The sequence below is a fragment of the Channa argus genome, chromosome 4, assembly GCF_033026475.1.
Source record: "Channa argus isolate prfri chromosome 4, Channa argus male v1.0, whole genome shotgun sequence".
Lineage (NCBI taxonomy): Eukaryota > Metazoa > Chordata > Actinopteri > Anabantiformes > Channidae > Channa > Channa argus.
In genome coordinates, this window is record NC_090200.1 from 13,482,753 (window position 1) to 13,554,841 (window position 72,089).

General features: G+C 38.2%; 4 protein-coding genes across 9 annotated transcripts; 1 reads left to right on the forward strand and 3 right to left on the reverse strand.

The window, feature by feature from the left end:
- Positions 1 to 18,379: 18,379 nt before the first annotated feature.
- c4h15orf61 (chromosome 4 C15orf61 homolog) lies at positions 18,380 to 21,104 on the reverse strand. The gene is made up of 2 exons (XM_067500458.1): positions 19,750 to 21,104; positions 18,380 to 19,636 (listed from the first exon to the last, which is right to left on the reverse strand). Exons 1-2 carry the CDS (start codon positions 20,090 to 20,092, stop codon positions 19,509 to 19,511), a joined length of 471 nt encoding a protein of 156 aa, XP_067356559.1. The 5' UTR covers positions 20,093 to 21,104; the 3' UTR covers positions 18,380 to 19,508.
- On the reverse strand, positions 21,076 to 41,914 carry iqch (IQ motif containing H). Of its 6 annotated transcripts, none has more exons than XM_067500450.1 (19): positions 41,511 to 41,712; positions 41,073 to 41,195; positions 40,877 to 40,971; positions 40,659 to 40,734; positions 37,080 to 37,182; positions 36,449 to 36,642; positions 35,824 to 36,369; positions 34,628 to 34,694; positions 33,633 to 33,716; positions 33,353 to 33,534; positions 32,197 to 32,469; positions 31,575 to 31,763; positions 27,219 to 27,339; positions 26,709 to 26,995; positions 23,401 to 23,559; positions 22,090 to 22,125; positions 21,916 to 21,977; positions 21,414 to 21,522; positions 21,076 to 21,191 (listed from the first exon to the last, which is right to left on the reverse strand). In XM_067500450.1, exons 1-19 carry the CDS (start codon positions 41,559 to 41,561, stop codon positions 21,111 to 21,113), a joined length of 2,838 nt encoding a protein of 945 aa, XP_067356551.1. In that variant the 5' UTR covers positions 41,562 to 41,712; the 3' UTR covers positions 21,076 to 21,110. The 6 variants fall into 6 exon arrangements, with proteins under 6 accessions (XP_067356551.1, XP_067356550.1, XP_067356552.1 ...); XM_067500449.1 differs by having other exon boundaries at positions 22,090 to 22,212; positions 41,511 to 41,704; XM_067500451.1 differs by lacking the exon at positions 41,073 to 41,195 and having other exon boundaries at positions 22,090 to 22,212; positions 41,511 to 41,703.
- Positions 41,915 to 42,051: 137 nt separating this feature from the next.
- On the forward strand, positions 42,052 to 45,037 carry aagab (alpha and gamma adaptin binding protein). The gene is made up of 10 exons (XM_067500457.1): positions 42,052 to 42,317; positions 42,626 to 42,816; positions 42,907 to 43,003; positions 43,095 to 43,184; positions 43,281 to 43,364; positions 43,441 to 43,520; positions 43,709 to 43,805; positions 43,982 to 44,086; positions 44,208 to 44,257; positions 44,607 to 45,037. Exons 1-10 carry the CDS (start codon positions 42,224 to 42,226, stop codon positions 44,682 to 44,684), a joined length of 966 nt encoding a protein of 321 aa, XP_067356558.1. The 5' UTR covers positions 42,052 to 42,223; the 3' UTR covers positions 44,685 to 45,037.
- A 143-nt stretch (positions 45,038 to 45,180) lies between these two features.
- On the reverse strand, positions 45,181 to 56,630 carry smad3b (SMAD family member 3b). The gene is made up of 9 exons (XM_067500455.1): positions 56,115 to 56,630; positions 53,247 to 53,440; positions 53,012 to 53,146; positions 51,422 to 51,496; positions 51,276 to 51,326; positions 48,516 to 48,728; positions 48,260 to 48,397; positions 48,008 to 48,152; positions 45,181 to 46,717 (listed from the first exon to the last, which is right to left on the reverse strand). The coding sequence occupies exons 1-9, from the start codon at positions 56,315 to 56,317 to the stop codon at positions 46,594 to 46,596; spliced, it is 1,278 nt and encodes a 425-aa protein (XP_067356556.1). The 5' UTR covers positions 56,318 to 56,630; the 3' UTR covers positions 45,181 to 46,593.
- Between the last annotated feature and the right edge of the window lie 15,459 nt (positions 56,631 to 72,089).

A 72,089-nucleotide genomic window follows, 5' to 3' on the forward strand; every position in this document is an offset into this window, starting at 1 on the left:
CTGGAAATGTACCTACAGTTTTATTTTGTCTTTTTTCTAACACCAAATGCAGCTTTAAGTGGATTCATTAAATTTGATATTAGTCTATACTTTGTCTTTTGAAAGAGTGAAGATCACAGAAGTAATAAAAGTAAAGAGGATATGATAAAAACCTGTAGTGTACAGCCATCATCAAGATGTAAGTGAACAGGTGGGCGGCTGGTCTAATCTGCTCCTGGGAAGCCAACACACATGATGACAGGGCTTTGAAGACAGCTCTGTATTCACCCAAAAAAAAAAAAAAACTAATTTCCAAGAACACTGTAGCCATTAGTTAATCAGACTAAATTTAGCCCCCTACGGAGACAAAACTATGGGTAACAAGGAGAGTAGGATAAACCCAAGAATAGGTCAAGGGCACTTATTTAAAAAGCCTGCTTACACACATTTGAAACATTCAAAGAAAATAGCAAATGCCACTTCCTTTCATCCTCCAAAGCCCTGACAGATCACAAAGCCCAGTGGGAAACATAGGGACCTATAGATTTACAAGCAAACGGGGGTGACCACTCCTGTGGATTAATCCAAATCAGAATGGCTTTAAGACAACAGCAATTTGATCAACTCTGATCTGGCTTATCTGCAGGCCGCCCAGATTTGTACTCTTTCATGGCGAGGGGAGAGCAACACTAAGACTCTTTACTGCTGAGTCTTAACGCAACTTGAGGACATGACAATATATCATGTCCTTCTAAAGCTTAATGGGTTGGTTGCTTTCACAGGTTTGCCAATAACTGATATAACCAGAGTAAAGAAATTACCACATTAACGATATGAACACTGCACAAATCTTTGGTACTCCCAATCCATATTGTTTATCATGTTTACTGTGCACTTACACAAGTCCAGCTAAATCGCCATTCCTCACTGACCTCAAACACGTGCACTTTACTGGTTAGCACAGTGGTTGCAGCCTCCTGAGTCCAGTACCATAGAAAAAGGGGGCTCCTGCTCAGGGAGCCTGCACTGCTGACCTTCTGACAGCCGGGGCTGAGGAGAAAACTACATTCATGAGCAGATCTGGGGGTTAACATTGCCACACTCAGAGGAGAGCTGACTGAAAATTAATTAAAAACGCTAGTGCCCGGTGAATGACGGGCGGCTTTTGTTGGTCTTCTGCATTGACGGAGGCGGCAGGACGGGCTCGTGTCCCTGGTGCTGGCGAGCCCCTAGTGGCCTCAGCCATTGTCTTGCTGCCAAGTGTGCAGCGGCAGCATATCAATGAGGCTGCTGCCTTGTTTGTGCAAAATGGTAATTACAACATCCACATTTTCGTGCATTAAAACAATCATGTCTTAGTCAGGAGTAACAAGAGCTGGAAGAGGATGGTGGACTTTTGAGACATGCAAAGTAAACAAAGACATCTCCTCTTTGTTTCCACCCACGCATTCAAAAAATAGACACAAGTTGATGATGATTGTTAACCCACGTTTCAAACAAGTATACAGTTCAAATGACAGCCTAACAATCTCATAAATCTTCTGCAGTCTGTGGTCTTCCCATAGTGATATAGCGCAAAAGATTTAAAGTGCAAAAGCATTTAAGCAGGATGAAGCTCAGAGTTTAATGTGGTCCATCAATCCCATTCACACAGGGTTGCAGCCTTTACATCTGTCCTGTGAGACCATCAGAGTAGTTTAGTGGCATGTTGCAGTTTAAAGGTGCAACAGAAGAGTCAGGTAACAAGGGACAAAATAGTCTCGCCAACTCTCAGTTTTAACTACCCAGGTTCCCTTTGGCCCACACTCATTAAATGCAGAATGCATTTGTCCTTGTAGCTTTTCACAAGCACATGTATACACACACACACACACACACACACACAAACACACACACACACACACAAACACTTGTTCACAACTCACCACATCGAAAGGCAATGGCCATTAGGTGTAAATGGATGGTGTTCTGCCCGAGTCTCAGCTGAGCACATGTTTTAGGAGCAAAGCAAATGCAAAGGCCAAGAGATCCATTAAACGCCATCCAGTAACACAGTAGCCTGTCTCCACCACCACAAAGACTACTACTCTGGCAAAGTAACACCCGTATGAGGCTCAGCCAAAATATCTCAACAGATGAAGGAAAGAAATGTTTGGTACATCACAAAATACAGTACACCAGCACTTATAAACGTCCATTTTACACAACAAAAGGAGGCAAAAAAACTTTGTGAAACTTGTGGGTGTGTAGTTGTAGGGTACATGCACTTTTGTACAGTTCCTTTGCATAGAATTACTTTGCCTATGCAGATTCTTAACAAAATATAATTAAACAATAAATGATTATGTGTTATTATGCACTGCCACTTGGCCGTACATAAATTGGTCAAAATGTTTTTCGGGGGCACGTGTGGATCAAAAGCAGAAGAGTTTTTACTCTCTCTTCACCACAGCTGAACATGAAATCAATTGAAGGAACAAAAAGAAGGAATCGGAGCATAAAAAGACACTAACTTTAAAACATATTAATTTGATTAACTAACTGAGACTAATGATGACAGTGCGGATTAAAGTTGTCATAATGTTTCCATAAAACAAAGACAACAGACTTTGATCTCTATCTTTGCCACTGGAATTGTAATTGAAGGAAATTCTTCAAACAGAGAGGGGGGGTATAGTTACACTGACCAATGACATGTGCACTGTGCCATACATATGTATTTTGTCATTTCAAGTTAGTCTCACATCATTTAAAGACTTATCCTAATAAAAACGGTGCCCCCAATCGCACAATATTTGTAAAAACAACCGGTAAAGAAGAGAATAAAATCTTTCGGATGGTACAATAGAAACAGAGACAGTAGAAGAGCCGGCTCTGTTGCAGACTCCAGGGCAGTCTACGGGGTCAAAAGAGCTGTGGTAAGCTCTATACACACAGTCAAGTAACTCAATTACTACATTTGCTCTTTGTGTTGACCCTTCAATTAGTGTGGAACTGTAACAATCTGCCCACCAAATACAGTCATTTATCACCAACTGCCCAAACCAGCAGCCTGCTACTCGATGTCACCTCACTGGAGAAGAGGGCAGGCAGAGGTCAAATTAAAGTCTGGCCTTTGTAACTACCCACCCTAATATCCTCTGTTCAAAGAGGATAAGCTCTGATAGGTCCACAGTCATTACATATACAGTGCAACAAGCCACTAGGCATTAAGACAACACTGAGCAGAAAGGAATGGATGACTGTGAAGCTACAGTACTGTTCTCAGAGGTTGCGAGTAAAGATGTTTCACTATTTGAGGGTAATGTTATGGTGTGTGGAGGTTTTCGAAAGTGTAGGTAATCTAAAACTATACCTTTATATTCTTCCCCTATGAACAATGTTGAAAAGTAGTGTTGTAAGTAAGGGTAATGTAGGAGTAACTAAGAGAGCGATAGCACAGATATCCAGATAAGGCAGGTGTTAGGTGGGTGGCTGTTTCCCCACCAGCTCCTGCCATGCCAGACCATTCAGAGAAGCTCCCAGCTCTTGGTTACACTGTCATCGCCGGCCTGCAGAGCAACGCTCCTCTTACCCCTCTCCTGCTGTGGTTAGGGTTGCAGGCACAGCAAAAGTGAATCAGTGATGATTTAATTATGATACTGGTTCATTCAGTCACCGGGGTTAGGTTTCCAGTCAAGGTTGAACTGATATGAGCTAAGTGTGGTTTACTTTTACAGGAGCACATGTAGGATCCTAAGCAGGCAACATTTAATCTCCCTAGAAGGCCGGCCAGAGCGTGTGGGGTCCCCCAGGGGCAAAATGTCCCATCCTGGTGTCCCACTCAGCTCTCTGTAGCCAGGTTTCTCTGATCTCAGAGGCCTAGTTTATTCATGATAGATAACTATCCACTGTCTTTCAACCTGCACCGGTTCAACTCCTGGCCAGCAAAGTGAATGACGCACCTCGCTTTGGGGGATTCGGTCACTCAGAAAACTGCTTTACAGGTTCCTGACTGACTGCTTTGATTAATGGCCAAAGTCTGCACCTGAATGGTTACTATTATAATTGATATCCAGCTCAACCTTGTTGGCTGTAGTGCTTAGTTAACCTCTAACTTCATCTTATGTAAGATACAGCAATGGAGCCAATCAGTGAGTGACTGCCTGGCTATTGTTTCTCAAAGAGAATCCCTTTCCACACAACTGTTTAGTCTGTTATGACTCCAGGGTCCTATCTTCACTTTTTAGTTTGATGAGTTGCTCTTTTTTTTTTTTTTTAACTACAATCAATACCTTTTTAAGCAAAAATTGCATTTCTTAATTAAAGCAAGAGGGAGATATCAATCTGGAGCCATTATGCACCAGGCCTTATGGTGTCTGACATTTAGTTGTGATTACACCAGTGCCTGTATACTGTCATGAAAGTCATTAGACTGCTGTCATCTCAACATGTTTTCCTGGCCTCATTAACACAGCTTTCATTTTGCAACATGACTCTTACCTATAAGGCTAAACTTGCTGGAGTGGTTACTGTTTCTATTGCCATTTTTACTGTGCAGTTTCTAATCCTTCTAGCGATGTGGCTCTAGCGAGGGGATGCCAACATGCCCATAACGTTCGGTCAAGATGCAACGATAGGAATTTTGTTCAGACGACGAATCCCAACATTGATTGATCGCATTTTCCTGTTGAATAATTTGTGCATCATGTATGACAAAATACAAGTAAAATTAATGACATTCCCATCAGCAACAGCTGTACTTTTTTGTTTTAATTTTTTTTACTGGTAGTTATCAAGGTTAGAGCTAGGCTCCAGCCCTTCCGTGACCCAAATAGGATAAGCACTTACAGATAATGGATGGATGGATGGATGCTAATTATCAAAAGCTATCAAACACAGTGAATTTTGACGGTGAAAATGGGAAACATTATAGTTGTCCTTTTGTGTTAGTATACATTGCGATAATTTATTATTATTTTTTTTTTTAGGCATAATCTTTCCCTGAACAGGTTAGCTGACATATATGCATTCTGAGAAACTAGGGGTGTTTATAATTATCACTTATACCAAAAAGCTTATCTTGCTGTGTTCTTGGGTGCCAGAATCAATGGAACTATGGTTTAAAGTTTTATCATACACTAGCACTAACAAAAACAAAAAACTAAACAAAACGTCCACAAAAAAACTGAAGATTAAATGTATAAAAAGAAAAGAATTGGACTGAGATGATGATCAAAAATGTTTGTGTCTATAGTGCATGCTTTCTTATCAAGTAAGGCTGATTTGGGTTTGTAATCAGAAATTGGGGGACACCCAACAACACAGCAAGATGACATTTTCAGCAGGTGATGCAGCCTGAGGTGATTCATGTTTGCCTCCAATTGCCCTGTTATGCCCACAGCTAACACCGTGACAATCATGATGTAGACAGTAAAAGGGTTCATACCTACTAAAGAGCCCCGTATAAGCACTGACATTTTATTAGCTTATTTGCATGTCGCTGATATCTGAGTGCATCCTCTCAAAGTCACTAACTGGTTTTAACCAGGTGTTCAGACTGAAACCTGCTACTGTGAATGTGAACGCAGCCTTATTCTTGTTTATGTGGAGCCTGCAGGGAACTTGCAAATAGCAAGCCACATGAAATGGACCTGCACTGAGCCTGACCCTTGAAATGGTGTCCCAGTCACCTGCCTCTTATTTACATTCAAGTCTGGGCTGCAGCAAACACGTTGACATCAACTATTCATGGTGCTTTCTACAGCAGCCATCAGATGACAGCCGTGACCCTTAATGAGATCAGGGGGCTGTGTTACAGATTGTGATGCTTAAACTGCCCGAAACCAAGGCCAGAATCTTATTTCAATTCTAACTTTTCTGCTTTGCTCGGCCACTGTTATCATCATTCTCCTTTTGGAGCCCTTTGTGCCGTGCTTTGCAGTGTCGGGCTTTAAATAAATAAAACCTGAATTGTCCTTACTTGGAAGTAACACCATCTGCTGAGCATTTAAAGACCATTTACGTTACACGCTATTCTTTTCAACACCAACTCAAAATTCGCTGCTTTCTCACAATAAGCTGTGAATGAGCAAATAGAAAACATACATCAAGAGCCTGACACCATCCAGCATATTAGTTTTAGAGAGCAGCATCATTCCTGAATGATTGAATTTGCGTTAACACTTATAACATGTACTGTCGAAACTTGCTTGTAAAATAAAGGAACATATTCCTTTCATCATCTAGGGTACAGACTGCAGTACTCTTTTGCAAGCACTAGTACTCCCTCAGCTGTTTTTTGTTGTTGTTTTAATTAAAAAGACTGATGGGTGAGTTAAAAAAAAAGGGGTGTATTTGTGTGTATTCAAATAATTCTTTCTCTGTGCAACGGCATGCGATCCTGCCTGACAGATACACACAGAAAAGCCCAATAGACCACCTCACAGAATTATTTTCTGGGAAAACAATCTAATGTAGTATCCCCCATGACCTGCTCCACACACAAATAACCCAGGCGTAGCGGTCAGCCTGTTTGGGTTTTTACAGGAGTGCTACATGTACATGAAGTGGCGCACAAAACAAATTATAAATCAGGTAAATGGCCACAAGGCTCGGCCTCAAATGTTATCTCGAAAACAATGTCACACACCGACTTCAAACAGAGGAAACATCCCACACATCTTTCAGCAGAGGCTGCTGGAACGCTAAATGATATTGTTGGCGTTAATAATCAATTCTGTGGGATTAGTTAAAATTGGAGGACAAAACACTAACAAATCAGGTGGCTTCTTCTAAAACAGCACCATAAAGACAGAGAGCAGCAGAGCATATAGATTTTCCACAGGGCTCAATTGTGTGAGAAGTTGTTGGGCTTGCATTATTGACTTTCTCAGTCTGGTGGAACCGTAGTAGTTAGGTGCCTTTCCTCAACTCTAATTATGGTGTCATAAACAGGAGAGACCATTAATGAAACTCGCTCATGGCTTTAAAACCGCAGATAGGATTTGGAGAGGAAAGAAGATGGGGGCTAAAAGAGGTCTTGGAGTAGTCATGGTATCAATCACAGCAAACAACTCCTCTGTTGAGTAACGAGCATGAGAGCTGGTCAATAAGTCAGCCAAAGAGCCAACAGACTGTAATAGAGACACAGCAGAGGATGGGAGACCGAGGTATTTGACCTGAGAATACCTGTCATGTTTTTGGGGCTGTGGTCGTGCATCACCGAGGAGAAAAAGTCATTCTGCCATGTGCTTGTCTGCAAAAATCAATATCATAGAATAACACAGAATATCATATGTACTGCAAAATCTTGTCTACAAAAAGATCTCTAATAAATAATGACTCATTTTTTTGTTAACTTTTGCCGTGTGGAGAACTGATCTTGCAATTTTTTTTTGGTGCCATGTTTAAATCAATTCTCCTAAAACTTGGATGTACATTACTACCAAAACAAAAAACAAAAGGTCAAGCTCTATGATTGAAATGCCAAGGACACATCACCCGAGCACCGAAGCAGGTCACCTCAAGTTCAGCTCTTACAGATCAATATAACATTTGCTGTACAATAAAACTAGGATAACACAGAGAAGTAGCTGATGGACACATCTAATGACAAATTTGTTTGGTTAGAACTGTTTCATCTGATTTTGATAAAAAGCTGTCAGAGCAGAGGTGGGAAAATGAGGTCCACATCCTGGCATCTGAAATAGCTCTAAATGTCCTTCACATAACAAAACAGTGTTACCATTTTTGGCAAAGGAAGTTGCATATGTTCATTTTCTGGTAAAAAGCTAGTACAAGAAAGATAAGAGATTACTATTTGATGTTGATAAAGACGAAATAAGTGATGACATATCTGAATGTAATTGTTTATGACCAATAATGCAAAATGAAAAATGACACTACAATTAGCAGTGTTTCAGCTGCCCAACAAACTTAGTGACTGGTTGTTGTTGTTCATGCAAAATTGTTAGGACTGCATATTTCAATGTTACTTCGTTTTTCATGTAAGTTTACATATTTATTATGAAGAAATGAACTACATTGCTAGTGAGAAACTAAACAAATATTCTTTCACAATACAAATAATGGGTTTTAAGTAAGAAGGTAGAATGCTATTACAATAAATGAAGGCATTTCTTCTGTTTTCTGGTGTTTGAGTAACCCCACTCCACTGATGGTGGACATGCAGCACGTCTACATGCATTTACAATATGATGGTAGCAGTAAAGCCATTTTGATTTTCCAGAGTGAGAGGCAATAAAATGTAATTACAACATGTTTTACTATTAAGTTAAAGACACAGTTGCAACAGCCAAAGCAATTTCATGCTGCCTGTAAAAACAGTATCCCACTCGAAGGAAAAGCAGAGTCATGGTTGAGTGGCAGAGGAGAGTGAGTGAGCTGTTGATAGCCCTCAGTGGGCTAAGCATAGACCATACACACACACACTGTAGAAAAACTAGACAAATCTATCTGAGACACATATTAGATAAATATTTATATTCCATAAACTGTATCAATAAATCCCTTAGGGAGCTGAAGCTATTCCATGGTATGTCAATAACTGATTCCACCAGCAGATAATCATTTTTCTCTCAATGGTAGAGCTTGATATGATGTCAATACTTGCTGTCAGAGTTCATTTTGGCTGTAACAGTTGGAAGAGCGTCACTAGGAGGATATGGCACCCTTCTATTCAGCTCCATTGATTGGGAGCCAGGTTGTTGGGGGGGAAGGAACAGCTGGCTGTCATGTCTTATGTCTTATTCTGTGCGCTGTATTAAGCTAGAGGAAGACTATGGGCCATGTGGAAGCTCCATTTGACCGGGGTGTTACCGGGGACACAGGGGAGTCAGGCCTTTTAATTGTCTCATTGAGACCTGCCTGCATACAAGTAGCTATGATACACAGGAGGGGGAGAGCAGAGGAGGGTTCATGGGTCTGGCAATTGCACAACAGTACTCTGATACGATGAACATATACAATCAGTCAGGATAAAGATCTCACCCCTGGCGGCACGAAAGGGGGAAGTGAGCAGCGCTCAGGAAAAATCAATACGGAACCACTCATTTTGGAGGGACATGTGTGTCACAGTCAATAGGAGTTAATAGGCTGGGTTGTTCGGTGAAGACAGGCGGCTTGGGAGAGCAGCCCACTCTGACAGCTTAATACATACTGAATGGCAAGCTGGCTGCATGTAGCAGTCACTATGGACACATCAAGTGTGGAATGGAAGCTGATGGGCACAGGCAAAAGTTAATTATAGAATGGAACTGAAGGTCTTACACACAGAAGTACAGAATTACCCATCCTATAATCAGAACAGACACATGAAGCTGACCCCCAGTACGGACAGACACACCTCATATATTTATTCTGTTATTAATAATGACTGTAATGTAAACAGTGGAGGGGAGTTTGTTTAAAGCTGCCGTTCTAAAGGCTTTTCTTAAGCAGTCATTTGTTTGTATTTTTTAACTCATTGATCCCAGTTATTTTTCTTTGTATTCGTACTTCATACCGTAATACATTTAAGGACAATGGACAAATTTGTGGTTCTTTTTTATAAAATAACTGACAGCTTCTGGTAAACAAAAGAGAAAATTATTGTTATTTTTATTGTTATCATTATATCGTGGAAAGAAATTGAAGCTTCAGTGTGCAACCTAATATTTTCCTCTTCCTGCTCTGGGTGTCAGGTAGTTATTATCATAAAATTCCAATATATAACAATAGTCCAAATCTTGAAATTCTGTGATTGCTTAGAAGAGTGAGCTTTCCTGAGAAACCTCTGGAGTAAATATCCCTGCACTGCCAGCGTCGCTCAATAAGTCTGAGACACAGATGCCTTTGACAGCATCTCTACAAAGGAATGTTAAGGTATGTTGAGCATTTCTCTATCAAAAAACATAACATAAAAACTGCACAAAAAACAAACAAACAAAACAATAAACCAATAAATCACAAGGTGGTATATTTATTTATAGCATATAGCAAAAATAGAAAGCTTATTTCTTAAGTTATAAAGCTATAAATGTGAGTTTATTCATTCAGCTTTAAGGAATGTACCATGAATTATTCATATACTCTTTGTATAATAATGTATATGCATTGTTAATGAAAATTAAATTGAGATTTACATTGAGATCTGCCAGGTTTTCAAACTTTAAAGAATTTCATTTTTCTAACCACAGTAATATCAACATATCCACTGTATCTCTGTTGTAATATTAAAGAGATTGTGCATTTATTCATTCAAAACATTCAGCTCCAGCGTGCATCTCGCTGCCTGAGCGACTGAGATGGGATGTATGGTCCCTTGTGTTTCAGTGCGCACACAAGGAGATAAAAGCAACAGATCCTCTTCTTTCCTTTTGGCTGTTCCCTTTCAGGGGTCGCCACAGCGAATCATGTGCCTCCATCTAACCCTTTCCTCTGCAGATAAAAGCAACAGATAACATCTAAATACTAACGTGTACCCACCTGAGGGCTTGAGTAGAGCATCACATGTAGATCTCTCCCCTGCTCTAATTAATCAGCATTGTACCAACAGCCTTGTCACAGGTTAATTGGCTCAGAGGACAAGTGAGGGGCCTTTTGGCAAAACAAACTAGCATTTTTTTTTGAGTTTTGAAACATTTTGCCTTCAGTTGAATGAGCTCCAGATCATCCAAACACAGGGAAATGGCTAATAATAACTTAATTAATTGGGGTCTTGAGGTCACAATGTTTGGTTCCATAAAGCAAGATTTCCTCTTAATTAGTACCCATTAAGACCTAATTTGGAATATTACCATCTCTTAATCTTATCCAGCTAATTAATACTTAATTATAGTTTGAGTATACATCAGAGTTCAAATTATCTGCTACATTTTTATTTTAAGGAATGACAGATTCTGTAAATTAATTTAAAGAACCATTCAGAGGCTAGAGTTTAAACTAGTGGCTTGAAATCCTAGTAAATACATTACAGTCATCACAAGAATCAAATTAAACATGAAGATGCATCACACTCAGTTTTATCCATTTGTCAATGGTTCAGACTCAAGGAAAGAAAGGTGAAGCAGTCATACTGTACTGGGAAAGAGTGAGAAGAGAAGTAAAAGGGTCTTGGCTCCAATTGACATTTCAATAAGTGGAGCACAGCGTTAGCAATCCATTCCCAACTTTTGCGAAACAATTATTGAGATGGTACCTCCAGGCGATGTATGTTCCTGGTCCCTGGAGTCCTGCTGGCTGAAACAGTAATTGACTAAATTGTAGAACACATCAGGGCCATTTACAAATTTGCCAAAAATGAATCGTTTAAAATGAAATGAGGGTGACTCTCAAATTAGCAAGGAGTATGATTGAGATGTGGCTCTGGGAATTAAGAAACATGATTTAGAGCTCTGCAGAAAGGAGCATCTGTGAATAGTCCAGTGTTACTCACCACCCTGCTCTGACTCGTATTTAAATATCACTGTGGTTCAACAGATGTTCAGTAAAATGCTACTAATCATATTTAAATGTTTGATAAGTCATATTAAGATGGAATACATATAGACAGAATACACAGAGAGACACATTAAACTGAAGAAAGACACACACAAAAAATAACGATACCTTTGAACTGTAACACTGCCACAGGCCAAAAACTGTGAAGAAATGTAACATTCAACCATACAGTACACTGTATTGTAAGAGGAAGTGACTTTGATTTGAGCCCATGAAGCAGTTCCTTAGCTAAAAATAATAATTTCTCTGGAAGCCGTGTGATAAATCATACCACACAAATCTCACTGATTTAAACATATTGTGCTGCAAGGTGTTTGCCAAAGCGATCTTGGCTACATTTTACAAGGTGTACTCATTTCTGAAAAACACCAGCAAATTACTCTGACTGTTAAGGGCCTGACAGTTTTGATTGATTGTTGTGCAGACACTGTGTTGATTGTTGCCTGTTGTGCCATTCCTGTGGCTCCCAGCAGCCACTGCTTTCATCTCACCCGGGCTAAACTCTTCCAACCAGTGATGAGTAATTACTAAGTTCATTAGCCACGCTAGTAGCCTAGAGATTTATTAAAACAAAATTTGTCATAACCTCTATCAACTACTGTTGAATATCTTCACTGACGACATCTGGCATTTAATTGGCAAAGCCTTCTGTATGACTTTACAGGTAAAACAGCCTGATTAACCAATTTAGGAAAATGAAATAATAATAAAAATAACAACAACAACAACAACAACAACAACAACAACAATAATAATAATAATAATAATGTCTTTGAAATCTGTTTTGAGGACAAATAAATTGTATTTTGTAGCAGTCACTGTAAACTATGAGCTGGCTGATGCATGGGAGCCACACCACTAGCTCCACTTCTTTTCAAGCCATGCATTAAAAAAAAATAGAGAGTTATTGAAGAATACTAGACTGACAGCAGAGCAAATAACATCTCAATAAAGACAAAATTACACAAACCGTCTTTCAACAAGAGACCTTTCCTCCATAAGTGGTCTGAAGTGAAGAGCCACAAGCTATTTTAGTGCAATGTCCAAGTAATTTTTCTTTAATAGGAAAATTGTTACTTATTGATCTGCACTTTGTAAAGCCCCCCAGCAATGCTCCAATCACCACAGCTGTCAAAAACCACGGAAACACACTCAGTTCCTTTGTGATTTGATGGCACACTGCGCCCCATTACTGGCACATATCCAATGTTAATTACTTTCAAGATAACATCATCTTCCTAAAAAGAGTACTGTGCAGGCCAGTAGTGTCTCACCAGAGGACAGCGGGGGGTAAGAGTGATGGGACGAGCGTGCAGATATTGTGCTTTGCCTGTCTAGAGCTTGTGTTGAATCTGTGCACCACTGAGTCTGGCCATTAGGTAGCATGATGAGCTTTTCTTTTCCAGACCATTTCCCATGGTCAGAATAGCATAAAAAAATATTTTGGTTCAATAGAAAAGACTTCAACTGAATAATCACAAGGGTGAAACTGTAACTATTACAGAGGCACCTCTGGGATAACCATACATAACAGGGGTGTCAAAAGCACTGTAGGTTTTCTGGAGGGCAAAGTGTTTAAAGTGTATGCTGTTGGCTCTTGCTCCAACATCTGCTTTTAATTACTCAATTAGTGCAATCATTTAGTCTCCTTGACATTGATCCAAATAGCAAATCATAGCCGGAAGTTGTTCGCTTTAAACAGAGCGTTAAGAAGAGTCATGAAAAATGCATATGCAATAATGTATATGGATACTTTACTAATTGAGCCAATTAAAGGGAGGGAACGTATTTGAGTGAGAACAGCTCCGACATTGCCCTCCGGGAAGAGGGTTTGACACCTCTGATCTACAGCCTCCCCTCTCCCTATTCACAGACCTGAGCCTGAGGTCATATTTCAGCAGACAAAAGGTTTTTGACTTGAGTCAAACGGCAACAATGAAGCAAATATTTAAAGCCCATGCAGATCAAAGGCCATACAGAGAAAACCAAGGAGCCGTTGTAGTACAAACTAATGGCATAAAGAGTCCTAAGACATTTTGAATAAAGTAAAATATTTCCTTAAAGACTACAGAAAACACTTGCAGCATAAAGAAATAAAAATAGCTGTAGTATGATCTCAAAGATGTGACATGCACATTTATAAGCCTTTGGTTGTACTAGGAGGATGCTGGTTTGTGCTTCCTCTCTGAGACGTGTATATGTGTATATTTAAGAAAAAGACATACCAATATATCAACCCTTGGGTTAAACAAATATCATTTTGGTTTAAGACGAACTAGCTTACCTCCTTCCAAAGTTAAAACCAATGCACCCACCCAATCCACACCAAAAAAAAAAAAAAAAAAAAAAAAAAAAAAGAATTATTGTACCCCTGCGGTGGTGATTTCCTACATGCTATAGATGCATAAATAAACATAGGCATAAATACACAGAGGACACTGACTGGGACTAGCTGGCCAAGTGGGGCAGCTGTTATTAAAAGGGCTATTTATCACTGTCTCCCCTTTCAGGTTCCATCCCTCTCTGCCCTCCAGCGATGTCACCAGGCCGCACAGGAACAATGTGGCTCATCCAACCAAACCTGTCTCCTCTCTTGGAAACCGTATACACATATACATACAAAAACACACACATGCTCATGGTCACAGCTACTCGTGCACAAAGTAAATTTGTAGGGCTTTACCAGTTTGCATTTTTATAGCAAGTGCATGAACTGCAATTGACTTCTCGTTTGATGACTTGGCTGAAACAAACACAAAAAAAGAACCTTGCTTGTTTCGATTTCCGCCAAAGATCTACAACACAGCTACACTGCACACACCGTTCATTTTCTGCTCTGTTACTTTATTGATTGTAGTCACAATTATCCACTTTTCTGAAGCACTGCATTAAGTGAATTCCCCCTTTGTTGGACAATAAGTACAGAAGGTTGGCTAAGTCATGCTATTCCTCAGCCTAAGGGGACACTACTTCTCCTGCACCCTCATCATCATTAGCAAGCCCAGATAAAAACACACCTCAATTAGTCCTCCTCTGCTGGGGGAGCCACGTCAAGTAAGGCAGACGCTTCCAACTGACCCATGCTGTAGTTTCACTTATAGCGGTTCACAACACATCCAGACTTGAAGGCTAAAGATTACATAATCAAACAATCCCACATTGTTTAACTAAGTCAGCATTCAAAGGGAGCCTTTAATTAAACTAAATTACAGTGAATTGCAGTTAGAGTTGTAAAGTAGTGTATTTATACAAAAGACCTTTAGTGTACGTTGGCTAAAGTGCTTAAATAGATTTAGGAAAAAAAGATGGAAAAAGATTTGCCATTGCATACACATCATGTTAGGAATGCAACTCTTTAAATCTGATGATTCCTAATAAATTTGTTAATAGTTTGTCCTGTAAAATGTAAAAAACATAGTAGCATTTTATCACAATTTGCATTTGATAAACCACTGAAATAATTAATACTTATCAAAATAGTTGTCATATTCTTTGTCTATTGATGACTTGATTGTTCAATCATTTCAGCTCAACATTACGTAATTCATGTCGCATTTGTTGTCTACATTTACTGAGCACCAGCTAGGTTTCTAATTTAGAACTCCCTCCTTTCATCTAAGACCGGTCTACTCCACCTATAAACCTCTAACACACAGCAATCCACTCACAATTAATGAAGTGCTTACTTAACCAATTTAAACCCTTAATTCCTATTAATTCAACATAATGGCCATCCTCTCTGCCAGAATTAACAACACTCTAGCAGAAACCTACAAATCTCTGCAGGGCAAAAAGAGTCAACCCAGCAAATTTCAGATTCTTTGATAAATATGTAACAGTATGTATATCACTGTTAAAATGCATAACCCTCGTGTAAGACCCCTATCAAGTCTGCTTTACACCTGTATTACATTTCCCCCTCAATCAGCAGCTTTTCTGAGACACCGGTCTCCCATGAGGAGCAGAAACCATTACAAGGGACTGCAGCTCATTTGCAGAAAGATTGGAGATCACGCTGCATCAAAAAGTATGTGAAGCATTTCTGAGAACAAAATTGATTTATTCCATTTCTATGTTTGTATGCAGCATCAGTATTAGTGTATTTAATGTAAATCCCCAGTCTTGCATTGAGTTGTGTAGGTTGCTGCTTATTGTGCAAGTAAGAAGTGGGGCAATCAAATAATGCAAGGGGCCTGTTGTGGTACAAAATTAATATATATGCAGTGTTTCTCTTCTTATGCTATTTTGTTTTGAACTGAATGATAAAACATATATGCAATGTACCAAATTATATCAATCAAACAAAACCACAGATTTCCCCCCCTTTACTGATACACTGCTGCTGCTTGTTTAAGTTACAAAGACATTAGGTTGCTCTTTATGAAAGAAAAAGCATAAACAAATAAATAAATATTTCTGAGCATTTTGATTTTGACTAGAGAAAAAAAACAAAAAACAGATCAAGCAGAGCCTGTGGCTAGAGGAGCTTGACTGCATACTGGTGGGGGGTAAAAGACAGCCTGGGGGGTGTGGAGGGCGTCTGTTTTTTAATGAGCTGAAACTTTAAATACTGCATAATATATAATAAAAATGGATAGTTCATTTAACTCTTCCAGATAAGTCATGGAAAAACTATTAAAATCCATTACTCTCTTAATGTCAACAGTGTAAGCATTAAGTATGAATGAAGTGAACATCATGCTGCATCGTCAACAAGAAAACAAAACAATAACCTACTTGAACTGGAAGAAAAAGGGCTTTGGGGCCTGAAGTTAAGTGCACCAGCTTAAGGCTAAGTGTAAGCATTGACAATGATATATTAACTATATTATTAATATAGATCAAATTTAACACGACGTTAAGTGGGAGACCTTGATGAAATTGGTCAGCATGTACATTTGTAGCAACTTGCAACTTTATTCCAAATATCATATGGACGTGGTCCTGAAGCAGCAGAGCCAAAAAAAGATGAGCGACAGACATTTCAGCCACCCACTCACAGCAGCTTCAGCAACAATGTTTAGCACAGCAGGCATAACCATCCCATACTAACCCTTCCCCCTACACACACACACACACACACACACACACACAGATACAACATGTCATAGAGAAGGAAGTGGGGGGGTGAAGAGAAAAGAATTATGGAGCACCTTGTCATCCCTTGGGTGAGGGAATACACTATAATAGATTTTTAATGGCTTCAGTAAGTTATCCTTGCTCCAAAAGAAAAAGGTTGTGATCCAAGAGGTCAGAAACTACAGAAAATATCTTAGCTTTTTCCAAAGAAATTTCAGTAAACAATGTGTCTCAGTCTGCTCATTTAGCATAAATGTGACTCTGTCCAAACTGATCAAAGTGTGAAAATGGCTGCAACTGAAAAAGTTCCTAGTTGAAAAGTAATGAGCTCTATGTTTCAGTTGTCACATTATAATTCAAAAGATGCCATTTCACAGTGAATGTTGTGACAATGTAGGCTGACACCTCTGCATTAAGATGTAATTCCAGCGCGATCCTTAAAGTGATCTGAGTGATGGCTCTGGTACCCCCGCTGCTCGTGGAGCAACCACAATGTGGCCGATCCAGAGGTTTATTAATGATAACCTCACCATCGTTAGCTGCAGGGGTTTGTTCACACAATAATTGTTTCTGCCAAGCAACATATATCTATATGACAGAGAAAATAAAGCTGGTGTGATTTTCCCTGTTAAACAATTGATTTAAGAATCAGATGCATCAACTATTTCAAAGAGATGAACATGGCTTGTACCATTTGTTTTTACATTAAAGAAACTGAGAACTTATGTGCTAATTAGAAGATAATTACAAGTCTCAGTGTGTTGATTAGCAATTTCACTGTTGAACATTAACAATTTACAGCAACACTACACTCAATTTCAGCACTTGTTTTGCTTTACTTACCTAAATTCTAAACAGTACAAGTATTTAAAGATTTCACCTTGACAAAACTTATTACCAGCTCCAGCATGCAATTAAACTTGCCAAACAAGCATTAATTCTTTGTTCATTACCACATTAACTGTGTTTTGGGTAATTTAGACACTTCAATACAGGACCAGAATACCACAACTATTAAAGGCATCAATCTCACACCAAACGCAGATATATTTTGTTAATTTACAGCAGTTCAGATACCCTAAACCTGCACTGGTGGTGACTGGAGGTTCGACATGTAATGTTAAACCTCTGTCTGAGATGAAGGGGTGCCCTCCCCTGCATTATAGAGTGACTCAAAGGTGAAGCCCTGAAAACAAATACAATGTACTCACCTGCTCCACAGTTTAGATTTCACTGACTCACATCATCCTGTAATAGCCACAGACAAAGCTGCAGTCACTTGCAACCCCATGGAATTGTATCTGGCTGTACGGTGCTATCAATGCAGCTCATGGGTCAAAGGGTCAATGAGTAATTAAGACATGGTTGCCTGAGCATTCCCCATGCACACTTTCAGTCCTGATGAAGGGTCAGAAACAAAAGGAAGGGGATTTAAGTGCAGCCTGATACTATAGATCAGATTTCCATAAGTGTGTCTAAATGTTCCTTGCTCAAAGCAATTAGTATCATTAAGAGAATTGCAATGTCATGAGGCCGTTTTAGAACATTCTGCTCATAAATTCCGCATTAGCTTTCAAAATTGTTTGCAATTGTGTGCATGCAACTAAAGTTTGTATTTATCGTAAGCTACTTAAGCTTACGATAAATACAAACTGTATGGAACAGACTGCTGATTTTTTTTAAAAGTTTAGGGGCTTTGCACATTGGATTCAGGACTTTAAAAATCTTATTCAATAATTATTGTTTTGGTGGTTTTTCCTTTCTTTCAGGGAGAAAGAGGTTTTGGTTGGCTAGGTCTAAGAAAGAATACAGACTCCTTTAAAGACCACATACAACAAACTTGACTGATCCTGGTATTCTTTTATTTTAATTTAAACAACCAGACATACGAAATGGCGGCACATCATGACACTCAGCATGTTGGCTGATACCATATAATTCAAGTGCAAAGTTCAAAAGGTGCATTGATTTACATGTACAACATGAAATTATTTCTTCTGTTCAGCTGTTGCTAAAAATAAAGAGGCCTAGGCCAGAAAATTGAGGTTGCTGATAAATGCTATTAGTTGGAGATTGTGAGAGGTGAAGAAATCAATATGGCAGTTTGTCAACCTACGTTTCTGAGGGAGCACAGCTCTGCAGCAGAGGTAAGTGTGGCCTGTCAGCAAAGCACATTACCAGAAATCAAAGGCCAGAGAAGGCCTGGTGGGATGGATGCAGAGGTCTCTGTACAAAGGCCACACTTTGGTAATTAAAACCTATTTTATCAGACTTGTCTTGTCACTGTTTTTTTTCTAACACTATTGACTATCTGTTGCATGGAGAGTGATCACTAATTCACCGTTAAATAAATGAGCTGGGCTTATTTAAGTTTCGGTATCGGTCACACAAAATTAAACAAAAGACACAGTTTTAAGTAAATTATGCCACAATTATATTTAGAATTTCAGCAACTCAGATTTCTATTGAAATCTGGACTAAGTTTACATACCACACCTTAAATTGTTGTGTTTGTATCAGCTGCCTTTGGGATGTCACAGTCGTATGTTTCAATAATTGTGTTTGTTATTCTGTATGGCTTATGCAGTCCTCAGTTTGCTTCTTGAATATTCTTGAAATTTGATTAATACTTGGGTATTAAACGAACTCTTGTCTAGCGTTTTTATCAACACATCTTGAGAAGATGGCTGGCCCTAGAAACAAGTTCTAGTGACCTAAAAAAACATTGTGGTCAAATCATCTCCTGCACTGTCACTGCATATATTTTTACGTAAATTAAGTGTTAGACCTCATTTGTACAGTAAATTGTAAATGACAAGGCTTTGTAGATAACAAAACCATATTCTTCTATTAGTACTCTGTGTAATACACAACTGAGAACATCATGTGGGGTAATGTTGTAATTACGGCAGATAGGTAAATGCCACGGTCCTCTGCCCTTTGCAAATCAAAATACTGTTTTTTTGTGTTTAAAACTGTGCACCTTCTTCTTCTTTGTAGGCAAAATAGACAGTGACAGGTCCAACACTTGTCTGAACGGTTTCTGCAGCTCCCACCACCATCCAGCAGCCAATGCCATAAGCCAAACAAGGGATACCTGCAATAAAAGGTCATGGTGGTTATGCACTTTCTGCAGTGTTTTGAAATATGACTGTATCATCTGGGAATCACCTATCATATGGGAATTGAGTATTTAAAGTATTTACTGACCCAGATTAAGCACTTTTAAGATGGTGAAAAACTTGTCTTCAAAGTCCAGGTTGTGTGCAGGTGCCTTGGTACAGTGATATTTTATAAACGGGAAACAGCCAGTTCTCAGTATTTGATAGTTGGATCCCTGCACTGTCCAGTTAAAGTTGGACAGCCCAAACTGGTCATTGTGGACAGAGCTGTAGCGAACACAGTATGAAGTCCACGGCGGGAGTTTGCGCTGCATCAGGTGACAGGTTAACACCTCTGAAGCAGCTGGCCGCAGGCCGGAGCGACCAAACGTGCTTGGAAACAGTGCGATTTTTAGAAAGAGGTTGTGTAGCTGCCTCAAAACCTCCTTCATGGCTTGTGTATAAAGTGGCGATAACCCTTCGACACGCTTATTTTTATTGTAGAGGACTCTCTGACCAAATGTATCATTTTAAATTTTATACACAACAGTCTACTAATGTAGACACATCGTTCCATGCGAGCAGTTAAAAGAAAATGCAAACGATGCTACAAACAGAGCTGCAAAACAGCTAATGTTAGCTAACAAGACAGAGACCGTTTCCTCACATTGTCCCACACGTCCGGTTACACACACACACAGTTTATCCTAGCCACCTTACACATCAGATAATTAGGAATGCGCACCGAGTTTATGTGCTGTAGCTCGTAGTGCACCGACCTGGTTCTGCCGTTAAAGCCATCCGTTTGGAAACGCGGGCTGCGCAGTCGTTCCACCTCAAAAGAATTAACGACAAGCAATTTATCAAGTTAACGATTTATAGTTCTCTGTCTTGCGGTGGCATAAACTAGTCCATCCTATAAACGATAAAAAGGTGAAAATACAAATTATCATCCACTGTTTTTACATTTGTATTTTACATTACAATCTTCTTTAAATACAAACAAATGGAAGTAAAAACAGTGCAGTATTTTCTGAAATGTTCCAAATATTCGTTAAGTTCAGAGTTCTGCTGTGTGTGCAACACGAACAGTGGTGCGCAGACTGGCTTTAACAGAAGTAAAGGAAGACATCAAATAAGGTTATACTTTACATTAATTCCTTTGAAAAATCACATTATTGACACCTTATTTTCCAAATGTCCAAAGAAAATAATGGCCACAAATTTACGCTAACAGTGTATTATGAAAATCTCAGTATATCCTATTTACTATGACTATGTTGGTTAGTTAATCTGTGTGGTATATACATGTGTGATCACAAATTTTCCACTTTTAAAGTAAAGTATAAAAAGAAATCTTGTGAAAAAAGTGAGAATATACATTTCCAAGGTTCACAGGCTAATGTGATGCTAAAACTAGCAAAAACATGATAACTTAAAAAAGAAGAAGTTTATTGGTGCAGCAGCTGTCTAAGCAGGTTTGTCTTCTACTGCTAGCAGCTTGTTCTGAGTAATCATCATCAGTACATCTTCTATGTTCTTGATCAGCCCCTTCAAAAACAACAACAACAACAACAAAAAAAGAAGTACACATTACTACTGCTATTTATTTTGTCAAGTAAGCACAATCTTCCATTTGGAAATATAATAATATCTTATTGTATTTTTATAAATTAATTATTTGCAATTTCTCCAGCTAACAATATGCAAGCTGACAATAAGCAAGTGTCATGAAATAGCTGAAGAGAGATCATTAAGTCATTAACATAGTACCTTGAAATTAGTTTCTCCTTGCATTTTAGAGGATGATATCTCCTGATGAATGTCTGACAGATTTCGAGCAAAGGTCACTAGAGCTCTCTGGAGATCCTCTGAGACTGTTCTATTAACGACACCCCAAACAAACGAGTTTACTAATGAGCCCCGTGTTGCCAGTTAAGAAATAATCCCATTGTTCATTTGATGGTTGTGGTTAAATGAAACTTTCAGAAATGTAAGTCTCCCATCTTTAGTTGCAGCACTGTGTACCCTAAGCGATTTGTGTGATAAATATGTTAAATAATCATCTACTTAACAGCTTCTGGAGTTTGCAGCAAGATTTACAAAGCCAGGGCTGGTATATTAATCCTCTAAAACAACAACAACAACAACAAATAACAAAACCCATCCTCATAATTAGGGTTTTCCATACGTAGATTGTTTCTACTGGAGATAAACCCCAAATTCCACTGGTACTGTATGTACATTAATTTGACACAATAAGAAATATACATACATCATTCCAATACTGCATCGGTCACTGCTGTCATAAAGGGCAAAAACTGTGCCTTGCTTGCACTGCAATTTAAGTCACAAACACACAAAACAGTATGAAATAAATTAACTGTACATAATTCTATTTTGCAAAGAAGAACTAAATGTAAGAATAAATGTAAACAATCATTTTTACCTTTTTGTCAAATCCTATTCCATGAGCCTTGCACATCTTGAAAAACACGCAATGGTACAACATGGAAAGGTTAGAGTGAAACAAGTGGATCCCAATAACTGCATAGCAATTAAGCACAGGAGGCTGTAAACAAACAAACATGATTGTTGGCATTCATCTTTCTGTTAATCAAAATTGTAACAAAAATCATACTTAATAGAAAATAACATGTTCTACTATATTTGCTGCTGAAATTTCAGGTCGTATTATGTATAAATTGGGTAGTGCTGAGATGCTTGAACCGCCTACATATGTCCTTAGGGTCCCTGTTGAGCTTGGGGAGGTGTGTGATTAGTGAACATGATGAGTGTGGGGCACATGTGGTTAACTGGGCCTGGGCCTTTCTTAGTTAACTGCGGGAGGAACAATTAAGGTTTAGAAGACATGCCAAACACAAGATGAGCCTAATTGTATGCCAAATAAAAAAAACTTAGATTTTTGGATGACAAAAGTTTGCATTCAATTTGAAGCATTAGCAACATGTAATTCAACACATTATTTGGGTTAAGAGTATGTAAGTGTTTTAAGTAACACTAAAGAAGTTGATTACTTAAAAATGGTAGGGCTCGAGAAGATAAAAAGTGTCTGGTTCTCTGGCACCTTTGGGAGACAAAAAAGCACAGGCCTAAGCCTTTGTGAGCTGAGGAGATAGCCTTTAACTCGCTGTGATGGGTGTATTTGCAGTTGTCAAGCCCATGACCCTCGTACAACAATAAAAGTGTCCAACAGGGATTTAATTGTGTTTGTAATATGCAGACCCCTAATGATGGCCACTGCTAAAGCCATTAACCACTGCAGTGGCTCAACTGCTGTACTGAAGCAACAGGCCACCAACTAAATGAATGTTTGATAAAATAATACAATTGCAGATTAACAAGCGTAAACTCTGGCATACTGCTAATAAAAGAACTCTTTTGTTTAAGGCCTGGCATCAGGTTGATGAGGTGTTCAAGCATGCATACACATGCATAATGAAAATGGTATGAATTATTAATGTGTTGATTATTTAGGCTCATCTATCAAAATGATAATGAATTCAGCACCTAAACACCAATTGAGCTCAGTGCATAATTACAGTATTTAGTTGTATTTAACCAAAATGAGGACCAAAAAAAACATTTCTTTCTTTGTGATTACTGCAGTGATATAATTATATTTCTTACCAAAACATAATAAACACAAACATAATTTGTGAAGAAAATACTTTAAAGCAATTTCTGAAATGTAACATTATCAAACAGTCAAAAAAAGAAATAAAAATAACTGTTTTACTTTGGGAGTAATCTGTTGTTCACAGCATTTCTCTGCGATCGGTATTGGCACTTCTAAACAGCCTGTGCGGAAATTTAGTGTTCCTCCAGTTATCATTAGAAGCATCTGGGTCATGGCCAGCTGGTCACTGTATGCAAGGTTCAGATCAATAGCCCACACCTGTAAACAAAACATCATGTACTCTGTGTTACAGCTGAAAAAAGTGATACTTTTGCCTTGATAATTCCAATATAATCACAAAAATAGAATGTCAACTCTTTACCCTACTAATACTTACAAAGAGATAGGTCAGTACAATTTTAACCCTTATATGTTATCCATATTGAAAGCAGGGGAGAGGAAAACATGGTTATGGACTGTGCTCAACAGATTGAGGTAATTTAGAGTGACACGTGCACAGAGTAGATCCTTCCCCGTGCGTTAAGTTCAGTCTGCCTTGGGCTACTTTGTTTGGCTGGGGTCTGATGATAAGCGAAGTTCAGATATGTATGGTAAATAGCATCATTATAAGTATATTAAGGGGTCAGGTATGGCAGTAGCCTTCTACTTAAACAGGGCTAATTTTTCCAATAACAACCTAATAGCTATGCCCTCTATTCAAAAGTGGCAAATAAATCACCAGTGAAGGAGTTGTTAATAACTAAGTGGCAGTCGACTGCCTCCTTTTACTGTTCCTATTTGTCAAAGTAAATGCTACTGCCACTAAATGCAAATCTCTGCCTGTCTGAACATTGTAGTCTCTATAACAGGAGCACTTATTCTCTACTAACACACCGATATCTGACCCTATATTGTAATTTCTAAATTTGTATTATGTATTGAAGTTACATATAGTTTTAAAGAAACACCACAAATTATCTTCATCAGTGATTTAGCTAACATTGAAAAAATATATAGAAAAATCATATTTGGATTACATCATTGTTTAATAAAATATTCAAATATCTGATTTTGTCCAGCCCACAGTCCAAAAACCAATAATATTAAGTTTATCAGTTTCCAATTATTTAAGATGTAAAAAAAAGCAAATCTTCTCATTTGAAAAGCTGGAATCAGCAAAAAATTTCAACACTAAAAACAATTAATCAATTTTTATAAAAAATGTTTTGTTGTCAAAATGATCTATTATTATCTTACCTTAGAGAAGCCAGTTCAATACAGTATTTAAGGTGCTATCATACAAAAAACACATCCAACAAATTAAATACAATTAATACAACAAATAATACATTAAAATACTGTAGGGATGATTTATAGGACATGTATTGAACTAGAGTGTTAGTATAATCTAAAGCAGTTTTTAAATAAGTCAAAGATTATGCTTCTGAATTGTAATTTTCAAGTGAAGATATTGTATTATCAACGTTTTCAATAAGCTATATGAAAAACGAATTACATAAAAAAGTCTATACATGTACATTATGTCATAAGCTGTGCACTTCGACACAACCAAATTAATTGCAAGCTGTATAATTCATGTTGAACAACAGTTCAGCACCCAATCACCTTTATTGAAGAACATACAGTAGATACCACTGGACAGATGTAAGCCTGTATGTATCAGGTTGATACCTCGGCCTGAGTGATGGACACACTCGGTTGAACCATTCACTCAACTCACTAAAAATCATACTCCCATATCCCATTGTCGCTTTTAACAAAGCCGTGGGAAATGTAAGCTTGGATTGTACCTGTTTTCTATTGCCTTGCATTTTCATTAAAAACCCTGATGCAGCAGCTGGGGCCCAACCGTTCCACAATATGAGGCAAGACTGCAAGGGCAAACATATGTGACCCACTTCTTCCCGTCAAACAAAGTAGGCAGCTTTTAGCAACAGGTCTGAATCTAAATTGATGTTTAAATCCAGACAGGTTTGCCCATGTGACTCTCTTCTGTCTGAGCTGTGTGTGGGGAGATGGGTAAGAATCTGTCTTTAATGTTCCTGCCTCTATTCAAGCACATGCAGTTTATAGTCTACTCTTAATTATGCTGTCAGTGAATCACATTCAATTTCAGGTCAACATTGAAACTGAAAATTAATTTTAAGGCTGTCAATATATCATTACAAAGGGCAGCTTCTGTCCCTATTCCATATATGTAATAGCACATTTTATGATTTGAGTGTCACAGCTTTGTCAGTGGAATGACAATTTAGTTTGATTATATGAACCCCTGAAATGTATAAAATACTGAATGTTCTTTTTACCTCATATCAATATAATGCGGTGAACTACATAGTGACTTTTCATATGACAAAAATATATTTTGTGAGATTTTAAATCTCAAAAGGTAAAAAAAATGATAATGTACTAAAATAACATTATGTTTTTTTACAAAATATCTGAAGTTTGAGACACAAGTTGTATTGTCTGAACATAGCTTTGCTCTCACTGTGCATTAACATCACATCCATAAGATACTACCCTCTAGTGGCAAAGGTACCCTTAGCTTGTGTCCACTCTACTTTCTTTTTTCAATCTTGGAACCAATTATGAATGCAAGCCTAAATAAACTTTTAAGAGTGGAAAGAATAACAAATATAGATTTATTACTATATCCTGAACAAATCCCTAAAGAGGCACATGGCAAATTATGTATTGATATCACATGCATTTTAAATGACAAACAACATCTGAAAACTTTCCTTGTCCTTGATCAAGCCCTTTTTTTAAAACTTTTTAAGTAGCTCCAAATACAGGTTCAAATTTTATAGACCATAATATAAACAATGCATTTTATTTTATAGCTCTGGATCAATAGACGGTCAATGTAGCCACATGTTGGGAGCAGAGGTTAAACCATCATAAAGCAGTCTATTTCCAAAATAATAAATCAAGAAGGTCTTGACAAATAAGATGAGGCTTTGATGGTGTCTTGCTACATAACAAGACAAATTTCAGCAGACCACTGCAGGTAACCAGGCAGGGGTTAAACACTGACAGGGCATCACTGTGAGGCTGCCAAATCACTTTAGAACGACCTATTGTCTGAAAAATAGCTGCCTCTAAATTTCTCGGCAGTGTAAGGTTAAAGGGCAAGACTTAAATTGAAGAATCAGTGTATCGACACAATAAAACCTGACAGTTTATTAGATGGCCTTGTCTCATAGTTGGTCCCTTTGCCCACTGTTTCCCTTGCTTGTTTTCCAGATCCCTGGGGAGCATTATGGGAGACACCTATCTGCTCATATGGATCTCTGATCCAGCCTAAAAATGGATTTTTCATCAATGTGGTCAAACAGAGCTTTGATGCCACGTGTCACAACAGACAAGACCATATTTATCATTGTAGCATTGCTGTGTCTCACCTTCTGCTCCATGGTATCGTGGTTCAGAAAGGTAACCAGGTCCACTGAGACATAACCTATGATATGGCGTTGCAGACAAGCCTGACCCACACGTGTGCAGATGGAGTTCAAGGTGTCTGGGTGTACAGAGGTCTGAGGAACAGTGGAGCCTACAGCTTCGAACTGACAGGAGGCATGAAGCTGGTCTCCACAGGACAGCATGGTTACCTCACCCCCAGGCTCCAGCAGCAGATCTACTCTCAGACAGGTGATACTGTCTGAAGGGGGGTAGGCCTCCACCACACCGCCTAGACACACAAAACATTAGCCAGAGTACAGCACCTGAAATTCTCCTAGTCTGTTTAACAAATTGCATCTGTTCAACAATCAAGTAACATAAAAAACATATTTTTCAGTTCACATAGGCAACATCTGAGAGCTAGAAAGGACAGAGAGAAATGACTGTAAGCATACTCAAACTGCTGTATTTCCTGGTGAATAGCATTCAGTGCCTGACAATAGGTATCTGACCTTGCCTGAGGAAGGTCTTCAGGAAGCAGGCCCAGTTGGGATAGCGGGAGGTTTTATAAGGCCGGGCGTAACGGGCCAGCCACTCTGGGATCTCATCTAAATATTTGAGCAGCACAGACTCCTACAGATAGAAAGTTAAGGTGCATACATTAGGGATCTGCTGAAAATAAGTTGGTGTCAGATTTGTTGACATTATGGATGTTTGTTAATTCAAACCAAGTCAATAACAAGTCCTGGCCACTTTATTTTGTACCATTATCAAAGCTTTCTAGGTGTCAACCACATTACTGGAAATGCCCTTGACTTCAGTGACTGTTTGTTATCCTTGAGACCTTTGGTGGCTGCTTCAATTTCTGCGTGAGTGTCTGATGGATACTGCAGGAGGTTCTCTCTGTGAGTGACAGCCTATTATCAGAAGGCCTCAGGAGTCTAATGACTTTAACTCACAGGCACAGACATAGCACCTGCCCTTAATAACAACTATCTCCACTGGGCAGCTGATGAATACCTAAGCTAACCCATCAATCTGGGGATCAATTTGGGCTTGACTGGGATCAATATCACTCTTGTTTCTGTAACTAGGAAATGCTATAATGGCTTCGCCACTTAATAATGCTGTTAATATCTAACTTTTGTTTTAGGTGTCTCTTAAACAGTTTGGCTACTCAACTGCACTCATGTAAAATCTTTCCACTGACAACCCTTTAGTTGTCCTTTTTTACTGCATTATAAACATGAATGCTTCTGTTAATTGTATTAAGACTATAAATCCAGATATCTGAATGTTATAATGTTGTTGTGTGACTATTTTACATAAATGTAGTTATGTCACACACAATAAAATGTCTAAAAACTGCCTTGGACATGACTAAATTCTGAATGGAAATAATGTTTGTTCTTTCATCATCCTATCTATAGTGTAGCTTCACTGAAAACAGGACTACACTAGAGTAGAGATATTGTTGTTAACATTCCAGTCATGTAACAGCCATGATCATATTCAAGTACGGTAAGAGGCGAGGTCAAATGCTACACAGTGATTCCCCTAATACAAACCATAAAGCACACAATGGTGCGGCAAAAAGTGTAAAGGAACGGTTGTCATTTTCAACGGAAGAGCAAGCTCACCCCAGGACTTTGCCTATGCAGTTCACAGAAACAGCAGGGCAGAAAGAAAATAAAGAGAGGTATTTTGCAACAAATTATTTGGATTTAAACTGCGTAGAGTGCCTTGTGATAGGATTCAAGCTTTACTTGGTGTCCACATAAAGCCAAACAATCTGGTCATAAATAACATAAATGTAGCCCTGCCTATTTGATTGCCATTTTATCTGTTCATTACATAGTGAAACAACTGAGAAACTAAAATAAGTCCTTAGAGTAGAAGGATATAATTTGAATAGTCATACATTTTTTAATGAAGAATTATTTTCTGTAATACCAGCCATAAACACCTACCATAAAAGCTTCAACCTCAATTATTACAGAACATGACTATTTTGATGTAATATTATAATAACCACACACAAACACGGGTGTACCACAGAAAATGTTAAAAGTCCTATCAAGGTAAATTTTGGTTAATTATTTTAAAGCAGAACATCAAATATTTAAATTCCTCCATACAAACACAGGCTTCCCAAAAGAATAGATAGAAAACATCTGTATAAAATGTCCCTTTACCTGTTCAGTGGTGGTGATTATCAAATGACCCATTTCGTTGACAAACTTAACCTAAATAAGGTGTTGCTCAAGATCTGTTTGTACACAGCGTGAAAAAAAAGAAGTACTCCATCTGTTGAGGCTATTAGGTGTAATTTTTACCCTCTTGTGCTTAATGATCCATATGCAAGCTGTGTGACTGCTTAAGTGTGTGTATGTGCCCCTTCAGGCATAGCATGGGTGCAGATCTAGATGTCTTTAACCTCTCTCTGTGTAAATTCTAAAAGAGGTGTGGGGGCTTTCTGCAGGCTGAAACATTGTGCTGGAGGCTGTGTGTCTCATAATATTAAGAGAAGCACACTGTCTCCTAGACTTCTATGAAAACTCCTATAGCGTGGACGTGATCCCTCCTCCTTCTCATTTGTTCTCCTTTTGGTCTTTCTTTTGCATAGCCAGAGGGGATCTGATTGTTGGTATTATTCTGAATGCCCACATGGTGTTCTTGTGAGTCAGGCATCTCCATGCTGAGCCCTTCAGAACAAGCAATAATTAAAAAAACTGCACACAGTTTGTGTGGGTTAAAACTAAAAATTCTTTCTAATTCTCTTTATTTATTTTCAATAATTATAAAGGGTACAGGACATTAGAGAGTGAACTGTGAAAAACATTTTAAGTATATTGACTTCATTTTTAGCCAAACAGTTAAATTATAAATTAATATTTAAAGTGTTTAATTTCATCATTTGTATTTGCTTTAATAATTAATTTAATTGCTGGTATTTTTATAAACAAAGCTTTGAACATCTATTAAACAAATGCTTAAAAGCCTGCAAATATTAAACAATAGTATCTATCCAATTCACTGCCTGTCATTGGAATTGCAATTAGAACTACTTTTTAGCAAAGTGCTACATTAAAGAGCGTCATAGTTGAAAATATACTGCCATGATTAACATCTTCCTATATTTTCTGCAATGAGAAAACAGCAGAGAGGAGATACTCTGACATGAAATATTCATGTTTAAATCTAATCATCAACCTTGTTTTGTAATCTTCAATCCTATAAGGCAAAATTGCTATCTTCACTTTATACTAGTAGAACAACAGATACATTAAATTAAATTAAAACATTTTAGGACAAGACAGTATCATAACAAAAATCAAGCAATGACGAGCACAGGATGGGGGCTTTGCTTTGATTAAAAGAGCAAGGTGTAGAATAAATGCCAGTTAAAATGTTGTGTCCATATGGCCCACAAGCCCCGAGGCTGTCGGCCTACAATGGGGGCCTTGGCACTCTTCTCTCTCCATGGGACCCCAGCTGGTGAAACAAACCCCATTTACTTTCCTGTGCTGCCTCAGCCACCATTATGGACCTTGGCTGTGGCTCAGCCACTCTCTGCCATAATTAACAGCACCAATGCCACAACAATTACAGCCCTACACTGCACATACACTATGAATCAATGAACAAGCTAATAGGAACAAAACAGAGTGAGCTATAAGAAGCTTGAGATGACTGCTGTTCTTTCGAATGGAATAAAAAGTAAAATCGTTGTGCTCCAAGCCCACAATCATTAGCCTGTAATTAGTTTACACAAAGCTCTGAGTTAAATGGCAAAATACGGTAATTAACACATGACAGAAAATCAAAGGCTACTTTGTAAGCATATGAAAAATAAGAGCCAGGGGCTCAGAAGCTATCTACAGATTGGATCTGTACTAAATGAATACTTTATGAATTATGTTTATTTTATTTGTTTTGCATAGGTCTAAGATCAAGTCTGATTTATTTGTTGAGGATAAAAAAAATAAAGTTTTAACTTTATGGTATGACTTGTAGTTCACTGTACTTAAAACAAACATTTGTAATGCAAATAATATTAGGTATAAATCTTTCTGACATTAATCCACACAATTGTTTTTTTTTATGAAAATATAAATAAACAGAGAAAGATGCAGTATATTCATATATAATTTGCTTTGATGACCAAAATGCATTTACTGCAGCTGTAATAACAGGTGAGACCGGGATTTACTATAAACTGACGGCATTTTATTCTCCCTAGCACAGTGACACCAGTTGATATGTGTACCTATAGAAAAGATAATGGCTGTGGGTATAAATAGATATTTTATATGTCAATTTGATGTTCTATATCTTTAGGGACAATGCTCAAAATTCTGTACCATGATGATCAACAGTGAGACTATTACATTAAGACATTCTAAGCTCTGACCCCACTGTGATATATGCTTTTGTTCATTTAGTAATAAAATAGTGATTTTATTTCTTTGTTGAGCAGTCTCATCTCAACAAGGAACACAACTGTCATTTTAATATCTAGCTATTACTATAATGTTATCTGTTAAGTATCTAGTTGTTACCATGTTAAATTGAAATGGGCAATTTCTCATTGGTATGAGTGTAATAATAACAGCAATAAACTTTATTTGTGTTACACTTTTCTAAAACCAGTGCTTTGAGGGGAGCCATAAAAACAACACATAATAGTAAAACACATCATTTTCAGGAGAAGTAATAAGTGAAATAAATACAAAAATGAAAATACAAACCTAAAAATCAAGCAAATTCCATTAAACACTGCAGAAATTAAGTGTATAAAATGTGTTTTAAAAAGTTATCATATAGTTAATAATTGGGAGGTGTGGTATTATTTTAAGTCACATTACCTGAATCCATTTTGTGTTCCATAGCTCAGGACCACAATGATGATATTCCTGCAGGGCCCAGCTATAGCAGCTAAGATGACATATATCACAGTACGCTGTACCCTGGCCCCTATTCTCAGAATCCATTTTAAAGACCCAGCGCTGCACATCCATGTTTTGAACAATAAGCTCAGCCAGTGTTTCATGAAGCTAAACCAAGATAAAAATGTGAAATAAAAAACATAAATATATAAATTAATGCAAGTGAAAGTTAAAACTACAGTATGTAACTTTTTCAAATAAACTTTTTTTTTTAACTTGTGATAAGTTCCATTACTTATCTTTAAAGATGCTGTTGACACAGACTCACTCAACAGCACTGGTTGTGTTGCAGAGATATTCCTTTCAAAATGTATTTTAGTGAGGCTTGCCCTTCTCACCAGTCAGAGAAGGCCAAACCCTTTGGTTCACATGATTCTGTTTATCTATGACACACCACTGCCTTTGACACAGAATCAGTATTTGGAAACTTGGCTGGATTGATTTTAAGGGACCAGCAGCTTGATTACCAAAAGTTACATATTGTAGCTATAAATTGAAAATGTGTTCTTGTTATCAAACATTTGTGTTCCTATTCTCCAACCTGGGTTAGTGAGTAGGTGTCACCTCGACCAGGGGGTACATCAACCTCTGCCCCAATAAAGATCATCCTCCCTCCTGACTTTGTGCTGTAGAGCTCTACAACAGCGGGTTCTGGACCCAAGACTGGTACTCCCAGCTCATCAGCCACTGCCAGGTCATCCACATGAGCCACTCCGCCCACAATGTAGGCCCGCTTCCCCTGGATGAGGTTCCTGATGCGCTTCAGGGTATGTGGACTGTACTTTAGCAGTGTAGACAGGCACATGTTTTGGGTCTGCAAGCAAAGAGAAGAGAAAGATTACTGATGGAGCTAAGAGTTCTCAGTAGCTCTTCCAAGGGCTGTTTTTTGACCTGATTTATCACTGTGTACACACAACAGATCTATTATTGTAATAGCCAGCAGGGTTTTGACCTCTCCTGGATTCCAGCAGGTTGAATTGATAAAAGCTGCCTGTGGGAGGCCTCCCCTATCCTTCACATCTTTAATGTGTGCTAGCAATGAGCTCCTTGGGAATACAACTAATTACTTCACATCTGTATTTATTTGATCCACATGGAATTATCCCTTCTGTCACTGGCAGAATGCGCTGCCAGCCATGGGTAGCAGTGATTCATCTCAACAACACGTCTGGCACAGTTTAACAACAAAACAGCAGGAAAATCAATAGAAAGAAATTAAGAAGACCATGTCATGTTGCACATTCAATCTACTGCAAAATTATGTAAAAAGATGGATGGATAGATTTGAAAAGACAAAACAAGTCTATGTTGTTCTATTAAGAAAACGAAAACAATTCAAAATGGCAGCAGTAATAGAGAAAGTTTGAGTCAACAAATACGGAATTTAAATATTTACTGAACTAAAGCAAAGTAAACCCATTTTATTTACCCATACCTTGATATAGCCCTAGTTTGTTTATTTTTAAAACTATTAACAGTGAATGAAAAATCTTAAACAGAGTTTAGTTCTCAGAAGTATGTGGTAACAATCTCATCTAGTACCCTCTAGAGGAGAATTCACAAACTACAGATGGTCATAGCATCTCTGCAGGACAACATAATTTATTTAACTACAATACATTTTTAAATCCTGTTGAAAACATGCACTGTCACAATTTTCTTGAATGTTTATATTTGCACACAAACTGTGACCTTACTGGGAAATAATCCAAAGCCTCAGGGGTGAGGATAATAAAGCGTTTGATGCCTGATGGGGCCTCAGTAGTTTTAGTATCAAACTCAACTGTGGCTCCATCACCCTTCAGGAGGCTGGTGTAATAGTGCAAGATGTCCTCCTGCAGATGTCGAGGACATACATAGATCACCTCTACATTTCCATCTAAAACAAAAAAAAAAACAGGCAGATTTTACAAATTACGTATTACAGTAAAGCATACTAAGTAAGTATATGTTGGTGTGGCTGAAGAAAGCATATACCTCGTATATCACATAGTCGGCTTATTTGGGTGTTCTGTAGAATGTCAAATCCCTTCAAGTTCAGTCGCTGGCTCTGAGAGTATCCTATCAGAATAAGGTCACAGTAACTTCAGATTCATATATTTTCTAATTGGCTTTATTCAAAATCTGTATTTCTGTACAAGTACCCTCAGGTGAGCAAAGAACTAGGGGGTGGGGTAGTTAAGGCTAATCACACAGTAGTGCAATACAGTGATTAATTTAGCTTAATAACTAGCAGGTGCAGTGTCTGTTGTGTTCTGGGAGTCCTGTTGCACCATGTCCAGCCACTGCTTAGCTACATCCAGTGATATCTCCAGGTTGTTCCTCTATGTCTGTCTGGATTTCTGCCTGGGAGAGAATCCTCAACTGAATCAAGGTAATTAAATGATTGGATTCATGCTAATTAACAACAATGGGGTTTAACTTTCTAATTATCCTTGCTCACACAGCACTCTCTGTAGCCACCCCAAGAGCAAATAAAGCATTCCATCTGCTAGTAATTAGGCTTAATAATTTTAGACAATCGCTCAATGATTTATAATGCACATGCCTGATTACAGTCTAAATGTGAGCTATTGTGAAATTAAAACAAGATTAGATCATAGACTTCACTCTATGTCTAGTACAAGAATATAGGAATGCCTTCCTTTTGTGTGTGTTTGTGTGTGTGTGTCGTTTGCAGAGCAATAACATAAGACCTTTGTGTCGCTTGCAAATATTCAACATAATGGCTCTTCATTTGCTTAATCTGCAAATTAAATGGCGATTGAGACTAAATTGTTCAGTTCCCTGGCATGGGGACTGTCATCATCCTGTGAGTGCTTTCCTGCAGAGAGCCATTTGAATGAAACAGAGTGCTTCCACTAGGGCCACAGACTAGGGCAGCAGAGTGGTGAGACAGGGGATGACTGCTGCTAGTGTGTGTGTGTAAGTGTGTGAATGTGTGTGCCTGTGCAGCAGGCAGAGAAAGCTACCTAATGAAGGGATGTGGATAATGGTCCTCTTGGAGGACTGGATATGTTTCCAGTTGGTTGCCAGATGCTGGGGATGGAGGAAAGGAGTGATCAGAGAGGGGACTGCTTAAGCATACACAAATACACATACACACAAATCATCACATCATTGCATAGCTAAAACACATCAAGCCAATCTCTCAGGACTAACAGAAGCAAACCAAGCATAAAATACCACCTTAATTAAATTAAGTGTTTACTTTAGAAACATCTTCTCACAATTAATTCAGTCTGCAAGGTACAGGTTGCTACTGCCAAGGGAAGAGTAGGAGGCATAATTAACAGGGTATGAATGTGTGAAGATTGAGAACATACATTTAGTGCATGTAAACACCCAGTGGTGTTAAAAATAAATGGACTTGTCGGCAATAATTAATATTGTGTCAGAGCTCTTAAAAATGTTCAGTTCAGATGACAACACAGACATGACAACTGCAGTGAATGGTATAAAATTCTACAGAGCTATGGATCTGGGAATACTGTACTGTCATACTGTTCTTCTTAAGAATGAATAGAAACAAATAAATTTTTTTTTGAGCTGTAAGATGTCATGAAATTAAAAAAGTTGAAACTATTTGGAGATGCTAATTACAAAAGTTGTGACACCTTAAGAGTGACAGTAACAGTAATCTACCTTGCATGTATTTATTCTTCGTATTAATAATATTGATCAAAAATTATATTATATAGTTCAAAAAAATAAATAGTATTAAATTAGCCTTTGTTTACTCTAAAACCTAACATCTCCACTGCATATTTGTAACTAATATTTGTAACTAAACAATATCAGAAAGAATTAAGTTCATTTTTACCCCTGGCCACCAAACAGTACCTTTTGTCCTGTTTTCCTATCAGTGTGGATGTAGTTTTATTTTAGTTAAATTTCTCAATTTGTATGTTCATTACACTCATCGATTCTTAGTTGTGTTTTAATCCGCATTTGTTTATGGATGTAGAAGGTAAAAGAGAATTAGTGCCTTCCAAAGCATGTTGGTCAAAACACATATTTTAAATTGTTCTCCAACCAATTTTGATTTCAGAAATTCGGATGGCAAAATATTCTTCCAAATTTGGGATTTGTAAAAGAAGGAGAAAAAATATAAAAGAGCACTATTAAGTAAGACAGAGGGAGAACAAGAAACACTGGATATAATCACCTGGGCTCTGCTGCGGTAATTCTCTAGTTGTCTAAAACGCCGGGCCTGCAGGGCCTTCCTGACACGACGCATCTGCATGTGCATCCACCATGAGATGGCAATGGTTCTTGCCGCCCACTTGCGCCGGCAGTGGCACAGATAGGCTGTCCGGGCTACATGGCGCCTCCAGCAGGACTGGATGAGGATGGCAGCTGCCTCAGTGCCTCCTTCTCCTTTGTAGCGCTGACCTGGTTGTAAGACTAGATCCAATACCTCCTCCCAGTTTTCAAGCACTGAGAGGAGGCTGATTACTGGAGGAACCTTTCTCCAGCCAATATTCAAGTTATGTCCAAGCTCCACCAACCGTTCCCCAATTACTTTGGCTAGAGGCACAGCAAAGTCCCTAAGCAGCTTTTCAAGGGCCTCCAGAGAAAATACTACCCTGCTCCATGACAAGCTATAGCTCTGCTTGAAGTAATAAAAATCTACTGCCATTGGGTTGACTCTTCCATTTATGATGGTAAAGGGGTATTTGATGACATTAAAAGGAGGTTGCACAGTTAGGTTCTACAGAACACAGAGAAACAAGTATAAAAAAACATAGACATTGGTAATGGATTTAAAAAAATTAAAATACTGTTCATACCTGAGGGCTTTTAGGAAGATAATTGTGGTCTTGCATCAGACCCCCATGGTCCATGCTCTTGGAGGTTGTGGAGGGAGGTGGTGTTTTAGTAATCCATGGGGTTGTGAATTCCCTGCCTGTGGTGTTACAGGTTGATCCAGGTTCTGATTTCCATTTCAACTTCTTATGACATCTGGACTTCAAGCCTATCAGACCTAAAGTCACAAATGGACTCAACTGTATTAGTGACTGATTAGTGGCAACCCCTCATCACTGTCAACTTACATGTCAGCTGTCCCTTATAGAACACAGTCAGTAAGGAGAAAGAACTATAACAAAGTGTATCTCTAGGGTGAAAAGAAGCATCCTTGTGCTGGATCAACAAATTAAGTAAACGTGAATCTGGCACTGAAGAAAATACAGATTAAAACAGACTTGAAAAAAAAAACATCAGAGACATTAATAATAAATACAGGATGTAAATGAATGTTAAAATTTAACTCCAAGAATAATGTAAAGTATAGTGAGCAGTTTATCATTTAATATACAGTATAGGTTTGATGCGTGCTACAAATAGGCACAAAAAATCAGGCCCCATTTGAATGCAGTGTAGTTTTCAGACAATGGTAGTGAGAATGTCAAGTGTGTTTACCCATCCCAGAGTCTTGTTCAGGTTTTGCCAGGTTGTGGTGACCCCTTGGTTCAATAGCTTGAAAACTTGCCACAGGACCAGCGATTACTCTGTGATGTTTTGTCTGAACAAAAGAAGTTTATAAGATCAGATGTTGTACTCTACAGCTAATATAAATAAAACCAAAGATACTGGCTCAGCATTTCGTTGGTCTTGTTATAAAAAGTTGTTAGCAACATTAAAAGTGCCCAAGCACTAGCAGATACATTTTCTTTTTTTTTCTACAGAGATTTTTGTAAATTGAAAGTATCCAACCAATCCAACAGATGTCCGTTTAGTTGTGTAAAGAAATGACTTCCTAGAAGAGCACAAAACAACTTGACACAAGCAGAAGGAGTAAGAAGGAGGGGACTGATACATGAATAATTAATTAACAAGTGATACAGCAAGGGCTATAAATTATTCAAAATTATAAAAATGTCCGATAAACCACTTCCCGTACTGAATCTAAAAACTCTATAAGGCAAAATAAATGCCAAAAATGTGTTTTTATTGTACACTAATAAAATAGTAAAAGTAAATTTTATATCCTAATTTAAACAGGATGATGAATTTGGAGTAACCACAACTTTTTGTATACATAAGTTTTAAATGTCTCATTACTCATAAAACACAAAGTTTGATTCACCAGACTTGTCACCTAATGTCCTCTCCTTCGTTCTCCTCAGACCACTGAGTTCTCTGACAGACCATGGGTAGTAGCCAGGTGCTAGGAGAACCTCCCCTCAAAGGCACACATCTGTTTCAGATGGGGCTGGAAAAAGGTGGCACCTTTTGTAAAATTGCTAAGATGCAAAAGCTCATTCCCTGGCATTGCATACAGAGTGGAGAAGAGCTGGTCTGAGATGCAGGAAGAAGCAGCAGGCAAAGAGCCAGTTGTTAGCAGTTGGGGAAGCTACGGCTGTCTTATTGGCATGCTGGACCAGGTACCCACTTCTGTCCTGAGACAGCTGTAAACCAGTAGCCCATAGCACAGCAATCAGGCGCCTGTTTCTTTAGAAGAATGCTGATGTGCTGCAATCTGCTGCTTTCTGCTTTCTGCAGCCAGCACTTCCATCTCTCCTACATCAGAATGACAGTCTTGGCCTCTATTTCTCATGTCAGATAGAGATTCCCAAAAACATATTGAAAACAAAGTGTGTAAAATATATCTAAAACTAATGTAAACCTTTGCAAAGATTGATTTGTTTGCTGTCACAAGTGCTAGGTGTCATCACTAAGCCAAGTGGCTTTATGTCAGTGTCTCTCTGAGACAAGTAGTGTCTATTAATGCAAACCTGTAGCATAAATCTTAACTCCAGCATAAAGTGTCTAATCTGGGAATAAAGGGAACCCGGAAAAGAAACTGATGTACATGATTATGTACGCATTAAGTAAAAAAACAATGATATACAATTCATCCTAGCTATAACAGAACCTCTTGTAAAATTTTCTAACTAAATCATTCCTAAGGGAAAGTGGTGTATGTACAAATAATATCAACAAATACTGTGACCACATGAATCAATAACTCACTGCACATAGCAAAAAACTGGAGGACACAATATCATGATATAATTCGGATTATAATTAATAGAGACTTTGAAGAATAAGAATTTGCTCATGGATTGTTCTTTTCCAGCAGCAAGTGTGATGAGAAAAAACTACTCCATAACCCCAATAATGAAATACCATATGTTGTCTGGTTTCCTTGACAAATAAGAATTTAAAATTCTGCTGGGAGTTTTTCTTTACAAAGCCATAGTTAAATTAACTGTCATACAATCCATGATTGTAATGTAGACCCTGAAAAAAAGAAAGCAATGTACATGATTATGTGAGAAATATTGCACAAAAGGTGTGTAAGGCTACAGGGCAAACCATACTAAAATAAATGGTTCACACAGGGACATACAGATGTTTGTCGTAATAATGACTTGTAAGTGTGGGTTCTTTCTTGGGTTTTGAGTATAAGAAGAAGGGGTTTTGAGAGATATTTAAGGAAGACACTTGACATACTGTGGTGTTTTTCTCAATGCCGGGATGCATTAAAATGAGAGAGTTTATTAAGCTGAATCCTTTCTTCAATTCTTCAAAGATCTAAAAATCTAACACTCAAATAAATAAGAAAGAAAATTTCTACATTTCTCAAAATCAGTGCTCCAATGGTGTCAAATACCAAAGTTGTGTCAAAGCTGGTGGCTTCACCTACAGTCAGGCACACACTGGCATATGAAGCACAGGGTTTAATCTTGTGCTGCAGATGAGAAGCTCTCCTTCACCAACCACCTTAAATATGACTGAGCTGCAGTCTTCACATCTACAAGACCAACTAACTCCATTCAAGTCAAACCTCCCTTATCAACCAATAGAACATAATTTACATACATCACTGTAACCGGAGGTACTACATCTGACACCTCCTACGCTAACTGGAGAGCAATCCTGGAGAGCATCATTACAAGTCAGCATCATGATGACAAGTGTCAAGGTCACACAAGTATGGTGAGGCATTCAGGATGTAGTAGGAATACAGTAAGCACCGTCACTCCTGCCACCGAATACCAAGCCAAGTAAGTGGACAAGAGTGAGAAGGAGTTAAAGCTAAAGGGCTAAATAAGCCCTCTAAAGGCACGATGAGGCCTTCAACAGTTTTGCTGAGCACAGCAACTACATCCCAGAAGGAGGCAGGTCCATCGCCAACGTCAGCAGACACCAGCCAGGAATTCTGCGTCCTTCAGTTTCCTCAGCTGCTGAACCACACCATGTGTTGACTGTTAACCTAGCATTTACGGCTACAGGCCTATGTCTAGCTAAACACACAAATCCAGTGGAGACCCTTCAAAAAAAGTGCAGGCATCTAAGAGATTTGTCCCTGCAGTCATTGCACTTGTCATTCCTGTATTATTGATCAGTTCAGATCATCCTCATCTGATCACTCCAGTTGAGTCAGTTAGACTGGGGCCTCCTGGGTGCCTTATGCCAGGACAAAGAGGCTTTAGCTCTTCTGGAAAGCAAATGAGTAAAGGTAGAGATAGACGGTATACAGAGATATGCGACACCGCTCTTATTATGTTCAACACATGCCCCTCCTTAAGGCACCTAAGGAGGCCGTCCTTTCCCATTTGTGAGTTACACAGAAAAGAAAAGATTGTCTAAAGACCCAGAGTTAGCGGCAACCTGAAATACAGAAGCTGGTCAAAGAAGGCTATGTGAAGATGCTGGAACCAGGTGATGAAGACACTCCCACCAGTTGGTATATTCCACATCATATGGTGTCACACAATGGAAAGAACTGAGTGGTCTTCAACTGTTCATTTGAGTTCGTGAGAACCAACTCTGGGCTCTTCCATAATGGCAGTTGATGAGATTTGCAAATCACTGCATTCTGTTTTTATTTACGTTTTACTCATCGTCCAAACCTTTTTTGAACAGGGGTTGTACAGTATATATTCTATTTAGGATAGTACTTAATGTACAGTATATATTCTATTTAGGATAGTACTTAATTTTACCAAGTAAAAAAGAAATTTTGATTTTTAATTGTGAATAGTAATCTACCTTTTTCACAGGTGAAACCACTGAGGGAAGTTTCCTTGGTGGGCCCACATCCCGGATGCTCTTGATAGGAGGTTTCCTGTGCAAAGTCTTTTGTTTGTTAAATCTTTTTCGCAAGCTCACAATATCCATTTCTTTATGATTCTAACAGTGACATAGTTAAGTGACTTAACTCTACAAAAGTATTTAGTGATAACAAATGTAAACTTCCTCATACTTACCATTTAGGAATCTGGGCAGTTTTGTGTACGTCCTCAATGCTTGGAAGAACCAGTAGCCTCCTAGTCACTGTTGTCAGATAATCCTCAGCATGTTTCTATTTTCAGTAAAAGAAAGAAGTTTGTAATTTAGCTACTTTGTCTGGTGTCTTCCTAATAATATAGTTATCAGTACTTATTTTGTATGAAGCATCCTCACCCTGATGCTGCTCTCTGTCTTGTGAATGGCAATGTCTAAAGTTTGAATGTCCAGTATTTTGGCCCTCTCATTGACAGTGATTTTCTCAAGGCTGCGTTTGAGTTGTTTCAAATCATCTTTAACCTGTAATAAACAGTTGTGATGTTCATACAGTGTGTAACTGGCCCCGAATGAAACAATCTTAAAGATGAAAAACATAACTTTGGGCTTTACGCTTGCTGTTGCCTATTGATGGTTTATCTAGAGTTTTTGTTTAGAGGTTTGAAAAGCACAAGAGATGTAAATGTATGTTTTATTCAAGTGCTATTTTACAATTATTATAACAGTGTGGTCGTATTTTAGAAAACGTTAAGTTGAACTGGCTAACAACAGCACTTAGCTAAAGCCAGACAGACGGACTGCAATTCATAGCTAGCGTTAACATAAACTAGACATTACCTTCACTAAAACCGCTCCCATTTCCTCTTCATTTCTACGCGCGTTATACATTTTTGTGAAATAGTGAATTTTTCACATCTGTCACCTCAGCATAATTGTAATATCTAATATTTTTATAGCCACTGTCAACGTTTCCAATCTAAGTCAAGCTAATTATCGCTAACCCATTACTCGTATCCATGACAACACGAAGCCAGTATGTCAGTTTACTCCAAATATATTCTGTCAGGCAGTTTTTGCCTCCGCGGTTTCTGTACAAACCCCGTGTCAGCTTTAGCTACAACTGTTAAAATTTTACCCATGGTCATGCATTTATCCATATTTTAACCAGTATAGTCTGCAGAGATTGTTCAATTATCAATGGCACTTTTTGGGGGGAGATACTGCTTTGCCTGAAAGATAACGCGCAGGGCTTTACAATATCGTGTTTACAAAACTCTACCGCACAGGAAGTAATGGCGGTTTTATTACAGTACTAATAAAATGTCACCACAAATAGAAGTGGTATTTTAGTAGCTGAATTATACTCCTATAACATGTTAGCCAATAGTAACAAATATAAATGTATCAAGGTTACTTAGTTTCGCCAGTATATTGTTGCACCGGAAGCAACAATCGCAATGACGCTAGCTCAGTCAAAGTTGAAAGGTTAACGGTGCAGGCTAACGACACGTCAAGCTAGCAGCTGAAGAAGCCTTCTAACATAGTTTAAAATGTCAGACACAGAAGAAAACACTGAAATGGCTATTCCATGTGTGCTAATTACCAGTTGTGACAGTGGATTGAAAGAAGAAGAGCTAGTAAAACGTAAGTTTAGAAAGCTTAGCTTTCCCAGTCTGGTCAACAGGCTAACACTTAGCATAGCAGCGTTAACAATTGGAAGTGCCAACATGTTGCTAATGCAGATGCCAATGCACTTGTTTCAGGCGGTCAAGCTAACGTTACTTTATTGATTTGCTTTTGTTGAGCTGTTGTGCTCAGGATATTGGAGGACAGTTCAATCTGTCAAGCACACCTTAGTTCGAGCAAGGTGTGAAAGCAAGCTGAGCAACGTAGCTTAACATGTCTCTAACGTTACTTGTCTGTTTAATTTAAACAAATGTATTTCGCCTCAGAGATCATCAGTCAGAAGACTTTGCCGGAGCCGACCAAGCGAGAAGAAACGGTAATCTGGTATCCGTGGACCATCAACAATAAATATTATACAGCGGATGTCAGTCTATGTGTTGTACCAAACATTTATCAGATGTCAACAGAAATTGCACAGACCATGCAGGCTTTCATCGCTTATTTCGACAGTACAGTGGTACGTGCCTTAAGAAACCCAGTATTTTGAATTTATTAAGAGTAAATCATGTGATTGTTGCTTAAACTCCACTGTGCGTTTTGTCTGCAGAAAGATGGCCTGGAAAAGCTAAATCCTTGGATATCGGTGGTGAAAGATCTTGCGCCAGAGGTGCTTATTCTGGTGTGTGACAGAGTCTGTGAAAACGGTTAGTTCTCCATTACTGTGTTGTGTCTTTTTGGTTAAGGCACAACTTTTCAGTTTATTATATGGCATGTGAAATTATGTTTGCATTTTAGGGGTCACCAGACATGAAGCACAACAGTGGTGTTTGGCTCATGCCTTTGAGCTAGTGGAGCTTAATCCACAGGAGCTGCCAGATGAGGATGGTGAGTTTTACAGAAACCAGATATTACCATTTTCATTTATTTGCACTTTGTTGTATTATATATTCATGTTTACACTTTCTTTGTTGCATGTATCAGATGACTTTCCAGACTCCACAGGAGTAAAGAGAATTGTCCAGGCTCTGAATGCCAATGTGTGGTCCAGTGTAGAGATGAAGGAGGGTGAGACAACATTGCCAGTAGAATTACCTATTGCACGTTTATGTATGGCATTCCACAGTTTATCTCTCAATGACAGGAAACAATCAGGGCTTTGGTCTGATGAGCAGTTTGATGGCCTCCAGACACAACAACTCAAGCAGTAGCATAGATCCACAGGTTGGTGGCATTTTTCTTGCAACCATTTATTTTAGTTGCATTTTCATAAACATTGGTACATTTTTCATGTGTTGTAATTTTTATTTTTCAAAATTTGGTGAATTTGATCAATAAATTTTCATTTAAATGTGAGTTTAAATCTGTCAGATTTGAAGCGGCCTGCTAATCTAGTTCCATTTCTGTGTCAGCCTTCCAGTTTGCCAGTAGAGGGCACACTTGTTAATGAGGGGACTAACCATCCAGAAAGTACTACCAACACAGGAACACAGGAGGACACAGTAGTTGGTAAGGAATCAGCCTGTGTTGACATCAGACTTGGCAACCTCCCCAAAGTTAATGTTTATTCTGCTGGCACATTTTCCTTAGTGTGTTTCATTTTAACATGGCTTGATCAATCTTGATCAATTGGAGATGATGTGACATTGCATCTTATTAATATGAATTTGTGCTGATTCTTTCAGATGCAATGACAGATTTGGACATTCAGGAACTTGCTAATCTGACAGCTGGAGATGCAGATGTAGATAACTTTGAACGCCTCTTTACCAAATTAAAAGAGATGAAAGGTAAGTGCTAAATGGAAAAACAAATGCAAAGTTTTGTCAGCAACATCTTACATGGAGGTCAATTATATAATTATACAGTTGTATAGAAATTGTAATTTGTTTTCTGTTTCTTAACCTGTAGACAAAGCTTCTTCATTACCTCATGAGCAGAGAAAGGTCCATGCTGAGAAAGTAAGCAACTCAGTCCCTCTAAACTTATACTAAATTTAATCAATTTGTGCTTATGGTTGCATGTTTAAGTATTGCTGATTATGTGAAAAAATGCTCAGTGTATGCATTGGTAGACTACAATCCTACCATGGAATTGAACAGTGTATCACAAACTTAATTTCATAACATGTCACCATTATCAAAGAAGTCAATGAAAGTTGTTTTTTTCTTTTTTAATATGACCATACTTTCACATTGTTAGTGATGAAATAAGTATCATGGCATACATTCATTGGAAATTCTCAACTGGCTTGAAAAATAATTTGAGTAAACATCTATACAGAAACTGATCTTGAATTCTGGGTTCTAGGTAGCAAAAGCATTTTGGATGGCCATTGGTGGGGATGAAGATGAGATCGATGGGTTATCATCGGGAGAGGAAAGCTAAAAGTAGTTTCATGAGACTCTGTTCTTTGTCCTGATCCTCCTCCTTTCCTGGGTGCTCCCACAAGATCCAGTGCCCTTTGAAATGTATCTCCACTTTGAAAGTGGAGATGCTTACAGATGGTTCTGTAGGTTACTGTCATACCTGACCATAGGTCTCTGGGTCCCTCAATATGCTTTAAGCCCCGAGTGAACCTCAGCAGAATGATGAAAAGGTGGAAATACATGTGGGCTTTAATTTATGCATTTGTCATTTTTGGTACAGTTGTCACATTTTCAGGTGACAATGTCCCTTCATAGAAGAATTGTAAGAGATTTAATGTACATTCTATTGGATTAACAAAGGCTTTTGATTTGTGTGTGGCTTATTTCTGAAGGCAACTTACACTACATGTGGACAAACAGCTGAACTCATTCATTGTTTTCACGTACAGGGGTTTCTTTTTTTAATATTGTGTGTTCTGAACAAAACCTGGGTAACCCAAAAAAAAGACCAACAATTATCTGGATGCTGTTGCAATTTATTACATTTTGCCACAGAAAAACGATGGTCAATTCAGAATAAATATTAGGCTACATAATAAAATGTACATAAGACTTGGAACAGACAACCACCAACTAAAAATATCAAGATTTCAATATTCTAATGGACTGTAGTACAATATTTCAATTCAGCACCATGTGAATGTTAGAAATGACATTACAAGGAGACTAAGCTTTATGTGCTGTAAGTGCAGGAATAACATTGTGGCTTCATACAGTGACTGAAGAGAGCAAGCATATTATACATACCTTATACTGTAGCAATGTACACGTATTATACAGTATTTAGTAAACAAGCAAATTGCCACTCTAATCAACAAAGTAAATTGGAAGTGTATCATTTACCCACAAGGGGTACAATGGACTGTTGGTTAACAGTTGGTTATATTTGACAAGACCTGCATTAGTTTTTAATTTTACATTTCCATTGATAGTTGAACCACAGCTAGTCTGTGCTACTGGGTGCCCTTTACACTGAAGTCACATGAAATAACAGTAATCCTGTGTGTCAGACTTGGTTGACCTGGGTTAGAAAAGCCTGCATTAAAAGACACATTTTGAGTCATAGGAAATTATTTTGGTGAATCTACTCATGCCAGAAGTCTCTCCCTCATACTGTTTCAAGCAATGCATGACTACAAGAAATTACAGGCTATAAATACTTATATACAATCATACTGAGGCATTAATAAAAATATTTTCTCATGCAGGACAGTATGCAAAAATAACCTATAAAACGTCTCTTTCACTGAGCAAAATAGTTGTCACACAAGGGTCCTTTTCAAGAAACCCTAGTGCTAATGTTTGTCATTTAAAATAGATTAAATACCAATTGAATGATCAGATAATTGATGCTTTCATTGATATGGATAACTCAATATAGGTAAAGTACTTTGTACTTAGATACCAGTTAATCACTACTCAGAATCACGTTTGCAGGTTAAATCAAGTTTCAGCTGATAAATAAGCCTCCAAGGTTTGTGTTTATACAGAGTCGTACATGGACACTGAAACAGCAGTGATGGTAGCATATTCATAATTATAGCTAATTCATAGAATCAAAAATGGGTTCAAACAACTAGATGGCCAAGCTGAAACTGTAGGATAACAACTTGGAAAATAAATATTTTAATCATCTTCACAGAAAAAAAAGCAGACATGACTTCTAAATGAATAATGAAGAAAAGTCCTTATGAAAGTGCTCTACAAGTGAGGTGAAATGTTAAGACTCAGTGAGGAAGGAGAGTGATGATTTCCTTAATAGAGTCTGTTTCCTTATTATCACTGAGTCACACTTGAATTTTCCTGTGTGGTTTTGTTTTTAAGTGTGTGGATGGGAAGGAGGGCTACTGGGTTATCCCGTCCTGCTTCTAGGAGACACTGGAGCAGTGGATGCTGGGAGAACCCATTTGTGTGAGGACCTTGTCTAGCCACTGTAAAGGGCCATTGAGATGCAGTTCTATCCAGCAGGGGGTGCTAGTCACTGTTTGACGTCTGCAGGGTAAACAAAAGTGGTAGGGCAACATAGTTCGATTAGTGAAAGCTGCTCACAATACACCATGGTACCCGAGTCACTCAGTGTCTAACATGTGACTGTTAATGTAAGTTCATTACAGTCAATCAAAGGAGACAATCTAAACACCAACAGTGAAGCCATTTCTATTGGCTAATTCTGAGGTCATTCAAGTTTCTACCAGATATGTTTTTCTCTAAGGTGTTCGGTGCCAGAAATATAACACGCACTATTTGTAGTCCAGTGGGAATCCCCCTTGCAAAGGGTGTCTGAAATGTGTTCACCTCCCACTCCATGTTGCCCTCATCATTGCATGCCTGCTGCATTCTTGTTATGTTATTCAACCCTCTCTTGCAAACTTACAGCTGCACCCTTCCCCATTACCCCCCTTTTTCCTTTGCAAGCCTGTTGCCGCCTGTGCATAACACTTTTATCCTTTTTCACCCCCAAATTGAATGTAATTATCTGTATTATAAACATTAACATCTTTTGAAGTTTAGCAATGTCTGTGTCCTAAATATTTGCAGTGCAACAAAACGATTTCTGAAGCTTTATAACTCTCTGCTCAATAGTGGTTTTTAAACAGTCTGGCCTAAAGACAACCGCAAATGGCCTGTGTGTATGCATGCAAGTATGGATGGAGATTTTGGCCAAGAAAATGAGAAAAAAATAAGTGAGATGATAAGGTATAGCTTTGAAATGTGAAAGATCAAGGACCTAAAGCCACAGTATGTAACCTTTTTTTCTCCCTTTTATTTTGAGAAAAAAGTCCGAAACCTGTAAGTTTACTGTGTCCCATTCCCAGACATCCCACTTTTAAAAGGGTTTTGAGTGTTGCTCACTGTTCCAGCCAATCAGAGAATATCAACAATGTCTGCTAAATTAGTAACTTGTCATTTTATTGCCATTCCATTATGGCTGCAACCTGAAGCACTGGGCAGAGCATGATGGAGTGTAGCAGAGTGCAGAAGAGCCATGGGAGATTAGGGCTCACACTAATGCTGGCTAAAGTTGCATATTGTCCGTTTAATTGTAAAGATAAGGAAAACTTTCAATTGAACTGAAAACTATTGCTGGTTTTCATTATACTGACAATTACCAAACAGAAACTGGCCTCAATTTTATAACAATGAAATGACATATTTAGCAACAGCACATTAAATATTTATCTTAGCAACTGATATAGATTTTTCTATTTGAACATGAACTAGTTGACCTTTTAAGTGCATTTTACAATGTGTATGTATATATTTATCTAGTTATTCATTTACCTGTATTCAGCGCCCCAGCCCTTAACAAAACTCATGCGAATGGTACACATCCGGGTAAGCTGGTAGACAGCCTCAAAGCCCTGGTTCACGGACTGGGCAAGCAGGGCAGCAAACTCCTGGTTATTGAAGATTTTCAGGTTGCAGCCTAACAAACAGAAAAAAATATTATCAGGATTACTAACATCAATGACCACAAAGATCAGATGCATTAGAACTCAGTAATGTTTTCATTTTGTCTCTTTTTGTGCTAACCTGGAGGAATTTTGCAGACAGTGGCAGGATGCCAACCATAACGCTGGTTGCAGTTGGGGCTTTGGACAAAGATGGCACTGTCACTCAGGCATTCTGCAAACACCTCTCCCCCAATGTAGTACAACCTCACGCCCCGTCCTGAAAAGTGAAAAAGATTGTAGATCAGTGCACAGCAACCTGCTGATTATGTCAAGAGCAAACATAAAAGGCAAATTATATCAGAGCTTATGTGGTTCTTGTGAAATAAAATGAATACCTATGTGTCTGCGTGTGAGCTCTACTGCTGAGTTGCGGTTTACATTGGACAGCAAGCCCAGGCAAAACCGCTCAGAGTTAGAGGGGTCTGTGAATCCATCTACTGTGAGTGAGGGCTGAGACGCGTGGAAAGTCTCTCCGACACGTTGATTCAGCTCATAGTAGGATATTGAGCACCAGAAGGCAGACTCACAGTATGTCACAGGTTGCAAGTCTGTGAGAGGAGAGGGTGGGAGGTGAGAGAAACACATCTGAAGACACACAAGCTCCAGTTATGTCCATGAATAAAGAACTGATGAGTAGATGAGAAGACGTAGACTGCGTTGGATCAAACAAATGTTTGATGGTAAAGAGGCACACTTTTATCAAAGTCCCGTTTGAATTCTCTTCAACAACCCACAATCCCCATGGTCCAAAACAAGAATTACCAAGACTTGACATACACGTTTATTTTCCTAATAATTACCTCCTTGTGACTTTCCACATAGAGAACTTGGCCGGATATTATCATTGCATTATCTTGAGCTGTCGATAGCTGGCTTTACAACTGATGAGGACAGACCACAGGTGAATACTACATTAATACCATACTTTATTACTGCCATAGGGATGATTTCCACATGTAATCCAGTACTGCTGCATATTGCTCATATGTTTCTACTACAAACATGTTCACCCCCACAAATATATTCTAATCTGATACTTTCTTTAGAGTATAAACAGCAACCTAACTAAAACATCCACATACTTTGGTTTACAAGAAGAAGAAAAAATTGACCATGGGCGAAGTCAGAAGGCTATAATACAGTCAAATTAAGGATCGTCTGCAGAAGGCATTTAATAGAGCTTTGGTAGGATGGGATAGGACATGTACAATAAGGTACAGTCATCCAGTACAATCAGGTAGGAATTCAGGGTGTGACTACAACTCCAAATTGCAGAATTATTCAAAGATTCTCTATATTATTCAACTGAGTGCCCACCACACTTGCCTTCAAGAATGATCAGGTGTCATTATCAGGACAATATAAAAAGACACCCCCTTATTGTCATAGGTGAATATCGGCTATGAGATTTCTCTAAAGTTTCATACTGTGTTGTGGGATATGAATTACTATTCTCTATGCATATAGACCGACTATCTCACAATTTGAGAACAATTACTTAAGTTTTTATTTATATACTTCATTAAAGAGTTTTAAACAATGAGAAATTTCCTACTAACAGTGGCATGTGGCTACATGTCAGAAATCACAAGCACCGGGAGTTCAAGGTACACAAACTATTATGTGAAACAGAAAAGCAAGATAATGACTGTATTGACATTGGTCACAAAGAAAACAACTTATTGATATTTGTCATTTAATTAAATAAGGCAGTACTGGCAGTGTTCCATCCCAGGCTGAGCAGATGGTCCTTATCCAAGTTACCAACATGAACATGTCTTTTCCTGCATCTTAGCTAAACAAGCCACCAAATACATTTTCACCAGGGAAAAGTACACCCATATTAGATCATCAGCTAGATAAATAATTAGCTGCTCAGCTGCAGGACAACGGCACATAGACATATGTTTAATTGTCCTTTTGGCCCCATTAGTGTTTTTCCACTGCACAGAACCAGCTAAAAACTTGTTTTTTTTTCCCACTAAGTCCTTAATTTTCTATTGCAGATATTAGACAACAAGAAGATGCTTTTGGTGCTTATTCAGAGGACAGATGAGGAACCAACTGTGGTTGCTCAAAGGCAACAAAGTTATTGGTGGTACTTGTCTCTAAATCATTGGTCCCCAATCCTGCCCCGCTTGTTTTCCAGCTATCCCAACAATACTCTCTACTTATTACCTCGATCAGGTGTGTTCAGACAAAGAATACCAATTCCTTACTTCACAGTCATCTGAGGCAGAATCTTCCACCTTCTAATTAACTGAACACACCTGATCCAGGTGATTAGCAGTGGGTAGGGATAGGGATAGTTGGAAAAACGTTCAGGTCAGGGAGCCTTGAGGACCAGGATTGAGAACCACTGCTCTAAACACTCACTATTCTGCAGTGGTTTCACATCACCTTTTGGTATGAGCTCAGCTCGCTTGGAACCTTGACAGAGGTGGTATAAACACAAGTACCAGGTATCAGGACTCAACAATTTTAGTCTGACAGAAAACCAAAAAAGGTGACTAGAGCTGAAAAATACTATTACATAATTGTTTGTTCATTACACGGCCCTCTGCTAGCCAGCTGAGGGGAAAAAAAGACCCATTTTGATATTTGTTCTATTCATTAATTTACTGGCTTTCAATAGTACAAAACTATCAACATCCATCTATTCAACTATTATATTTAACAGCTTGTCCTGTTTAAGGTTGCAGGAGACTAAAGCCCAGTTGTCACTGGGCTGGATGCAGGATACATCCTGGACAGGTCACCAGTCTATCTCAGGGTCAATACAGAGAGAAATACACAGAGAGACAACCATTCACACTCATATTTACACCTGGTGGCACTTCTAGGTCACTAATTAACCTAACATGCATATCTTTGGACTGTGGTAGGAAACCAGCGCACCCAGGGGAAACCCACACAAGGACAGGTGGACATTGATTATATCAACAATATATTTAAAAAACACGTTGGTATTATTTTACACAGTAAAAGGAATAAGTTAATGTGATTGCAAGTGGTTGACTCACCGAATGTACAAATGGTTCACATAATGAATACTAAGCTCTGTAAGTAAAACTAACCCCAGTGGGTTTTCTTACCAAGATTATTGTTTGAGGGTGACACAGGATTGGGTGACAGGCTGGGTGAACCTGAAACAGAGATGTAATAGAGGACTTGGTCATAATCTCACTAAGGCAAAATTAGCACAAGTATGAGTTTTTTTTTTTATATTCATGTGACTCACCTGTGTCCATGCTGTGACTGTGCTGGTGATCATTTGTTTCACCATCCTCACTAAGATACCCCGGTGGGGGGGTTTCTGCAAAACACATGTACATAGGCAAACACATGACACACAGCCTTGTTGCCACCTTTCAGATTAGACTTTTTTTTTTTTAACTAAATCAAAAAGAAATATTTAATGACTTGACAGATGATTTCAATAACTTTCTAAATTAATTGTATTGTCTACAATCCCCATAGAGATACTGAAGACCTACATCCACTCAAGTTTTACTGCTTGTCAACCAGGACCCTAAATAAACTTGTTTGCCAGTTCCAAAGACCTCTGTTGTAGCCCTAAAACTATTACTTACCCATCAGCCAAACACATGGCTTTCTTTCTCATTTCTAAAATGTTCCTTATAAATAGTGTCCAGACTGGCAAATGTGAACTGTAGATACCATATACACATAGGTGACTGGCAGGATGACAAGGACATGCCGGGTCATAGCATATGTATCGTTTTGAAGAAACGTCACCCAGTAGAGTGGCGTGTATGGCTGACATTTTCTGATGTTGACTACAACAGAGCTAGCAAAAACTACACAACAATTTACTGGTTCTACAATAATACAGTGTACAATATACAGGCGTCTCCACATTAATCACATACACAAAAGATTATCACTTGCTTTATATGCATTTAAGCAACCAAGTTACTTAAGTTACTTAATTACAGAAATCATGTTATGCAGGTAAATGGGAAACACATTTAATGTACACTTTATTAATCTTGTTACTGTAAATTCACATATACATGCAGCAGATCACTAATCAGATTTCTCCTCTACGACAGAATTATTATGGTGGTGATGGGATTTCATATATCACCATGTAAATTTTTTTTTTACCATGGTGGTGAATTGGTAGATCTACTACAAACAATGGCAAAACTGAAATAAAATGAAACTGAACAAATCATGTTGGAATTAGAGCTAATGGAAGCTGAATAGCAGTAATTTCATAAAGGTAACTATTGTTACAATGCAAAAAAGTGAAAAGACATCAGAGAATATCATCTGTCTAAGATGTTTAGGAGGAATTACAATGTTAACAGGTGGACCAATCACAGTTGTTGCGGTCTGTGTCATTACAACATCTAGTTACATTCCTGGGGAGGTGCAGATGCAGAATGCTACATACTGCAGTGAAAATTCGATGCAGAAACATAAGTCAAGCTTCAATTAGATTTAGTTAGCCACTTTATGATAATTTCACTTTTAGTCTGACTTTGGGCAGGCTTATTTTTAATACGAGGAGACATCCAGTTAATGATATCTCTTTTAATCAAGCCAATCGCCTCCGTTACTTTACATATTAACTGGCGATATGTGTATTTGTTGAAGGGAAATCTACATTGTCCCACCCCCTATCCTGGGTTAAGTTTACACAATTTTTACATTTTACCCAGTTTTTAATTTACATGACAGCTAAACAAATCACCTTGTTCAAAAAAGCAGCTTTTAATCAGGTATTTTAATTAACACATTGAAGAAAATGAGCGTGCTGACTTTAAATTTCTGATTTATAAATTAGAACAGATTATCTCACCTGGAATATAGTTGCTCTGGGGTTCAATGCCAGAAGGGAAGTTGGTGTTCTCAGGAATAGATGGACTGTAGTCATCCAACGGTGGAAACTCTGCAGGGACATCTGTGTGTCGTGGTACTAAGACAGGAGGCAAAACTAGAGACAGATACATTCTATAACTATGAGTTCAGTTTAAAAAAAAAGTTATTATTTTAAATACAGTAATTTAAATCATGTAGCAATTAACTGCACTCACTTGGAGTCTCCACCCTCTGGTAGTGGTAGGGGTTGACGCACACTTCATCCTTCTTGGTGTGGAAGGCAAATTCACAGTGGTCAACAGCTCTCAATTCATGATGGGACTGCAGGTCTGGCCAGCGCCACAAGCGGCAGTAGATCACATGAGGAAGACCTTTTCTTTGGGAAACCTGGAGACGCCCATCTAAAGACCTGAAAAAAACAAACAAAACTGAAATTATATTTTTATTTTTTTATTAAGATATTTTATTACAAATGTTTGCAGTTATACTATGTAATATAAATATCAGTTGGATAAAAACAGACATTAATTCACAATTAAGTAATGTACTATGAAGATATGATCATAAGTATAAGAACATTCCACCTGGTATCATAATACTGCAACTCATATGACATTTTACATAAATAAAAACCTTGATTTACAAATGTTTACAGTGGATACTGGACACAGTATATACTAAGCGACACAAACATTATATTTAATATTTACTATGGAATTTACTTTTTTAAATTTACTTCATCAAGTGATAGATTCTAACATTTTGCCATGAATCTTAAATGACTTAAAAAAGGAAGAAAATGGCTATAAGGCAGTGGAATATGAACTATTTTTTTATGATAGGGTGCAATGTGGTGAAGACCTTTTTCCAGCTGAACTCAACAGTTAAGCTCATTGTTGAGCTGTCAGCCAGAAAACATATGGTTCTCATTTTTACCATGGTATGGCCTCCCATGAAGTATGTCAGAGAGAACTTGAGTTCATGGAAAACATGTTAAAGTTAACCTTTGCTGAGCAAACATTATCATTTTATATCATTTTTTTAATTGAAATATCTTTTTTAACTAACCTGTTATACTTGTTTAAACAGTCCTTTATGAGTTTTAGAAAAAATCTCCTGTTTACCTACAATGAGTAATAGATTTCTGAATTTTTTTTTAATAAAAAGGACTAAAAAAACAGCCTTGAACATGTCAGGTGTTAATTTAATTTGAATAACATACTCCTTATGCTCTCCAATACCAGTTGTTATTCTTAACATTTATAATGGACAAAAGGCTTTCACATGAATTTTACCAAACACACAGAGATGCATCTACTGCAAGCTAAATGGGAGACAAGTTTGGGCAGCATGATGCTTAATTTAATACTTAAACTCACCACTGATGACCACAACCACCTCTGCCTGCCAAACAAACAATTCAGTTCAAGCTTTCCGACCACATCAGCACCTGATACAAAACAGATACAGTTTACCTCCCAGCACTGCTTTTTGCAGAGTGTATTTGCTGGGTGAGCTAAGGTCAGCATTACCACGCTTCTGCTGAGACTGGTCTAGGCTATGGGCTGTATCCATAACTTTTCAGTCTGACATGAGGACCACCAAGGAAAAACACCTGCACAGCTGCCAGTCAGGGTTTTAAGAGTTTCCCCACCATAAGTCCTGCCTCTTTTCTCCTGAAAATTCTGATTGAGAGTTATAAACTAATTACTGCTATAGAGTTGGAGTCCAGACGCAACAGTGACCAGCACTTTAAACGACACACAAGCACACAAGTGTTTACTGCCTAGTGCCTGTGTATGTAATAACACATGAAGAATAAAAATAACATTTTGTAAGGGTGATCTGGTGGTGTAGCAATTAAAACACATATAGTGGACAGTGCCTTAATTTCCAGTTGATAAACCACAACATTTGATAAAAAATTAAATGTTAAAAATTTAACCATTGCAAATCTAAAAAGCATTACATATTTCTTTCATCAAACAAGTAAAAACTGTGCAAACACCAAAAATCTATGTAGTCTACTACATAGATCTGCTGTTCTGTCTTAATAACCAAATTCATTATTTGATTTAAGATTAGATTATCACATTGGATTCAAAAATATTAGAGGCTAGCACTGCAATGTCCAACAATGAAACCCAATTACATAATATTGTGGTTCAATCTGCCACCAAGTGAAAACAGCTGATTAACAGTTGCTGACTCATTTAGACCGCTGAGGGTACAACCATCACAGCACAAAAATTATATATCAGAAAAACTGTACTAGTCTTAGACAAATGGCCATTTCAATTTGGGAATCACAAAGCAAACACTCCCGCTTTCTCATCGTACACCCACTCCAGTCTAAACATTCTCTCTGAGTCAGAGTACTGTACATCCTCACCAAACCACCGGTTCTCCTGTTCACCACACACGTGAGTTGTGTTCACGCTTATGCAGCACCGGTTGCACCACATCTACCGTGTCAGCAGGTCAAACCTGAATAGATATTCTTTCAACTTGCGGAGGGTTTTTTTGAAGAACAGTACCCCGTATCTGATACACCCCTTTATATTGGATTGGTCCTTCTGATCACGGCAATTAGCAATATAACGTTGTTATATGACAAAATAACATCCAACTAACTAATGTATGTGATTGTGCACGTGGTCTCATGAACACATCCATTCCGTAACGGTCCATTTATTCACACTAACTTTTTACAAGCTGATATTCGTTACGCTATAAATCAGTATTCCAGGGTGACAAAATTACACTTGGCTTATACAGTTACCGGTCTGCTCAACAATATTATAATTTTGAGCTTAAGGTTAAATGTCCACTGATCTTTACGACTATTTCACAGATGCAGCAGGCTAATGCCAGCCAATATAAATTATTTTCTCAACAATATGTTTAGTAACTAACCTGTGTAAGATGATATTATCAAATTAGAAAGACAACTGCCTCAAGAAGACACTAGTATGCTAACATTAGCTTAAGCTAGCTGTTATCAGCCCTAGCCTGCTAGCTTAGCTAACCTAGCTAGCTAAATATGAGGGAGCTAAGCTAGTTAGCGCTGTAGGTGTTGTTACCTGGGTATAGTTATGCATTTCGTGTTGACATTCTGTGTTGTGATGGCTTTTTCCAACTCGTCCAACTGTGCCGTCTTTTTTAACTTCTTTACAAGACTTTTAACAGCCTTTTCGCACCATTTCTCCTCCTGCCCGTTTTGCTCTCCTTTCTTCCAGCCAAGAAGCCTCTTCACGATTGGAGGAGTGAACGGTAATATAGACATTTTAAATAGAACTAGGTTGAAACCACTGCTTACGGCACACTGGTTTAATTCTACAGTCCAGAAGTCAGCGCGGATGGTTGTCGCTGAAATGCCTGTGATTACAATAATTAAGTTAGCTACATAGCCCAGCTAACTAAACTCCCAGATAGACGAATGAGTGGCCGCAACTGGGGGTCTCAGCAGCGGCTGGCGTCGCAGGTTTCCTCCGTTCAACTTGGTTCTGTGTCGGAGCGGAGCAACTCAGCTCCACCAGCCCGGCCGGCGGTCTACCCCTCCTTCTCCTTCTCCTTCTTCTCCTCCTCCTCCTCCTCCTCCTCCTCCTCCTCAGTCAGCTGGTCTGCCCTCCACCTGCATCAAGCAAGTGGCAAATGTAGCTTAATACATTACACGACCGCCACTAAACATTGTTATAAGAAAATAAATACGACAGATAATTTCTAATTCACACTGTCTGTGCGCAGACTTTAAACTTATGGGCAAAGCAATAAAACAAAATAAAGTGAATCGATAAAGCGTTTTTTCTCGAAAACACCATTTTTACAAAATTTCCTTCCTGTGATTTATTCCCGAACTATCAAACTTTATGTTTATCTTTGCAACACACATTAAAATTGAAAGGCACAAAATGTTAAAACTGTTGTAATCAGAGATATGTCAACACTGAAAAGTGATCCACATTTTGCACTTACTGTGCCCATGAATATAACATCCTTGGATTTAATCTCTTTGATCCCTTCATAAAACTTATGTTTAAGTTTTAATTTCACTTCAGATGGGGAAGGAGGTTTTGTGGTGTTGATAAGTAAACTCCTGGCTGCTTCCTCCAGTAAACAGCAGTGTGCCTGGGCTATAAATATACCATCAAGGACCAGTCTATTTTCCCTGTTTCTATTTATAACGCCCATCAATGTCTGCTGCCTATTTTAAGCAAGCATTCAGCAAAGCTTCATATTTTCTTCTAAAATAAAAATTGGAACTACTGCATCTTGGCAGGGACACCTAGAAAATAACAAAGGACTTCATGACTCAGTTGAGCAGCCAGTAAGTAGTCTATAGGTAATTTGCCTCTTCATATTGATAATTATTAATAAACAGGGCCTCATTATTAGAGCGGTAGCGAACATTTAATTTAATTACAGTAATATCTATGAAAAGGTGCCATAACAACGGCAAGAGTAGACCTTCAGGTGTTTTGTTTGAACCAAATTACAATACCAACTATATGTTTGGGATTTTGCTTAAAAACTATGAATTATCAAAATAGTTGTACATTCTTTTTCTGTTTATTAGGTAATATTTGCTAAGCTAAAAAATAACTGGATAGTTCTGCTTTTAGTGTTTCAAACTGCTGAATGTTAAAACCATTTGTTTGTCTGTTGACAGCGGGTATGTAAGACCAGTGTGCACTATTTACTATAAATAAATGTATTATTTATTTAATGTGGTGTTAGTATAATTAAATTAAATTAAATAAAAGATGGAACGCGATAGCTATAGTGTCACTAATAAATGAAACTAACTGTACAGCATAACCACTTCTTCTATGTGCACTCCGCTGGTTTGCTTTAGCACATTGTCTGCCAGGGTACAGCTGAGCTTTTATGTGTGTCTCATGTGTGTGTTATCTGTAGAGCTTTTATGTGTCTGTGTGTGAAAGAGAGACAAATGGGGGCTCGTGCACTACGTGTGAGACTGGGGGGAAAGATGGGCTACAGTAGACAGGACAAAGTTTTAGGGACAGAGTGAAGAAGGATTTTGGACAAAAGGCACGATGACTGGCTGATTAAGTAATGACAGTAGGCAATTGGAGAGATAACAATTGCATTTCGATGGACCTCTCATAGTCTGCGGAAAAAGAAACAGGATGTGCTGGAGGGCCCTGATCAGCTGGGTGGTTATCACAACAATACTTAGAGAGCAGTCAGTGCCAATAGTCTTTTTTGTATCCATATGGCCAAAGTATTTTGACTTTTGTAGTGTTATGAAGACTAGGCTTATGAATCTTTAAAATGATTCAAATTTATAAAGCAACTATTCATCTAGTTGCAATCTCAGTTATACCATAAACACTATTCTCTGTGATTCAAAGTAGCTCAAATTTTCCCTTCACAAACCTGTAATTGCCTAAACAGCTAATTGTAGTGTTTTGAATCAGACGTGGCTGTTTAACACAGCCTCAAATGGGTGGGGTCTGCTTCTCCCTGCAATCTATGCTGCCTTTTTTAATCTCCCTTCATTCTGCAAGCTGTTATCTGTTGCTTGCAGCTATCAATCTCTCCCCAGACAGTGGCACCTTCAAATCTGGGGCAGTGGTGATCTCCCTCCTCCCTCTTCTTCTGGACTTAACCACAGCACCCTCAAATCTTCTTTATCTGGCTTCAGACCCATGGAGTTGATATGTTCTCCCCCTTAGTGCTTACTGTGTCCCTCTCCATTCATTTATGTTTGTCTTAATTGAGCTATCTAGGGAAATACTGAGACACGTTCCTGGACTTGCACATGAAGATCTAGTTTCCCTTCCTCAATCAGTAATTTGGCAGCTGCAGTGCTGCACTTACTTTTCAAACAAACAAATATAAATTTATGGTACCAAAATCAAACAAGATATCCAAATGGTTTTTAAGTTGTATCCATTGTCTTTATCAATGATCAACCATATACCATTACCAAACATTTTGGGTTGCCAGATTTGTGAAAATCGCATGTTTTCATCGTCCTTCTTCATGACATCCACTTTGTTATAGCCAGTTTTAAATCAGGAGGACCACTCCAATAGAAACATAACTCATGGGAAAAGTCCCCACACATAGAAACATACACACACAAAGGGAAATTTATTAACAAAATAAAACTGCATTTTATGTCATATATTGCATCCCAAAATGTATTCTTAAAATTGGTTTTCAAAGGATCCTTAAAGCATTATTAAACTATTTATTAGCCATTAATGATGCAATACATGGTGATTTATAAACTATTAATATAGGTTCCCATTATGAAGTAGTAAAAGAGTAGAAGAGTTTGCATTATCATTAACAACAATAAATAAGAATACTTTTCAAACCTGAAGTAAAACTGCATACACAGACGTACCAATTCGGTTCATGATATTCACGATGCCACCGCCTGGTGGCTTCCTGTTGTTACTACAACAGTTAATGACCATAGGCCATTTGATTTCTGTAAACGTCAGTATTTTCTGTTGTATAAATGTTCTATATTTTCCTACTTACTGGGACACCTGAAGACAACAGAGCTATTATTAATGCCATTACACTTTTTCTACAAGGTCAAGTCATGGTGTGACGGTGCAAAAGAAAAAAAACATATTAATAATATTATTTGGCGCATATGTTAAATTAGAACATGTAATACAATATTCCCTTTATGTTTTGGCTTTGGTTTATGCAGATTATGCCAGTGCACAAAGATGTTAGATACTCACTGTGATTATAATTTATTTGTCAATCAGAACCATTGATTTATATGCTCTTTATAAACACAATTTACATGTTTATTGTGAACAATGGCCCATAACAGCATTAAGTTGATTCAGAGGCTTCTGGAAAATATCTCCTCATCTTACATATGGATGGAATGCAGCACTTTACCATGATTCATTAACTTTACCTCCGGGCTAAACTGGCTTTCTGTTTGGCCAGCACCTCAAGCTTTTGGCAATGTATTAACAAAAGACCTCTCCTTCTATACCTCCTTTGATATATATCGTTATAATCTGTAATAGACACTAGGAAATTCTGATTATTGCTAATTTAGTTAGACCATTTTTTCTGTGTTTGAAAAGGAAATGTTTGGAAATTAAACAATATTTCCTTTAACTGACAACACAGTAATGTGAAAGATCACAGTAGACCTCATAGAGCCTCACATATAGATCAGACTTTCATCCTAACAACTTCCACCACAAAGCTTGTGGAACTTGTCATTTTCTGAAATCTGGTAAATACACTATGTCACTCACACCACCACCAAAACTAATGATTGTGAAATTAGTTTCAGAGTAATCAGGAGCTCCCCTGCTAAGACCCACTGTATCCATATGCATGAAATTGCTTGTGTTAATACATGCTATGAATCGTGGGTAATGCAGTGAATAATTCTGACTGCACGCAATAATGCTATTTTCTATTAGATTGGGGACTGTTGTGAAGCTGGAGCCCTGTGGCAACATGCTTGTAAATGGCCATGTATGGATAATTAAGCATTACTCTTGAACATTAAAACTTGCTTATTTCAGAGAGCTGCAGGCAGTGCAGAGCTCATATTGGACTCATTGCTATTTCTGGTGTTTCTCTATTTTATGTTGTCATTAGTATTAGTATGCAAGCAATTGTGAACTTTTTGATCTCTCTTACTGTATCCTAAAAATTGATTTATATCAATATGAGTAACAACTTTCAGTTTACAGCATTGAACTCATAACGAGACATTTAACATTAAACCTTAATATAATGCTGTATTAATAGCAGTGATTTTAACCCATATTTTATGCTCCTGTGACTGAGCAGATTTTGCTCACGTCAACAAGCCTGTGTAGACCAAGCTTCAGGAAACCATTTCTGACCTAAACAAACTGCATTAGCTATGTGAGGCCATGTTACAGGGAAATAAATAAACACATTCCTCACTGTTGAACGTTCCAAAAGAGACAGCACTTGTCCCTCAGCTGTTGTGTTTAGGTAAACCTTGTTTGTACTGCATGTCTCTTTTGGTGCAGCCGGCCAACACATGTGCCATCCACAGTGACTGAATATGGTTGTGTAAAGTAGAAAGGTTAAAAAAAGTTTGTATGAGCAGGTATAATGGATTATAGTGGTTTTAGGTAGCTTCTGCTATAGTTCAATAATTTGCTAAAAACCTTCTCAGACATGACATCAAGCTTTGAGTAAATGGCTGCAACTTACCCAGAGTAATTGTTCCTTTGTCTTTAGTCGAATGTACTTTCAGATGCAATAGCACATGCATACTGGGGCCACAAAGGTGACAGATGAAAGAAGATTAACTGCAAACGGAGCAAGCAGATTAGGTGAACATTTTCTTAATTATGTCTCACATAAAACCGTGTTTTTAAAAAAAGACACACATCCATCCAAATCATCTCATCATCGCTGTTTTAATTAAGTGGTTAAAGTGGTGAATTTCTATGACATTGAAATGTTTCTAGCTCTTGATCTTAATCTGGTTCATCAAAGATTTTGTAATGTTCACGTTTCCGCTGTTTTGTAATGCAATTACAACAAACTGTAGAGAAGTTGTGACTTTTGCAAGAAGTCAAGAGTCATATAATCTTGAAATAATTTTGTCAGTTGCATTTTATTCTTGCATCCATATAATTCCATCTGCCTTTTGGTTTTATAAGATGCCAGGGTTGTTCTATCATTGCATGGTGCAGTTATTACGATTGTAGTTTAAGTGCAGATTGATTTGAATTACTGCACTGCATTAACTTGCAACAATCAATAGCCTTGAGCAAGTTTAATGTAGACTTAATGGTCATTGTAATAGATTGTGATAATATTTGGGGTAAATTGAATAAGCCTGCAGTCCCATAAGTTTATCCTTTTAATATAATCTCATATTTTGTTTTAGGGTATTATCATCCATTCTATTATTCTTTTAGCACTTTGTATTCCAGAATCAAGGCATCAAAACTATTTTCAGGTCATTTAGATTTGACTTTAATTTGTCATATTTTATGTGAAGATGAAAATCTGAATGAGCTTGAAACATCTATAACATCTATGGGTTGTGTCTTCATCGAGGTATGACCTATCACTCATTAAAACTCTTCTTATCTGTATAATGGGAATAGAGTTTAATGCAGCTGCAGGAAAGCAATCAGGCTTGTTGCAGTCCTCTGCAATTGTCTACATTTATCTATTATGCATTGGCACATTGCCTCTGGCCAATCCGTAAGTTCTCAAGCTTTAGTAGCAGTTTACCCACAGAGACATAAACTAGTTCTTAAATCATTTGTTTCAGTGCTGCTAACCTAAGAAAAGTGAGAAGATTTTGTACAAAATTGGATGCAATCTAACTTTTTATAAAGGAACTTGCTACCTTGTGAAAGGCTCTAAACAAAGGAACTGTTTTAGTGCTATACAATCGGTGGCAAAGCACAAGCACACAGCGTTTCATGATACGTGCCTCTTGAAAGTGTAATACCATTCAGTCAAATTAAACAACCTTCTTTCTGCACAGCAAATTAATATATTAATGTGTGTAATATATCAAAGTGGTGCTTGTGTGTGAGTAATATAATAGGATTAAAAAAGAGGAGTGGTAGAGCGGCAGCAGAGGAGAGACATGTGCCCCAGGATTACTTTGCTTCATTAAATACACAACATAGCTGTGATGCCTGCACTCTTTCAAATCCATATGTAAACCATTTCCTCCCTCCTCCCTCGTCTCCCTCTCTTAAAACCTCCGGCTCATTAGTGTTGCCTTTATGACATGGCTTTACCTAAATGCCGTGGATTTTTCCATTCCTTTTCTAGCCCATTCTCAGGCAGCTCGGACCCTGCTCAGTAGCTCAAAGAGAGAAACCAGTGCAACATTTTCTTGTTTCAACAGTGTTTGCACTAAAAAATAGCAGAAATGTTTGGGTAGAAGCTTTGTAACACATTTACAGCAACAGGTGAATTTACACCACATCAACTTGAAGTAATGGGGCTGATTTGCCTAAGGAGGGTGGCACAGACGTATGATCTTTGCATATGGCCCTGAAATATAGCAGAAATTACTAAAGACAAACGCAGATCACCTCAGCATTCATGTACGTGTACTTGTACTGTAGATTACGTGTACTTTACTCAAATATTTCAATTTCATACTTTTTATATGTCTAACAGATCTACAAGGTACTTTCCAAATGAATGTTTTATATTAAAAATATATTAGGCAAGGTAAATAAAGTGTTCCTCAATTTTTTGAGCACTGTGCTCTTAATGTTGGAGACTACTGGTGTCCACAAGGTGGCAGTGTTTGAGTGCTGTACCATAAAGAAACTGAATAGAAATCTGACTATACCATTGACATACATTAACACTGTTATGATGAGACATTTTCAATCAAGAAAGAGCATGTCCACACAATCTGTGAGGCCAACCAGAGATTCAGTTGCTTCGTATGTTATTTGCTTGTGTGCCTCAGTGTGATCATCCATCATGTTCATGACATCCCAAAATCCCAACATGTCATGGCTCTGGTGGTATATATTGCAGTCAAACACATACAGAATTAGTCAGACAGAGACAAAAACAGAGGGCAGGAGAATTACAGGCTAAAAGCTGGAGTGGTGATGACTGAAGGTTGTGCTTCAGAGAGCAGTGAATGATCCAGTTTTCCAACTGGCTCCTGTATTTTACAGAGAGTGGTTTAGGGTGAGAAGTGTTTTCCTGTTTATCCATTCAGTGGAAAATAATATCCTGTAAAAAGCCAATAAGTTTCTGCCTTTGAACTCGCTGAGAGTTTTTCTTCCCCACTGGCTCAGGCTCTTTGGGAGAGAGGAGGGTGAGCCGCCTGACGAAGGACTTCCCATCAGCCGCCTCCAACCCTCCACACATGTTTCTGATAGACCTCCACAAGCCCCAGTAATCCGAGGGCAGCTCATTCAGAGGGAGAGAGAGTGCTAAAAAAACAGGGGTGGGTGAGAAGGAAGAGAAAGAGATATAGGAGGGAAGTATGGACTAGAGAGGGCTGAGTGGGAGAAGGCCAAAGGGGAGGGAGGATAAAAGGAAACATTTTAGAGCTTGTAACTGTTATTTGCTTCTCTAAAGACTGCCCTGTTGCCTTCTCAATGTAAAATGGCAGTGCTGTTTTTTTCTTTTTTTGGTAAAGTCCTTTGTGTTACGTTCATTCAAAATATGCATGATTTTAAGTAACTACAAAAGACTTTATTAGACTGCTGCTCTGAAAGCTCAAAAAGGAAAGATGTTAACCCTGTGAGCTTCAGCAAATCCATACATTCATCCGCTGCATCTTCTTATATTGTAAAAGTGGGACCCTTGATCTTACAAAAGTCTTGGGAAAATTATGCTTCAGAGCTATTGCTCCCCTTTTTATTTTCGAAGTACATGTGATTCTTTGTTTATACAAATGTGCATTTTTATAATTGTTAAAGCTCTCTATCATGAGACTCACATTTGCAGAACAGCGGCAAAATTCACCACACACACTCTGCAGGTCCTGCCAGTTTCTAACACTCACAATAGTGTTCACGCTTAATTTCCTCTCTCTTCTCTAATAAATCACCCTGAAACCTGTGTGGACAGACAAGTGAGTGTAAACACCTGTTGTGGTGAGTGTCACTATTTAAACACGTGAGAGTGAGTGTGAGTGTGAGTGAGTATCAGTGTAATGGTAATGGGGGGATGGGGAAGGAGAGGGTCTCCATTCTGAGGTACTGACTGGAAGAGATAGATGGGGGGGTCAACTGTGAAATCAAAAACAGCCACAGCAGGCTACAAAGAAGCTTCAGCTGGAATAACTCACTCGCAAAAGTTGCTCTGCTCTCCTTATTGTAGGCTGATTTGTGCATCCCCAAACAGTGGAGGCTAGATCCCTCCAGCAGTTGCCCTCTTCTCTCTGTCTATCCCTTCAGACACAAAGGAGAGTCCCACTGCTATAAAGCATAACCAGACTTTCTTTTATAACAGAGAAGGCCAAAAGATGGGGTTTCCATTACTTGAATAGGAAAAGACATAAGTATATTTCTGAAAAACCAAAACTCATACTGTGCAGTGAAACATTGCTCCAACCCACATAACTAAATTTTTACTTTCAGTGCAGATTCAAATCTTCATATCTTAATGATTTGTTGAAAATGTGTATCAATGGATGTGCAAAACACATTGAATATTTAAAGCAGGAACAATCTAATATAGATATGAAGACATTTTATTCTAGTGCCAAAAATGAACTTTGTAAAAGGAACTTTCTTTTAGTTTATAGGCTGTAAATGAGAATAGTAAACTTGAAAGCAACCTTTGAATAACATAAAATCTTATTTGCTCACATTAAGTGGCCACTTATAAATGTTAAAGCTTATTGCATAGCATAAAAATTAAATATTCGTGTACCTGCAAAACATGCTAAATGTCCCTACATAGCTTTTAGTTTTTGCACATATTTACATAGTGTTTCTAATATTTTGCGTCTTTCATTAGGGTGGATACATACTGACTAATAATATGATGTTTCAACATGTTTTTACAGCTGACAGTTTTATTAATACATGTGTAATGATGTATAGTAATGCTCTACTTAGAATGCTACAGTGTAAGTTGATGTTGGCACGGTGAGCAGGTCAAGCGACAGTCTCTCCCCTGGGTTCGAGAAGGAAAGCGAGGTCATTGACTGCAGAGCTGAGCGACACTGCAAACACAAACACAGACAACACAAACAAGAAACTGACACAGATGCCTTAGGTAAGAAATAAAGTAAGATGTGTTCAGATGTGCATGTGTGAATGAGGATGAAAGAGTGCACGTGCACATGGCTGTGTTTAGGGCCTGGAGGCTTGTTTAGCTGACCTCAGTGAAAGCAAACCTCATGACAGAAGGTTTGGCATTGTCTGTGTGCCCGGGCTGCTCTGGAGCCAGACGGTCTGCCGGCCGCCAGCTTTGCTTGCTTATAACGGCTGAGAACATCCGATCCCCTTGGGGAGGACAGGAGGGGAGGTGGGTCTACTGCACCACTCGCCACTTTCCTCTCTGTCTTTATCTCTACTCTCTAGACAAGGAACAAGCATTAGTCAGGTCATCAACTATTATGTTTATTATGTATGTGCATGAGTGTGTGTGTGTGTGTGTGTGTGCGTGTGTAAGACTGTGTAGGAAACAACAATGGAGTAGAGCGAGACAAGAGCGGGTTTGGATACAAGGTCTTGAAATAGAAATGTAAAATTTTGTCCTTGAGAAGACAGGACACACACAAAGAAAAGGTTTTTCTTCAATCCTATCTGGCCGATCACAGAAAAACAAACAGGTAATCACAGAACATCTAATTTTCAAAGTATTTCATTGATGAGTATGGCCCCTTTTATCCTTCTATCCAGTTCACTTCCGCTAATTTATCTATCAGGCAGAGAGAGGGCTCAAGCTTTGTTCATTGACAGAAACAAATGGTCTCTAATCACCACCAGACACCCATGTTCAACCATGACAGAACACTTCCACTCCCTCCCTGAGCTGTGTGCTCACTGTACCCATCCAACAAACTCTTCATGGGCTCCACAGATGGCCCTCGCGGAGTGTTGGCCATTCTTAAATGACACATGAAAGCAAAATGGAACATTTTTAATGTTTATAAGTTGCATAACTTCTGGGTGGAGGATTTTCCCCCTTCGAGTGTCTCAAAATAGTACGGTTTCATTCTCAGTGAGTAGTGTAATATGGAAAGCAAACATCTTGGTGGGAAGGTAGAGGAGTTGTTACCTCTGTTGCTTCAACTCTCCATTCACAGGTCAGTGTGGGAACAGGTGGTCATCTGCATGAGTGTATGGAAAAGGGGAAAACTTAGGCAAGAGCAGTGCAAATTTACCACAAGCACAGTTTCACATGCTGGATGATGGAAGAGGAAAAGCAGAAATTAGTGAAGGAGGAGATACATTGAACAAGATAATTTTGGCTCAGCATAATAGTCATATTGTTTAGCTATACAACTACAACGAGAGTTTAAAGGCATACAGTTTAAAAAAAGATGGGAAAGGAAAGTGGAGATTGATTTCTGTTTGCTGAAAAGGAACATTACAAAAGACTGTGTATCGATTGTGTATGCAAGTGTAGGGAGTTGTACCTTGGCTTAGTAAGTATATAAACTAACAAAATGATTATGGGTAATGTGAAAGGGGTCGTGTCCTATAAAGACATCTTTAGCTCTGATAAACTTATTGTGCTACATGCAAAAAAACTAATTGTGCAGTCAGCTGGTGAACATAAGGAAGCATTTAGTGTTCAAAACGTATATATTAAATTGTCATGATGTTGCCCAAAAAAAATGTTAATGCAGGTTAAAAGCTACACTAATCAATGTTGTTTTTTTTTTTTTACCAATAGATGGACCAACAATAGGTTGCTTGTATTGATGAACCTACTGAGAGTAAAGTTAATTCTCCTAAGCTATGCAGAGTGTTTCAGCATCCAGTGTTTTTTAGTGTTCTGGCCTGCAGCTGTTTTGGTGAGCTGTCTCCAATCTCCAACACTTTGTTTCAAACAGCAACAGGTGGCTGTATTCATCAAAAAAGCTCTAGTAAACCCATTATATGTTACCCGCTCAGCACCAAACAGGAGACGGTCTGTGAGCAGCTGGTGAATAAGGTGGAACACTGAGCATCTGAGGAGAAAAATGTGTCCCCAAGTAGCTGGCAAAAAAAACAACCAACCAACAAACAAACAAACAAACAAACAAAACAAAACAAGCTAACAGAGTGGATATTATACCTGACACAATTATCAGGTGGACACAAACATGACTGCAGATAGATGGAAATGTTGCTCCATAAAAACTAATTGTTGTAAATAGACAACAGTTGATCTATTTTTATAACTTGAAAAATTAAGTTAGAGAATGTCAGTGTTCTGTCAAAAGTCCATTAATGTAGCAGCACATTATTATATCATTATACGTGCTCCTCTACACCGTATTATTATATGATGGATAATGGTGAGAGTAGTCAAGTTCCTCTATTTCACAGATCACTGAAACGGTCATAAAACATATCACACCTGATTTTTTTAATTTGACACGGACAAACTAAACCAAGTTTTCCACTTAGCTTTTGTAAAACTTCACATATTTGTCTCTCACAAACCAATGGTTTTTTACATTGTAAATAGCCTACAGTTTATCCTACAGTCTTGGAACAGCGAGCCATCATCTGCTGCCCAGATCCCTCAGTGTGTGTCCGGTAGCCAGCTCCTCACTACACACTTACAACACAGGCTAAGGACTAAACAGCATTGTACATCTGCGGCCTCAGCTGGCTATCAGCCACACGCACTCCCTTTTCCTGGTGTACATTACAGCTCACTGTAAGTGTACAGTAAATGTTCATACCTTCAGCCTGAACCACATCTCATAGGAACCGTTTCTGTGGGTAGACGTCAAGTAAAGTTCATACGCAGCCTGGGAAGAACGTCTTACCTCAGAACAAATCCTGTTTGTTTTAAAGTGTGTTTAAAGTATGACTAGCACTAATTTCCAGAACATTCTGATTTTCCAAAATGTTACTAGCACAAACAAATACTACACCTAGACTAAAAACAAGTATTTCTGGATTGGTGACCTGATGACTTTTGGCAGGTCAGTAAACAGATACAGTAACTTAAAAGGTTGTACAAATCCAACATAGCTTGTAATCATGCTCAGCTTTTACAACTATGGGAAAAATGAACTATCTTTCTTTAAATCAGGATGACAATCTTGTCAAGTGGCACATTAAAACTGGTATGAGGATGTTCATATTGTAAACACACGCATAAATGTATTGTGGTATGTGTGGTATTTTTTCCATAGTTAATGCACACAAAATGTTTTGGAAGATGTTTTCACCTTAACTCATAACATTTATGATGGCAGTGGCTTAGTCTTTCATCATCAAATGTTAATTTACCAATACTTCGGTTTGTTGCCGAGAACCTGCAAGACTAAAGACGTTCTCATCAACCCCAGTAGTACTTAACATCAGCAACATGTAACCATGATGCCATAAGCATTTATCTCAAGGCTCTGCTCCATCTAGTACGACTGTTTAGGAGCTAATCTCTTAGTTTAAATTTATCTTGTGCACAAAAATAAAAACACAATTTTCAAGAACAGCTATAATAATACATAGTACTTACATTGTTTATTCAATTTGTATGTTAAATCATACTATATTTATATAATAAATGTAAATACTACAAAAATTTTGTGGATTAAAAATTCAATATTTTCCTCTGAAACGTGGTGAAATAGATGTATTAAGTAAATTTGATCAAATCAACCTTAATTCAAAATTGTACGGTCCAGTTCTTAAGTAAAAGTACTTAGTTATTTGTACCACTTCTAGATATGCATTTATATTCTCTGCATCAGATGACAACACATTAGTGTAAATACCAGGAAAACAGACAAAGTATTATGTTTTTCTTGGCTGTGGTTGTCATTCTGTTTTCTGGCAGAGTAACCACAGCCTTCCCTCTCTCCCACAGATGCAGACAGACTGATTGTGTCCCTATTATACGTGATGATATTAAATATATGAGGAATCTGAAAAATGAATAGTGTTTTTATATCTACAGTATGTCTGCTCCTTAATAAGCTGAAATTAAGTTATTCAGTTTCATACCCACTGCCAGACACCTAAATAATCTCTTTTGTACGCTGTAGAAGAGCCAATTCTGTCCCGACCCTTTTTGTCTCCCTTCATCTTCCTTTCTAACTGAACAAAGGTTGACAAGTTCTTGTCGTTCCTGTCCAGTTGGAGGCAGACCCAACAAAAGAGCCCTTGTTTGAGACTTACCCCTGTCAGACAGCGCACTTTGATATTAAAAACTCTGCCCGGGAGGGGGTGGGGGGGCAGAGTAGGGAGGGAAGGGGGGAACAGCTAGGGAAAGATGAAAAGGATGAAAACAAACTCCTACTGTCTCCTAAGCCCATGTCTATAGGTGTAACCTCATAATGGTCTCACAAATATTTGTCCAGTCAAAACAAAATAAAACAGCTCTTCGACTCCTCATGTACTAGGTCTGATCAGCCTCCACCAATGTGTCTCTAGCTTGTCCTGCTTTAACAACCACCTGCCTATTCTCTTGTACTCTCACACAGAGATCACATTGACACAGGGCGCCTCTCTTTAGATGTGAAGAGGCCTCAGGCTGAACTGGAGCCATCACCAGAGGGAAGAAATCCCCTGATACTGTACCTCACCGACTGAGACTGTGCCAGAGACCTGAAATACTAGCAGATGCATGGTTGTGCCCAAAAACATGTGCATGCCAGAAAAAATATACCAACACTGGGGACCAAATTTACCCTGCCCTCAGTTTAAACCTATGCCCAAGAGCAAGAGCTTGGCGTGAGATTTCAATCCTGGAGCTTAAATTCCTGGAGAAGAATTGAACTTTCACACTGAACATCCACAGGACATAAAACCCGTTTAAAAAAATATGAATTTCATTAAATTCCTCACAAACATAATTCAGCCAGATTCAGACCTCCTCCTTCTCTTTGCAGCCTGTTTTAGGGGTGCAGGAGGAATGAATGGCACAATCTCAGATCAATCTGTACATTTTCTGAGGAGAACTGACAAGCTGCAGCATGTCGGCCATTCATGAAGTATGCAGAAGCAAGTGTAATGAGGATTTTCTTTTTCTTTCTGTTTGCAAGGCGCCTGCTATTATCCTGATTTTGAGTCGCCCAGAGGGCAGTTATTACAGCATTTATATTAATTCCCTTGGATTGCTTCATTTTGTTCATACAGGCCAAAGGAAAAAAACTCAAGCAATTAGAGGAATGCCAGTGGAGAGAGGGAATGTGCTCATTGATGCTGCAGTCAGTGTGTGATGCTTCTCATTCACCAATGATGTCCTTGTAACAATAATAAAACCTTTGTAACACATGTCGGCCCACTGTACTGAAGCTGACCTTGCTCCTGTAGCTGGGGGCTCATTCCTATTAGCTGTTTTTTGCCGTGCTAATGACTGTAAGAACATCATCGGCCCGTCAGCTCTGACAGGCTGCCGCCACTCGTACCTGCAGCCACAGGCGATGGGATGGGCATTCACATAAATTTGCAGAGGAATCTGTGAGAACCAAGCTATCATGCTCAGAAACAGACTGACAAGAGCAGCAGAGATACTGGGCTCGCCTACCCCTCCATGCTTCGTCTTAACAGGTACGAGCTGGAGAGATGGTAGAACAGAGGGAAGAATGATCAGTAAATGAATGGATGTCATACACTCAGGTATTTGATCTTTATTGAGTTACAGCAGAAAGAACATAAATATCCCTGTAGGGGAGGGGCATTAAAATACAGCACCAACTGGAGAAAAATATAAAGTTCTTTGTAATGGGGCCAAACCAGCTGACATTTTATTTGTTTTTCTCTTGAAGTAAATGTATACTGTACTGTGAAGTACTTTGTACTAGAAATACAGTGCCGTATACGTATTCCCCCCTTTGGAAGTTTTCACCTTTTGTTTTATTACAACATTGAATCATAGTTGTTTGGCTACTTTACCAAGAAAAAAAAAGAAAAGAAAACACTTTTGTCTCAAGGTCAAAACTGATGTTTGCAAAATAATTTAAAATAAGTGGTTGTATAAGAATTTACTTATTTCAAAGTAATTCACCTAAATTATCACAGGTGCATCCCATTGTCTGTAGAGGTCACACAATTAAGTACATAAAGTAGTGTACAAAAGTAAAGTGCAATTTTGAGGTACTTTAGGCCACTTCATACTTGCATCATCATTGTATTTTAGTAGGAAACATTGTAATGTTCGCTACTTGAGATCTTTAGTTAATAGTCAGTAATTCTGTATAAAAATATATAATAATCTTTATGCAATTTTAAAGATGTTGTAGTTGTGATTGACTCTACACTCGTGAGATTTTAAATAATAAAGTTTCATTAAAATAATTCAATATTTAACAAAAAAAGGAAAAAATAAACACAATTTGTGGCTAAATAATTTATTATTCTTCTTGCCTCATTATATCACAACATACACACTACACACTACCTTGTCCTTATCAACTGACGACA

Excerpts from the sequence above, each read along its gene's own strand:
- iqch (XM_067500449.1), bottom strand. The coding sequence starts at position 41,561 with ATGTATAACGCGCGTAGAAATGAAGAGGAAATGGGAGCGGTTTTAGTG. Across the intron at positions 34,695-35,823 it reads ATTACCGCAGCAGAGCCCAG|CATCTGGCAACCAACTGGAA; the intron begins GTGATTATATCC and ends CTCCATCCCCAG. Across the intron at positions 33,717-34,627 it reads TATCCACATCCCTTCATTAG|GATACTCTCAGAGCCAGCGA; the intron begins GTAGCTTTCTCT and ends TTATTCTGATAG.
- c4h15orf61 (XM_067500458.1), bottom strand. The coding sequence starts at position 20,092 with ATGAAGGAGGTTTTGAGGCAGCTACACAACCTCTTTCTAAAAATCGCA. Across the intron at positions 19,637-19,749 it reads CTTAAAAGTGCTTAATCTGG|GTATCCCTTGTTTGGCTTAT; the intron begins GTCAGTAAATAC and ends CTTTTATTGCAG.
- smad3b (XM_067500455.1), bottom strand. The coding sequence starts at position 56,317 with ATGTCTATATTACCGTTCACTCCTCCAATCGTGAAGAGGCTTCTTGGC. Across the intron at positions 53,441-56,114 it reads AAATGCATAACTATACCCAG|GTCTTTAGATGGGCGTCTCC; the intron begins GTAACAACACCT and ends TGTTTTTTTCAG. Across the intron at positions 48,729-51,275 it reads ACCCTCAAACAATAATCTTG|ACTTGCAACCTGTGACATAC; the intron begins GTAAGAAAACCC and ends CTCCTCTCACAG.
- aagab (XM_067500457.1), top strand. The coding sequence starts at position 42,224 with ATGTCAGACACAGAAGAAAACACTGAAATGGCTATTCCATGTGTGCTA. Across the intron at positions 43,185-43,280 it reads GGAGCTGCCAGATGAGGATG|ATGACTTTCCAGACTCCACA; the intron begins GTGAGTTTTACA and ends TGCATGTATCAG. Across the intron at positions 44,087-44,207 it reads CAAATTAAAAGAGATGAAAG|ACAAAGCTTCTTCATTACCT; the intron begins GTAAGTGCTAAA and ends CTTAACCTGTAG.